Source organism: Gossypium hirsutum, chromosome D03, assembly GCF_007990345.1.
Source record: "Gossypium hirsutum isolate 1008001.06 chromosome D03, Gossypium_hirsutum_v2.1, whole genome shotgun sequence".
NCBI classification, from domain to species: domain Eukaryota; kingdom Viridiplantae; phylum Streptophyta; class Magnoliopsida; order Malvales; family Malvaceae; genus Gossypium; species Gossypium hirsutum.
Window position 1 is genome coordinate 13,050,571 of NC_053439.1, and position 72,089 is coordinate 13,122,659.

General features: G+C 31.7%; 4 protein-coding genes across 7 annotated transcripts; all 4 read left to right on the forward strand.

Annotated features, from left to right (window-relative positions):
• Positions 1-23,425: 23,425 nt before the first annotated feature.
• Positions 23,426-26,995, forward strand: LOC121215368 (cell division protein FtsZ homolog 2-1, chloroplastic). Of its 3 annotated transcripts, XM_041089786.1 has the most exons (6): positions 23,426-23,728; positions 24,057-24,065; positions 24,749-25,460; positions 26,197-26,297; positions 26,461-26,664; positions 26,786-26,995. In XM_041089786.1, the coding sequence occupies exons 3-6, from the start codon at positions 24,840-24,842 to the stop codon at positions 26,838-26,840; spliced, it is 981 nt and encodes a 326-aa protein (XP_040945720.1). In that variant the 5' UTR covers positions 23,426-23,728; positions 24,057-24,065; positions 24,749-24,839; the 3' UTR covers positions 26,841-26,995. The 3 variants fall into 3 exon arrangements, with proteins under 3 accessions (XP_040945720.1, XP_040945719.1, XP_040945718.1); XM_041089785.1 differs by lacking the exon at positions 24,057-24,065; XM_041089784.1 differs by lacking the exons at positions 23,426-23,728; positions 24,057-24,065 and adding an exon at positions 24,177-24,415.
• A 1,492-nt stretch (positions 26,996-28,487) lies between these two features.
• LOC107949551 (protein NRT1/ PTR FAMILY 1.2) lies at positions 28,488-33,868 on the forward strand. The gene is made up of 4 exons (XM_016884238.2): positions 28,488-28,729; positions 28,874-29,091; positions 31,960-32,510; positions 32,608-33,868. Exons 1-4 carry the CDS (start codon positions 28,642-28,644, stop codon positions 33,524-33,526), a joined length of 1,776 nt encoding a protein of 591 aa, XP_016739727.1. The 5' UTR covers positions 28,488-28,641; the 3' UTR covers positions 33,527-33,868.
• Positions 33,869-49,361: 15,493 nt separating this feature from the next.
• On the forward strand, positions 49,362-55,413 carry LOC107949552 (RNA polymerase I-specific transcription initiation factor RRN3). 2 transcript variants are annotated; one of them, XM_016884239.2, is made up of 16 exons: positions 49,362-49,492; positions 49,827-49,966; positions 50,051-50,134; positions 50,239-50,310; positions 50,399-50,470; positions 50,554-50,790; positions 51,134-51,244; positions 51,327-51,440; positions 51,599-51,715; positions 51,799-51,867; positions 52,042-52,148; positions 52,925-53,008; positions 53,136-53,223; positions 53,853-53,969; positions 54,205-54,389; positions 54,582-55,413. In XM_016884239.2, the coding sequence occupies exons 2-16, from the start codon at positions 49,856-49,858 to the stop codon at positions 54,901-54,903; spliced, it is 1,890 nt and encodes a 629-aa protein (XP_016739728.2). In that variant the 5' UTR covers positions 49,362-49,492; positions 49,827-49,855; the 3' UTR covers positions 54,904-55,413. The 2 variants fall into 2 exon arrangements, with proteins under 2 accessions (XP_016739728.2, XP_016739729.2); XM_016884240.2 differs by having other exon boundaries at positions 49,372-49,492; positions 49,832-49,966.
• Positions 55,414-71,229: 15,816 nt separating this feature from the next.
• LOC107949858 (secreted RxLR effector protein 161-like) lies at positions 71,230-71,604 on the forward strand. The gene is made up of 2 exons (XM_016884630.1): positions 71,230-71,403; positions 71,446-71,604. The coding sequence occupies exons 1-2, from the start codon at positions 71,230-71,232 to the stop codon at positions 71,602-71,604; spliced, it is 333 nt and encodes a 110-aa protein (XP_016740119.1).
• Positions 71,605-72,089: the final 485 nt, after the last annotated feature.

Here is a 72,089-nt window from a genome sequence, read left to right on the forward strand (position 1 = left end):
TTTATACAATTATTTTTAAAATATAGTTTATTACCTGAAGACATATATTCTATAGTACTTACTGGTTTAGAAGTACTATCTTTACTAATTTTTCTATCATCTAGTCTTTTGGAATTGATAGATCCCTTAAATCTAATAATTTCGACTGTATTTCAGTAGTAAACCTGTTTGGTTCAAAGAGTTCAATAATTTTGTTATTAATCTCTTTTATTTCTACCTCTGTCGTATTCGTATATTCATTAATAGAAGTCCAATTGATTGCTAGATCTTTTGCTAAATCATTTATTTCAGAATTTTTTGTCTGAACTCTAAGGCATAGACACTCTTCTATTAGAGGGTATGTAATGGAAATAAAGTAATTTGGTTTAACTTTAAATCCTATTACACCTGAGTGTAAATTAGATTGAATTCCTCCAATAAGTGCTTTTATTGGATTTTCAAATCTTTTATCTAAAAGAACCGCTATTATAGGAATATCATGTCCTCTCCTAAATAAGGCTCTAACAGTAATCATAATTATACCTAAGAGTATATATCTAACCTGAGGATATTTCTTTTTGATCCTCCTCATTTTATCTTTAGTAAATAGAGGAATTTCTGTTAATCCTCCACGAGTATCCTTAGTGACTGTGTTACCGCTAATTTTCTCTATATGTCTCTGAGTCCATATTTTGAACTTAGATATTTTATATATTTATTCTTTAGAAATATGGTTTTTATTAATTTTTTCTATTATTTCATCAGAAAAGTCTTTTTCTTCTCCAATTAAACTTCCTAGTTTAATATCCTGTTGTTCAGAATTAGGAATTTCTTCTAATTGATTATTAGAACTATTTCCTATATTAAACATGAATATATATTCATTAGTATCTGATTCTGATTCTGATATTAATTCATATAATATTTCATTAGGATTTGTTTCCTCTTTATAACATATTTCTAAATCTTGTTTTTCAAGACTTTTAATTATTTTCTTAGCATTTTTCCTTTGTTAGGACAAAATGTTGCTATGTGACCTTTTCAATCACATATAAAACATTTACAAATTTTTTTTTTAGGCTTAGAAGTTTTTCTTCTAACAAACTTATTATTATTACCAGAAAATTTTTTATTACCTGGTTTTCATTTAACTAATTTATATTTCTTATCTTTCTTTTTATGCCTATGATAAGTTTTAGGACGTATTTTTTTACATCCAAATTCCCATTCACTTTCTAATATTTTAGTACAATAATTAGTACTTAACTTATGCTTAACTTGTTTTGCAGCTTTAGTTTCTAAGCAATGTAAAGTTATTCTTTCCTTTGCAAAGTTTATTCTATTTCCTATGGAATCTATAACATCTGTAGATAAACCAGATGTTTTACTATGTTTATCTAAATAAGACACATATTTTTTTTATACATATCTCATCCCACGGCGGTGGTAACTTATGAAAATATTAGTTTTTCCAAAATTCTATATTTTCAGTATTTAATTTTTTATATTCATGAAGAAAGTTTCTAGAAAATTCTTCTAAATATCTAATATCACATAACTTTATTTTAGATAATATATAGTTAGATACACTAGATTGGTCTTTTTTATCAGTATAACCACAGAATTTTATTTTTAGAATAAAAGTTAACTGTTTTAAAAGATCTTTAGGAGTTCCTATTTGGTTTAGTAACTGCCCTTTTTTGTTCTTTTCCTTTCTTAGATTCTTCCCAACGTCTGAGAAATTGTAGAACACCTTCTTGAAATGTTCCAACAAAATAGTTTAAGAACTTTTCTTTTGACCATGTGTTGTTGTTTACAACTATAGTCATTGACTGTGCCCAATCATCTATGATTTTTTCATAGTCTGAAATAGAAATATTAGATAAATCTAAATATATTCCACCTTGAGCCACATTTCTTTTATTTAAATCATCTATTCTTTGTTGAATAGGTTGATTAGATGTTTCTCCTGGGTATTCAGGTTTTACATCATTAGCAGCTATATTTTCGGTTTTGTTACCAAAAATCCTAGTGTATTTTTAACTTTTTCAAAGTCTTTATTATAAGATCTCAGATAATCATCTATTTGGATATCCAAATCTACTTTCCTTTTTCCATAAGGATCTGTTGGTTCAGTATCCATAGGATATGGAATATCTATATTTTCATCTTCAGATGAAGTGTTTTCTTCATCAAAATTATGACTAGTGACTTTTATATCTTCATCCTGATATGTTGAAGTTTTTTCTTCATCAGATTGATAACTAGTAACTTTTATATCCTGATCTGTTGAAGTTTTTTCTTCATCAGATTTATAACTAGTAGCTTATAAATTTTCTGTATTTTTAGAATTATTAGAACCACTACTATTTGAAGTATCATAATTTAACATATAATGATAATTAAACAAAGCAAATAGATCTTTATGTTGTTCATAAAGTTCTTCTATTAACTTTAAATATTCTACTTTTTCTAATTTATCTGTAGTATTAATAATTTTTTCTTTCCAATGTTCTATAAGGTTTTTATAGGACTGGAAATCATATTTTTGTTGTTTTTCATTTTTTTTTCGTTTTTTATGATTTTTATATTTTTTAGACATATATGATGAAGTTGATTCCTCTGACGAGTCAACTTCTTCCTCAAATAACACTAATATATTATCATTACCATTACCATATTATAAAGGACCTAAATCTACATCCTGATTTATATTATTATTTATAACCTAATCTAATTTATTATTAATATTAGTTAATATTTCTTTAGACTCACTATTTAAATCTAAATTTTTAATTTCTCCTAAATTATTTACTTTCTCTTCTACTTTACTGACCTTATTATATAATTTACCAAAATAAAAATAAGTCATATCCACAAGACTATTAATACCCTTACTCAGAGATGAAATGTTGTTTTCATTTCTAGAGTTTATATGCGTAATATGATCACAAGTTTTATCTTTAAACTGACACTCGATTTGCTCCATAATATTTGTCTCTGGTACCTAAGACCGGCCTGTTATCTTAACGTCTTCACACAATGCCTAAACGTCCTCCCTGGACTCAACGGCAACAAGAAGACAGACTAACATATATAGGTTTTGAAACAAATAACTGTGAATCAAACAGAAATATAAATCAAAGATAAAAACTTACAATGAATATTACGATATTATTTCTCCAGAAAATCGTTACACAAGCACCTCTGGTACCAATCGGGGGGAAGGGTATTGTAGGGTCGAGTGTGATTTACAAGCGGAAGGATTTATAGACTCTTTAAAAGAAAAGGTTTTTACAGAAGAGAAAACTAAAAAGAAAAGAAAACTAAGTTATATACGATAAACTTAAGATGCCTATACAAATGAATTCTCCTCTCTATTTATAGAGGGACTTAAAAAATTCTATACAATTGTATTTTGAATCCCGAACAGTGATTCTGATAAGGATTCGACTTCGACTAAGCATTGATGATTAATTTACTTAATTATTTTCTAAGTTAAATCTATTGAGTTAATGAGAATATGCTAAAGGGGAGCTGAGGTTACTTGATGTTATAGCTTCCTACTTTTTGTATGTTTTGTTCAACAATTTGCTAAAAGAGAGATTGTTGAAAAATATGAAACTAGTAATTTGTTGTCAGAAAGAATGCACACTCCCTTGATCACTAAATTTTTATGGAGACAGTTTTCATGTTTAAGATGTTGACAACTTATTAAATGACTTATATGGGCTATGTTGATTATATGGACGATATCTAGCCCATCACTGAAGATCATATAATTGGGGAAATATATTTTGGAGATTGGATCAAATCGGATCACCCTTATCTAATCCCTTGAATCAAGGAAGTTGGATTGGATTGAATCACTGAAGATTTAGATGCAAAGAATCCTTATTTACCTTGTTTATTATTCTATTGTATTCAACTTATAATGTGGTTATTTTATAGCGATTGTGATAGATCTTCTTATGTAAGTCTCAATAAATTGTATATAATTAAGAGACTTGTATAGGTTTATAAATGGAGAATATTAAACACTTAATCTATTCTAAGTGAGGAACCTTATTGTCTAAGTTCATATTGATAGTAAAACCTTTGTGTTGTGGTTTTACTTATTGAATTTACAATGGGTGAATTTAGTGGTAAAAGTATCTAGTCTTCAAGGTACAAAGGTGAGAAAATTTGTCATGGGGTGTGTGATAGATTAATATCACTTGTTGTAAGTATTGAAGATAGTGAATATTTCTCATTGATCTAAGCTCCACAGACATAAGAAAACCGTACTGCATAAACAACTTCCTTGTGTACTACTTATTTATTGTTTGTCTTTTGGTACTTGAAGGAGTGCCACTATGTTAGGCACCACTTCGCCCGTGAAGTTTGGTTCTCAACAACGGTTTAATTATTTCAAAATATTTTTACAAGATTGAAAGATTCTTTTAATAAAGTATTGATTCTTTTAATAAAGTATTTTAGACCTTATATTTTTAAAGTTATATAAAGGTGTTTGGTTTGGGGAAAAAATGAGTAATTAAAGCTATCTTTTGAAAAAGAAGTTTCCCAACTATTAGGTAAAGAATATATTGAAAAGGAACGAAGTCTGCCTTTATATCCATTCCTAAAATGATTACCCCAGTTTGGTAGCAAATTTATTTATGTTTACTTCTATTTCAATAGTAGGTTTTTTTCTTTTTCTTTTAAAAGTTTTTATAGTATTTCTTATTATTAATTACCACATTATATTACATATCTAATGTGTGTGAAACAAAAAAAATTTAAGTAACTATATTTATAAAAATATTATTATTGAAAAGTGTAGTGGTAAAAGTTTTATATATAAATTTGTATCAATTTCGAGTTGAATCTTTATTTTTTATTATTTTATTTAAATATTTTATATAAAATATACAATATTATTATATTTATAAAAAATATTTTTAAATTTTTTAATTAAATTAATGCACAGTTAAATTATGATATTAACTCAATAAAAAATATTATAATAGTAAAGATAGATATAGATTAAAGAAAATCTATATTTTAAAATTATAGTAATTCTATATTTTAATATACTAAAAATATATAAATCCATTTATTCATTTCCATTTGTATATTGGTTTTGCAGACCACGTAACAGTGACTAATAACATTGATAAATATTTTTCTTCTCAAAAGAAAAGGATCTTACAAAGATAAGCCCTTCCTCCCAACATGCAAATTGAATCTCAATTCACTCTAATACAAAGAGTTGTCTTGAAACACATTCTTTATCTCAATTTTGTCAAATTCTGCGTATAATAATGGTGGTGGTGGTGATGATGATGATGATTCAGTTTTACAATGCAAAGAAAAATAACGTAGGAGAAACCCACTTGATTCGTGTGGGTAAAAAACATGTAGGTAAACAATTTAAAAAATGATATGATAAACATTGAAAGAAAGGAAGAGAGGGGGACACAAATGCAGCACGCAAGGTCTAAATAGCTATAGAGGTATGCTTGTCGTTATTGCACTGTCTTCTTCATACAATGAATGTAAATTCCTTGGCAAATAATTACGGGCCCTCATCCCTCCAAATTTATTCACTGTTTGTATTTTGAAACCTTCCTTTGGATTTATGAGCCTATGACTTTGGGGCTTGGCTTCTTCTTTAAAGGCAGGTTCTTCCGTACGATTCTTTCTAAGTCTATTAATATTAAGATAAACAATCAAACAATCATTATCATGTTTTTGTTTTGGTAATTTTAATGTAAGATTCTATTCTTAAAGTTACCGAAATTTAATATTTTGGTCCTTCTTCTCTTAAATTACTAATGAAAGATTGGCATGGTCTTTTTTTATTTGCAGATTCTATTCTTTTGGTCCCAATTCTAAAATAACAACAAATTTTAACTCTCAACTTTACACATTCTATCTATTAGTCTTCATTCTTAAACATTAAAACTTTAAAAATAAAAAATTATTTAAGAGTTTTTTTTATAAAAATATTTATAAATAAATGATTTTTTGTATTTTCTAACATGACATTTATTTATTAAAATAATATTATTATAAATAAAAGAAATTCAGGGTAGAAAACTATGAAGAAGACTTAAATAGATTCAACTTTTTCCTTTATTCAATATTTACGACCACCATATTCAAGCTGAGTAAAAAACTATAGCCTAAGGTTGAAAAAGGTGAGAATCAATGTCTCTAAATTGTTGCCCAGAATGAGTCTGTTTTGTTTAAGGTTGTGCTTAAGGGCAGACATAATTGGGGATACTTATGTGAGGGTAAGGTCTTTCGAAACCCAGTAGATGGAAGGCCATGCTTGTAACTCCACAACTGATTCTTAGTTTTACGGTACAATGACAAAGTATGTGGAGATTGAGGAGTTCGAAGTAAGAGTTATTGGTGCCGATGGTTGTGGGCAAAGCCAGTTTCCAGCGCTCTGCAAATTTGGCAAGGACTAAGGAGCAAGGTCAGACATATAATAAATAAATTACTATTTATAAAATAAAACTAAAAAAAGGAAAAGTTTGAATCTAGTTTAAGTCTTATTTGTGAGTTTTAAAAAATATTTTATTTATAAAATTATTATTTTAATAAATAAAATTCATGTTAGAAAAAGAAAAAACTGAGTATTCATTTATTTATAATTTTTATGTATTTTTTATAAAATCTTTTGTATTTTTGTCAAAAAAGGAACTATTAAATATTTTTTATTTTTTAAAAGTTTTTATTTTATTTTAATTTTTGAACTTTTTAGAATCAAAACTAAATTGATAGAATGTATAAAGTTGATGGTTAAATTTTTTGATTTTTTTAGAATTAGGACCAAATTGATAGAATTTGTAAATATTGGGGGATTGAATTTATTATTATGCCAGTAAAAAATGCCACGCGAATATTACGTTAGTGATTTAACGGATAAGTGACTAAAATATTAAATTTCAATAACATTAATGATTAAAATAGTAATTTACAAACCTAAATAACTAAAACATAAATATATTAATAATTGGGTAACTATTTATACAGTTTTGGACAAGTATTCAATCGAATTTAGTAACTTTTTGTATTAGTGGAGTTGATTTGTTGTTTACGGTAGGTGCACTCATATGATTATATATATATAAGTGAGATTTTGGGACTTTACTGAATTTTATCATATATGAATTTTTAATTTAAATCTTAAGATGTATGAGTTTTGTCTGATATTATAATTATTAATTACGATGGATTTTTTTTTTGAATGAACACAATGAATTCCATTTAACTGTGATAGTAAGATAAATTTGTATTTTTAATATATTTATTTTTGGCTAATTATCAGATAAAATGTTATTAAATTTGGATTTTTCTTATCAAGAATTAAGTTGGTGTGCTGAATTCAAACTCTTACAAAAATGTGCTGAATTAATTTGGAACAAAAAGTAAAGAGGACAGCTTGATTAAAAGATTGAAGGTACAAAGATGACTAGATAAAGATTGAAGGATTGAAGATTTTTTTTATTATTTAAAGTGGCTAGATAAAGATTGAAGGATTTTTTATATTGTTACAACTTTGTAATTAGTTTAAATTTAATCTCTAGTTTAAATTTTATTTTTAAATTTTGAATTATTTACAGATAATATTTAGAATTATTTAGTGATAATATTTAGTGATAATATTTAGGATTCTTTAGTGATAATATTTAGAAAAAATCTAGCTAAATTTTAGTACTAAAAGTGTGTATGAATACCTAGTGGCTACAGACAATTGAACACACACCTTTGCCTTTCGCATTCAGTAAAATTTCTTATTTTCTTTTCCCTTACTGCGTCATTTTTCTATATTGTTGTTTCGTTCCCCTTTTTTTTCCTTTAACTTTCAGCTTTTTGGTTTAATTACCATCCAAGGCATTTTCCCTTTCCATATTCCACAATTCCACAAAACCACTTTCAAAACATGATTCTTTCCATGATTAACTAAATCTTTTATAGCTTTAGCCCGGTTATCACTTCGACAAAGTAATTATTAGATATGAACCCAAACTAAATACTTTGCAATTCAGTATTTGCTATCTCTCTGGTATATGGGATAATACAAATTCGTCCCTCAAAGTTGATTCGATTTCAATTCAAAAAGAGCACGTTGGGTTGGAATTGTTTGGCGGAAGTTAAGTTGGCAGTGTTGTATTCAAAGTCCCATGAACAAATTGGCGTGTTCAATTGGAAAAAGCTAGTTGGATTCCGTCAAGGGAGATAGTGATCGGATTTAAACGACCCACGCGGTTGAGGCCGTTAATTCGAGTTGGGCATTTCAGATCGCAAGGCTATCGAAGTCTTAAATTACGTTACGTACCACGTGGTTGGAAATTCAACAAGGGTTGATTTGCAAGTGATACTAGGATCCGCTACAAGAGGAAGAGTTGGCGGTTTGAAGGATCCTTGATTGTTATAGCCAGTTTATTGCTCGGAAGGGAAAATCTATTTCAAGGATCGATTCAAGATTGGAGTACACCAAGGCTAACGCTAAGTTTAAAAAATATTTTATTTATCCATTTATTTTATTTTCTTAAATTTATTTTTACATTTTCAAAACTATTTTTATTTTATTTTATTTTATTTTTCATATTTCCTTATTTTATTATCTTAATAAATTTAAAACCCCCATTTTTATTTTCCAGCATTGCAACGCACTGGTCGCGGGCACGACTGTTGCCGCAACAACGATTCTGGTCATGAGAAAAGGTAAATTTAGACAACCAGTCCTCGTGGATTCGACCCTAGTACTCTATATTTCAATTTACTATTATTTTGTCGTAGGAATTTATATTTGGTGGTTTTGACGCCCATCAAATTTTAGCACCGTTGCCGGGGATTGGTGAAATTTTCTATTTTTTGTTTGTTTTCTTTATGACCAGGTCAGAATCGGGGACTCTAGCATTTGAACCAGAGATAGAAATGTTGGCTCGAACACTTCGAAGAGAAGCTATTTAGCGCAGTAAACAACCACAACCTGACTTTGAAGAGGGATCTTACACCGAAGATATTTACTCATCCAAAGATCCAGACGACATGACAAATCAAACTATACGCCAACTTGCAGCTACACCAATGAACATCAATCTCTATGTATAACTTATCCGACGGGTGAAACACCGTTTGAGTTAAGGTCGGGATTGATACATTTATTGCCTACTTTTTGTAGTTTAAAAAATGATAACCCTCATACTCATTTGAAAGAGTTTCACATGGTTTGTCTGAGCATGAAACCAGGAGTAACTGAGGATCAAATAAAACTACGAGTTTTTCCTTTTTCATTAGCCGACTCTGCTAGAGAATGGTTGTTTTATTTACCTCCGGGATCCGTTAACACTTGGACGGATATGTCTATATTATTTCTTGACAGGTTTTTCCCAACAACTTGAGCAGCCGAATTAAGGAGTATAGTCAGAATACAGCAAAAATGAGCAGAATCACTCTACGAATATTGGGAGCGATACAAGAAGTTGTACGCAAGTTACCCACAACATGGCCTGTTTGAACAGTCGCTCTTACAATATTTCTATGAAGGGTTACTCCCAATGGAAATGAGGATGATTGATACCGCTAGTGGAGGGGATCTTGTGAACATGACTCCCCAAAGAGCTAGGGAATTAATTTCGACTATAGCTGTAAATTCTCAACAGTATCGACCACCTATAGAACCTATGAGAAGGGTTCATAAGCTAAGTACTCATTCTATAGTAAATAAGATTAATGAACTTACTAATATGGTTAAAAATATGTTTGCAGGACAGACGAACTCAGCTTAGTTGTGCTGGATTTGTGCTAAGCCTGAATATTCAACCGACTTGTGCCCAATTTTAGTTGAAGACATAGCAGCACAAGTAGATGCCATTGGAAACTTCTCAGGGCCTCCTTAAAAGCGTTATGATCCATATTCAAACATGTACAATGTAGGGTGGAAGGATCACCCAAACTTGAGTTATGGATCGAATCCTCGATATAATCAACCATATCAACCAAGACCACCTCTGCCTCAATAGTATCAACCTCCAAAGTCATCTCTTGAAGCCATAATAGAGAGGTTGGTCATTAGTACCGAAAAGTTCCAACAAAAGTCTGCGGTGCACTTCCAAGAAATCAATCAACAAATAAGTAAGTTAGCACTTACGGTTAGTCGTTTGGAAAACCAAGGAAAATTGCCATCTCAAACCGAGCTGAACCCACATCAAAATGCAAGTGTTGTGACCGTAAAAGATGAAAAAGAGTCAGAACTAGTGCTTGGGTATCATGAAGGGGATAGATTAAAAACTGTACTTTCTCAAAGTTTAGACCTCAATACGATGAATATATTGAATGAGATAATGACATTCAGAGAACCAATTCAGGAAACCGTTGTTCTATTTGAGACTCATAAATTCCCTAGAAGCCAAGGTAAGTACTTTGAACTTTCTCCTTCTAAAACTAAACTATTATCTTTTATTTTGCATGCCCCAGAAATAGAGCTCAAGCCATTTTCGGAGCACTTGAAGTATGCCCATCTAGGTAATGGAAACACTTTACTAGTAATAGTTTCCAATAAACCTTTGGGATTGGAAGAGAATTTATTTCGAGTCTTGAGAGACTACAAAAGGGCTATCAGATAGACAAATGCTAACATAAAAGGATTCAGTCCCTCGACTTGTATGCATAGAATACCGATAGAAGAAAACACAAGCCCAAAGAGAGAAGCTCAAAGACGTCTTAATCCACCAATAATGGAGGTTGTCAAAAAGGAATTTCAAAAGCTACTGGATGCTAGGATGATCTATCCAATTTCCAACAGTAATTGGGTCAGCCCAATTCATGTGGTACCCAAGAAAACTGGTATGACTATAATAAAAAATGCAACAGGAGATTTAGTTCCCATTCGAGTCCAAAATGGGTGGAAAGTCTGCATAGATTACAGGAAGTTGAAGTCTTTAACTCGAAAAGACCACTTTCCACTTCCTTTTATTGATCAAATGTTAAAATGTTTATTGGGAAAAAATCACTACTATTGTCTTAATGGTTATTCAGTTTTTTTCTAAATTCCAATGGCATCGGAGGACCAAGAGAAAACAATGTTTACATGTCCCTTTGGCACGTCCGCCTACAGACGGATGCTGTTTGGACTTTGCAATGCGCCAGCCACATTTCAGAAGTGTATGGTAAGTATATTTTCTGACTATGTCAAGAAAAAAATTGAGGTATCTATGAACGAATTTACAGTTTATGGAAATTCTTTCAGTGAATGTCTGTCAAACCTCATTAAAATTTTAAACAGCCGCCTAGAATTTAATCTAATTATTAATTATGAAAAATGTCATTTTATGGTAGATAAGGGATTGGTTTTAGGGCATATTGTTTGCACTGAAGGGATCATGGTTGATAAGGCCAAAACTGAAGTTATTAACTCACTTCCATACCCCACAATCGTGAGGGAAATTTGTTCATTTCTTGGTCATGCAGGTTTTTACAGGCACTTTATTAGGGACTTTTCTAAGATTTCAGGACCGCTCTACAATCTCTTGCAAGAAGATAAAGAGTTCGAGTTTGATCAAGCGTGCAAAAACGTATTCGACACTCTCAAACAAAAGCTTGTTTTAGCTTCTATTGTACAGCCACTAAATTTGCAACTACCCTTTCAAGCTCATGTGCGATGTAAGCGACCGAAGTGTAGGAGTTTGGGCAAAGAATTGGGAAAGAACCTCACGTTATATCCTACGCCTATAAAACACTAAATGTTGCCCAGAGCAGTTACTCAACTATTGAAAAAGAATTATTAGCTATTGTTTTTGCTTTGGAAAAATTTAGATCGTATTTATTGGGCACTAAAGTTATTATTTTTTCTGACCATGCAGCGTTGAAATATTTGATTGGGAAAAAAGAGGCAAAGCCTAGGTTGATTCAAGGGATTCTTCTCTTACAAGAATTCAACATTGAGATCAATGACAAGAAAAGAAGTGAGAACCTAGTAGCTGATCATTTGAGTCAAATTACCTTTTCAAAAGATGACACATCTCTTAAAGATGACTTCCTAGATGAAAGTCTTCTGTTAGCTCAGACAGTTTACCCATGGTTTGCAAATATGGTAAATTACCTCATTACAGGTATTGTTTCTTCCAACTTGTCACGTTCTGAAAATGAAAAGCTTAAAAAAGACTCACGATGTTATATTTGGGACGATTCATACCTATGGAAACACTGCTCCGATCAAGTAATTCAACGATGTATCACAGAAACTGAGGTACAATCTATCCTTTCTTTTTGTCATTCTTATGCTTGTAGAGGGTATTTTGGTCCTAAACGCACCGCACATAAGGTATTTGAGTGTAGATTATTTTGGCCGCACATATATCGTTACGCTTATTTATTTTGCAAAACTTACGGAAATGTCAAAAAGTGAGGAATTTAAGCCAGAAAAATGAGATGCCCCTAACACCTATACATGTATGCGAAATTTTTTATGCGTGGGCATCGATTTCATGGGACCGTTTGTTTCATCATTTAATAATGTTTACATTATTCTCGTTGTAGATTACGTATCTAAATGGGTAGAAGCTAAAGCTACCGGACATGCCAATGCTAAAACTGTTGTGGATTTTTTAACGAACTTTATTTTTTCTAGGTTTAGCATACTAAGAGCATTAATCAGCAATCGAGGAACTCATTTCTGCAACAAGGTAATTGATACTCTACTAAAAAAGTATGGGGTGACACAACAAGTGGCCACGGCTTATCACCCACAAACAAACGGTCTAGTGGAAGTTTCGAATCGCGAAATAAAGTCGATTCTGGAAAAGACCGTGAAACCAAATAGGAAAGACTAGAGTTTACGTTTAAACTGTGCATTGTGGGCATACCGTATTGCTTACAATGGACCCATAAGAATGTCCCCTTACCGACTCATATTTGGTAAACTGTGTCTCCTTCTAGTAGAGTTAGAACATAAGGCATTTTGGGTAGTAAAAAGATGCAAGATGGAGTTGGACGTCATAGGTAATTATCGAAAATTAGATATTCAAGAACTTGAAGAGATCCGACGTGACATATATGAAAAAGCCCAAATTTATAAAGACAAAACCAAGGTGTTTCATGACCAAAGAATATCTCGTAAACAATTTTTAATTGGTCCAAAAGTGTTATTTTACAACCTAACACTGAGAAGTTTTGCAGGTAAGCTTTGAACCAAATGGCTTGGTCCTTTTGTTGTTACTAAACTATTTCCTCATGGTGCAGTCGAAATTAAAAACGAGGAGTCTGAGAAATATTTGAAAGTTAATGGACAAAGGTTAAAACCCTTTTACAAGAATTTTCAAGTACACGTGGTAGAGGAAATATTTTTCGATGAGCCGAATGATTAAATTTTTCAGGTCATCGAACTACTGCCATTAGACAAAAGCACTTTATAGGAGGCAACCCACATTTATTTTTATTTATTTAATTTAATTTTGAATTTTAGTTTAGTTTGAGAATTAAATAAACTATTATTTTAATCCATTTGATCGTGTTGTTTTCTAGGAGCAACCATCTTCAGCTATAGACAAACGACTTCATCGCATTGAAGCTTGTGTTGAAATAATGGAAGCCAACATCTCAAGCATCCTCACCATTCTACAAAGCGATCACTTCCATCGCCCTCCAGCCCATTAAATATAAACGGGGAGTACACTTTCTCCACTCATTTTATTCTTTTTACACATTGAAGGCAATGTGGGCTAAGTAGGGGGGATTTTGGATCATATCATACTTTCTTTTTGCATGTATTTTGCTAAGAATAATTTTTTAATTCGTTTCAAAAATAAACATTTAATTCTTATGTTTAGTTTACTTAAATAAGTGGGTAAATCATGAATAACTATTGTTTCCTTGATCAATGAATATTTTGTAGAATTGAAAATGTTATGCCTTAGTCGATATTTCATGAAAATTGTTGGTTTTGTTGAACTTGCCTAATGAAAGTACTCATTTAAATAAATAAATTTACTAATAGCTTGGTCAAGAGTGAAGATTTGGAAATGTGACCAAGTTGAGTAATTGAGATGAGGTGCTTGGGTTGTCATCTTGTTTAGCGTCAAAAGGTTTGGTGACGAGCCGAAGCTTGTAACACTCCACTAACCGAGCTGCCTTGAGAAAGGAGAAATAAATCAATTAGGCACATGTTAAATTGAGTAACCGGGATGAGGTGCTTAGGTTATCATCTCGTTTTGCGTCAAAATGTTTGATTATGTCTCAAATTCGTTAAAAATAAAAAATTAAATACAAAGAACATGTCGGGTTGAGTAACCAGGGTGAGGTACTTGGGTTGTCATCTCACTTCACGTCAAAAGACTTAACTACGTTTGAAAAAAATAAAATATAAATAAAATTATATATTGGGTATGATCGTTTTGCATGTTTGATAAAGCCTAAATTTAGTGAAATAGTTGAATTTGACATACCATTCGAGATTTTACAAAATGCTTATTGATTGAGGTTCGCAATTGTTTATTTTTTTATTCACCTAATTGGTTGCAGTATGCTTGACTAGGAAAGGGGTTTTTGATTTTGAAAAGGATTGACGAATTATTTTTAGTGGATATCATGCTTGAGGACAAGTATCGGCTAAGTAGGGGGAATTTGATAGCAAGATAAATTCGTATTTTTAATGTATTTATTTTTGGCTAATTATTGGATAAAATGCTATTAAATTTGAATTTTTCTTATCAGGAATGAAGTTGGTGTGTTGAATTCAAACTCTTACAAAAAGGGGCTAAATTGGAACAAAAAGCAAAGAAGAGGGCTTGATTGAAAGATTGAAGATACAAAGATGACTGGATAAAGATTGAAGGGTTGAAGATTTTTTTTATTTAAAGTGTCTAGATAAAGATTGAAGGATTTTTTTTATTGTTACAACTCTGTAATTAGTTTAAATTTAATCTCTAGTTTAAATTTTATTTTTAAATTTTGAAATATTTAGTGATAATATTTAGGATTATTTAGTGATAATATTTAAGAAATCTAGCTAAATTTTAGCACTAAAAGTGTATGTAAATATACCTAGTGGCTATAGCCAATTGAACACACACCTTTGCCTTTGGCATTCAATAAAATTTCTTATTTTTCTTCCCAACCTGCGTCAGTTTTTTATAATGTTGTTTCATTCCTTTTTTTTTTCCTTTAACTTTCATCTTTTTGATTACCTTCCAAGGCCCTTTCCCTTTCCATATTCCACAATTTTACAAAATTACTTTCAAAGCATGATTAACTAAACCCTTTTTAGCCTTAGCCCGATTATCACTTCAACAAAGTAACCATGACATATGAACCCACACTAAATACTTTGCAATTTGGTATTTGCTATCTCTCCGGTATATGGGATAGTACAAATTCGTCTCTCAAAACTGACTCGATTTCACTTCAAACAATGCACGTTGGGTTGGAACCATTTGGTGTACAGTTGGGAACTTGAATCGGCAGTGCTGTATTCAAAATCCCGCAAACAAATTGGTGTGTTCAATTGGAAAAAGCTAGTTGGATTCCATCAAGGGAGATAGTAATCGGATTTAAACGACCCACACGGTTGAGGTCGTTAATTCGAGTTGAGCTTTTCAAATCACAAGGTTGTGGAAGTATTAAATTACGGTACGTACCACGTGGTTGGAAATTCGACAAGGGTTGATTTACAGGTGATATCGGGATCGACTATGAGTGGAAGAGTTGGCGGTTTTAAGGATCCTCGATTGCTATAATCAGCTTATCACTTGGAAGGAAAAATCTGTTTCAAGGATCGATTCAAGATTGGAGTACACCGGGGCTAAGGCTAAGCTTAAAAAAATATTTTATGTTCTTAAATTTATTTTTGCATTTTCGAAACTGTTTTATTTTATTTTATTTTTCTTATTTTCTTATTTTATTATCTTAATCAAATTAAAACCCCCATTTTTATTTTCCAACATTGCAACGCACTAGTCATGGGCACGACTGTTATCACGACAACGATTCTGGTCACTAGAAAAGGCAAAATTAAACAACCAGTCCTTGTGAATTCGACCCTACTACTCTATATTTTAATTTACTGTTATTTTATCGTAGGAATTTATATTTGGTGGTTTTGACATCCATCAAACTGTGACAATATTAAAAGTTTTTAACACACATTTTTTATGCATAAAATCAATTCTATCCCACCTGAAGAAAAAAACTAAAAGAAAAAAAAATTAAAAACACAACTTTATATATCAACATTTATTACCCTAAAATTTAAAATACTATTTAATTTAATTCGTATTTTAATTTTATATTTTTTTTATAAAAAGAATTTGAGTTGATTATATTTAATAATAAATCAAATAATAAAAATTATTTTACCTTTGAATATAATAATAATAGTTTAAAAATAAAAAATTATTTTAATTTTAATTTTAATTTATAAAAATTAATAACTATAACATAATATTAAAAAATATAATTTAATATTTTATAAATAAGATTTTACATTATATTGGAATATACTTATAATTGTTTAATTATAAAAATTATATTTTACAATATATTGCGATTTCTATATTTGTTATTTAGTCTTTAATTATCTATAATCTATAATCTATATATATGCGCACAAGTTTGAAAAAAAATTGAATAGAAGAGTTTTTTTTCATGATATTACTAAATTTAAATATTAAAATATTTATAATTTATAAATTGTGATGATTGCACATTGTGATGATTTAATTTAAATAGAACTCTAAGCATAAAAGGAGAAAATCTATCAATCATTACATTTTCCTTCATGAAAAGACAAGTACTATCAAATAGTAAACAAGTCATTTATCACAAAGACAAACGACCCTTGGCCATGTTTTCCTTTTATCTATCATGTAATGTCGATGAAAGGATATCATTCATCCATTAGTTGGTTATGAATTCCACTATTTTTGATGCTACATACTACAGAAGTCATATACCTAACGCACTAGCTTCTGGTTCTTTATCTATTTGAACACAAGCTTTTACTTACATCAAAGTATACGAGTCACGCATACATAGTTCACTATCCACTCAGGACTAAAGTATGTGTAACACCTCTAACCCATCTTCATCACCGGATTAGGGTTACAGAGCATTACGATATAAATAAGAACATTTAACTTACAATAGAAACAATCATGCAATTTAATTAATAGCATTCAATAACACAATTAAATTATAGAAAAAAATACATTCATGGGCCTTAAATCGAGCTTACGGGGACTTAAAAATAGTTTGAAAACATTTAGAGGTCATTTTGAAACAAAATAGAAAATTTTGGAAAAACTTGAAAATAGGGGTCACACAGTTGTGTGGCCAGGTCGTGTGACATAGTCCAGACTGTGTGAGCATTCGAAGTGTGGACACATGGTCGTATCCCAAACCGTATGGGTATTCGAAATAGTGTCACACAATCGTGTTGTAAGACATGTGTCAAACCGTGTTACATACTGACTTGCAACACACGCCATGTCGCAGGTCGTGTCTTAGACCGTGTCGCATACTGATTTGAAACACACGACCATGTGGGGTGACCGTGTGTGGCACACAACCTTGTGATAGCCTGTGTCCCAAGCCGTGTGTTTTATAAGTTTTCCCTAAAATAAGCCAAATCAAGCACCAAAACTTGCACACCAAGACACATCATTTACATATACTTTCATATGTCCAAAACACCATCAAACACACTTCAAATCATACCAAATCAACCATCCTATCAACCTAACCAATATGTCATCAACAGGCACCACAATTCATATATCAAAATCAATCCAACCAACATCTCAAGTTCATTAATTAAGCACATATCAAACATACCAAAACCACTTCAAACATACATATCATTCAACCATGGTTTACCTATTATCACAAGACATGCATAAGTGTTCAACAACCTATCTATTTACACCATAATTTACAAACCATTAACTTTAAACATTAAGGCATACATAAGCTTGCCACCACTCAAACATACCAAATTGTCAAACTACAATCAAGCCCTATTACATGTCATTTATAACCTTAAACCAAAAGACCCAAAATCTACCAAAATAATTATTGGATAGTGTGATCATGCTCTGACATGATTCCAACCGATCGAGCTTTCCGATGATCTACAAGACAGAGAAAAATAACTACATAAACAACTAGTGCTTGTAAGCTCGTAAAAATAAAACTTAAACTTACCGAACATAAAATGATTAAACCATTCAACATTGCTTATTAGATCATATGGATATTGATATTTCCTATCCACAACACTTCACATAGTTAGTAGGTACATTTAAGAACATATCAACCAATGAAGCATGACACATATCATAAAAAGGGATTTCAATATGTAAATCATCAATCACATCATCCATTTGTTACCTTTTCCATCCAATTACACATATTATATTTTCCATTCCATATTCTCAATAACATAGCACAATTCATATACATACCTTTTCGATTTAAACTTTAATTGCCTGTTGAACCAAATAGAATAACACCGAATACTCGGGAAAATGCTCACACAAAGTGTGCCTTTACATGTAATTGTAACCGTTTCTATAATGCTCACACGAGCTGTAGGTCAGGATGTTAGCTACACAATGCTGCTCACACGAGCTGTGGAGAATCTGCAACAAATGCAAGACCTCAGCCATCGGTAGGACATCCAAGACCAACACCTGAAACCGTATAACCCCTAATGACATGTCATTTTTATCCTAAGTATTCACGAGGTTCAAACAAGACTTTTTTCTCATATCAATCATATTCACGAGGTTCAAACAAGACTTTTTTCTCATATCAATCATTTAACTTCATTTCATAATATCATTTCATATAAACACCACCATGAATCTCACATTTTTCACATATGTTCAAAAATTGAATAACCATTACAATTTAATCCGAATTACTAATTAACAATTTATATTCAATAAAGGTTATACAAGCATAACATTAATCAATCATTCATCCAAAATAGAAATTAACCAATTTACCAATATATGAACTTACCTTAACTAAAGCAGTTACTAAAACGGAATCAACAACTAATCCAAAACTTTAGCTTTTCCTCGATTTAAATCTGATTTGTAGCGTTTCTTGATCTAAATAATAATTACATTCAAATAATATCATTTCAGCATTTAAATAAACAAATTTATACAATTTAACCCTTTCATAATATTTTTTTACAAAATTATCCCTGATATTTTACCCTTTTACAATTTAGTCCTTAAACCCGATACTTAGAATTTAGCCACAAATAATAAAATTTCATGCTAGTCAATTTTCATAGGGTTTCTTAGCAGCCTATATTTATCAAAATTTCACATTAACACTAATGAATTTTACTCTTTTAACAAATTAATCCTTAAACATTGAAATTAACAAAAAAAATTACTTTGCAAAATAGTCCTATTTAACAATCAAGCTTAATCATTTATCATTAACTTCAAACAATTCTAATTCGTCCATGGCATAATTTTAAACATTTAATAATTTTACAAATTCACCCCCAAATTAACTAGATTAAGCTAAAACGATGTCAAAAATATAAATATCATTAAAAACTAACCTAAAAAATACAACCATGCACAAAGGAAAGCTTGACCCAACCTCCTAATCTCAAAAATGGTGATATTTGGCTAGAGAAGAACATAAAAGAGATTTTTTTTTCTTTTATTTAATTAAATTATAAAATATTAATTGATTAAAATGGGTCCAACCATGCATACTCTTTCCTGTTATGGTATTATTCCACATAAACCCCTATGACTCTCTTTACTTAATTATTTAACACCATCAAGTAATAATTTTTTGCATCTTTTATGATTTAGTTCTTTTTAATTAATTAATTATCTAAACGTTAAAATTTCTTAACCAAATTTTTTTATACACCTATATAATCATTCCATAATTATTTAATAAAATATTTATGGGCTCGGCTTATAGAAATAAGGTCCCAATACCTCATTTTCTAAAACCACTTAACTTTAGGAATATACCACTTGAATCTAATTATTTTTTCAATTAACAAAATTTATTAAACCAAAATTTCAATAATATTATACTTGACTCATAAATATTAATTAATAATACTTACGAACTCTCACGTCTGATTTGTGGTACCGAAACCACTATTTCCGACACCATTGAAAACATGTTGCTACAGTATGTCACACTATGAACATCACAAGTGAACAAATCTATAAATGGATCTAATCTATTCTATTTGGGTCATGTTTGATGTACTATCAGTCTAATCAATCACATCTATGTCTATCTTCTATGAGTCATTCGCTCTGATACTCAAGACAAAATATCTCCCCAATTGGATTTGATAGACAACATATTAGTCTTTTAATTGGTTTGCTCATTTTCAATTAGAATAAGGACAAGTTTAGGTTTATCTACTAATACAAGTTTATCTTTTTGTATTACAATCCAACCACCACGTAATACCACTTAGTATTAGTTAAACGTTAGATAACCGATGAGTCAATATTTGATTCAAATTTGTTTTGCGTGCAAAAACATTGAAGACAATATACAAACACTATTAATGTAATTAATGGATATTTTGTTAAACCAATTTGTTCAAAAAATACGAGTATACTTAGACGAAAATACTACATTAAGGGCATTAGGTCCCAACATTTACTCTATTAACTTCAGCAATTAGTGGATCTCAACTAATAAGCACTACTCTTCACATTTTGTCATATATAGACTTGATGAACACCCTTATATGTGCTTTCAAGTAGGCATAGTTAGAGCCATCGAGCATAGGTGATCTAAAGATAAAACTTTTTTTTCATGTCTTAAGATTCAATAAGAGAATCTTCACCTAATTTATCTAGTGTCTAGCTCTTATATCAATTGAAAATGTTGAGTTGCTAGTTCATTATTATTTCAGTTGCAACTAAGGAAACACCTGAAAATTAGAAATATAAAATAGGGAACATAACAAATTGGTTGTATAGTTTAAATCCAATCCTACATTTGTAAGGTTTTACTAATAGAGTAATCAAGTTGTAGTTTATTGATTGGATGTTCAATTTTCTCATAAATAACTTGAGTTCAAATCATCGTTGTACCAAAAAAATAAATGATTTAAGTTCAACTAACTCAACTTGCTACAACCTTACTCCTATACAATTATCTATTCACCTAAATTAAACTTCCTATTATGGTATGAGATAAAGTAGAAGTCTTCACCGATTGAAGTTCTTAATTGCACATCTCTTTAAACAAGGAAAATTAATCATATTAAATCACGTCGAAATTTTTTCTGCTTAACTGAATATCTTCGTTTTTTAATAACTATGAAATTTGTTGCACAAAGACACTTAAAAAGATGGACAAAAATTCTAAAAATCTTCAAATTAAAACATTTCAATAAGATACACAATCTACAAAATATGTTGCAAGTGGGAGAACTAACAAATATTATTTGTGGGTTCACTTTACCAACTTTTATTTGAAATAATTAATTTTAGTAATTCTATCCGTGCATTCAGTATTCTTACAAAGTATACAAATGAATGGAATACTATATGATCACTATTCGTAACTTCAAATAAATAAATAAATAACAACCCTGGGATTTATGGTTTTCTTTATTGAACACCATAGATATAGATAGGAAAAACTTCAATTTTCAAGAAAGATGAATGAAGTGTTGAATTTCTGTAGATCAGACGATCGACAGATAAAAAAAACAGAAGAAAGAGTGAATAAATACAGCCAAGCAGATCAGAATCAAATTTTAGGTTTTTTGCGATTTTTTTAAAAAAAACCCTCAAAAAATTAATTAATTATAGAAATAAATTATTTTTTTTACAATTGATGTTGGTATCGCCTGGTAGCATCACCTCATTTTTCACCTAATCATTACCCAATCAATAGTTTTAAAAAAAATTTTGGTGCCGCCAAATACGATGTAGTCTTTGAAATAGTTGTGAAAAATATGGTATTCACGTTAGTGTATTAAGCATCACACATAATATTTTAAAAAATTCGGTGTTAAGAAAAAAGCTTAGATAAAAAAAAATTTTTAATTTGTGTGTTAGGCGACACCAATACATTTTAAAAAAATCCATGTGCAAATGAACCTTAGCCACCCAAATGAAACGTTAAAAACCAAGCAAAACCCATTAAAAAATCTATTGCAATGCTAAAGAAGTGAATAGTAAAAGAAGGAAAAACCCACAAAAATAAATAGAGAAAACAAGGGAATAGTTCAAAAAAAAGCAAGCAAATCTTAAATATGGTGAAAGAGAAGAAAAAAGAAGGCATTAAGACAAAAATAAACATATAGAAAATCAATGTGACAACATGAGCAATAAAAACCAAAAAACAAGTGAAAAAAACTCAGGCTAAAAATAGGAAGGCCTGGAAAAGTTATTTGCAAGAGTAAAGCAATGAAGCGAAAACTTTGAAATCTTCACTTTTAAGAAAATATATTGAGAAAGAAAACTTAAGAAATTTTGAAAGATTATTTCATAAAGTTTTCGATGCCTAAAACTGAAAAACTTTTGAGTTTTTCAACACTAGTTAACAAACAGATAAAGTCAAGAAGAAAATAAAGGGACTAAATATATTTTATAGGAAAACTTTTAGTTCAACCCGGTTTTATTTTAAAAAAATTTATTAGAATTTTATTCAATGTTTAGTAAATTGAACCCATTTAAAATATCTTTTCAACTTTTAATCTATATTTTTGAGACAATATTTTAATTCTCAATAAAAGCAACTTAAAGTATATTAATAAAAGAAAAAGTTGTATTGAAAATACATAGAAAGAAATAGTAAAAGATTGTAAGAGTATTAAAAAAAAAGTTTTAAATGTATTGGTGTCATTTGGTACGCTGGCCACGTCCATTAATTTTTTTTCTACCATGAATACTCCTATTTTTTATGAATATTTCAAAAAAATATATAAATATTTTTTTTAAACCTAGTGATAGAGTAATGATGACGTACAAAATAAAGATAGTTGCTGGTGTGTCAACCAACCGACATATGCTATTTTTATAATTAATTAATTAATATTTTAGGTTATTTAAAAAAACACGTTTTTTTGCAAAACCCACGTGCGATGTGAATTGTCGTGAACCAAAATTCAACGCTGGGACTCGGTTTGCATTTGGGATTTGAGAATTTTTGTTGCCATTTACTCTTTTATCTCGTTATTTTTGGATGCTTTTCTTCTTCTTTATCCTTTTTTATCTGTGATTTCACCCTTCAAAGAAAAAGATAAAAGCATAATAATGGCGATTTCTCTGCAGTGATACTGACTTGTGATTGGGAGCAAGTAAGAGCAAAAGAAACTGGTGGACCATCCTATTACAGTGAATTATGCTGCATCATATCCCGAAAGGGCTTCATGATCATTGTACTTTATTTATAAGAAAAAGAAAGTAACACCATGTTTGGTTGGGTGTATTGGCTATGCCAATACACCCCTAATCGGTGGGTCCCACTTAATCCTCCCTTAATCTGTTGTTTGGTTGGTTGTATTCCCATTACGTCCCAAATCTGTTCCTTCCCTAATACACCCGTTCCCGTAATAGCTAATACCCCCTCCAGCACCGATTTGAGAATCCTTACCCATTTCTTATTTTCGTTTCTTTTTTTGCCCTCATAGATTTCTGCTTCTTCTTCCATCGGTATTGCTCTGTCCTCATTTCTTCTGCTTTCATAACAAATCCTCAACATTGTCTTCATCGGAGGCCGATTTCAGGTATGAATCTTTGCTTCAACATTGTCTTCGGCTTTCTCTGTTTTAATTTTTCTCTCCTTTAGATTTTTCAACATTGTCTTCAACATTGTCCCCTTATTTGTCTCTCCTTTAGATTTTTCTCTCTCTTTTTACTTAATTCAGATATTTAATTTTCTATATTATGATTCCATTGTTGACGTAGCTTTAATTTTAGTATTTCTTGTAGTTTTTCTCTCTTAGAAATTGAAACAGAGAGTTTAGGATTTTGAGAGGTTTGGATTCTGGTGGAAGAGTTTCTTATTTCTTGTTGTTTCTTCCTTTTCCTGGATCGTGCTTCTCGATCAACCAGAGGGAGAAGGTGAATTTTCAACCTAAATTATGTTTATTTCATTTTGCGTTGTTCTTCTCTCTTTTATTTTCTAATGCTCTTCAATCTCATAAATTCAGTTTTCTTGAGTTTCTTTTTTATTTTCCGAAATACAACTTTATTTATTTTTATTTTTTTACTTTATTTATTTTTATCAACTACAACCTGACAAAGGAATTTCACCGGAGCTAAAGCCAAAAAGAGCTTCAATTTAAGCCCTGAAATATAAAAATTACAAAATAAAATTATATAAATATAAAAGAAAAACCCCTTTCCCCTTTCTCCCATTTCCAGTGGTAACTTCGTTTTTTCTATTATCTTGGACTTTGCATCTCTTTCAGGTATTTTCCTTTTCTTTTCCTCTTTCTCTTTTAAGACCCAGATTCCATTTTTTTTTCTAATTTCTATTTGCATTTCATGTAATTTATACATTTTTTTTTAATTTTCTTGTTCTGGGTTTTAGCTGCAATTTTTTATAAGCTCTTTTTGCTCTTCAATTTAGAGAAGTATAGCCTTTTTAGAATTTATCTTTGGGTTTAAGGTTTATTTTTTTATTTTAAGTTTGTAGTTTTAAGCTGATACTGCTAAGTGAGTTACAATTTGCGCTAATGGGTCTTTTTTTATTATGAATCTTTTTGAATATAGTTGTTTCTTTTATTCTATGTTTTATGCAGGCACTGAAAAGAGGACTTGACTGTGAAAAATTGAACTTCAAGCTATTTAGGACTCTTTAAATTTTCTAGTTTGTGTCATAGTGCTGGGAAAATGGCGAATGCTATATCGATATCGCCATATTTTAGACCTTCAGATACGAGATCAATGGGGGTACTTAATGTTCTTGGTGGGAGAATATTAATGGAGAATCCTTTAGGGAAACTTAGATGCGGGTCTTCGAGTCCGAGCCAAAGGTCTAATATGCCTCATTTTAGATGTTCCAACAACTCCCATAGCGTTAGTCCATATCAAAATAAGGACCCTTTTCTGAATATGCACCCAGAAGTTTCGATGCTTAGAGGTGAAGGGAATCCTATAGTAACAAACCCAAGAAAGGATAGCTCTAGTCCCGAGAGCTTAGGGGGCATGACGGGTTCAAGTAATTATAATGAGGCTAAGATCAAAGTCATTGGTGTCGGAGGCGGTGGGTCAAATGCTGTTAACCGTATGATAGAGATTGCTTTGAAGGGTGTAGAGTTCTGGATTGTTAACACTGATATTCAAGCCATGAAATTGTCACCTGTCTTTCCTGAGCACCGTTTGCAAATTGGTCAGGAGCTAACTCGGGGTCTTGGTGCTGGTGGAAACCCAGAGATTGGTATGAATGCTGCCAAAGAAAGCAAGGAGTCAATAGAATCAGCTCTTTATGGTGCTGATATGGTTTTTGTTACTGTAAGTCTGCATCCTTATCATTTAGTTAGAATTTTAATTATTACTTGTACTGTTACAGTCTGATTTCATGAGTGGTTTCAATTTAAATTACCTCTTTTTTTAGGCTTTTAAAGAACTTACCATGAACTAGACCCCACTATGAAACTGGTCAAGAATATGTGTCAATGAAAATGTTTCAAGCTTCTTATTTATGGTGAATATTCATTGATCATATGGTAAATAAAACTAATCTTGCTACTTATATGCAATTTCTTGTTTCATGGAACTTATTCAATTGACTGAAATCTTAATGAAAGTCATGTCTTATCTCTGCAACTGCAAACTGTTATTACATGCTAAGCATCAGGTGTATGTTTATAGCCATATAAGTTAGCATTGTTTTGGATTTTAATTTTGATCTAAAGTCACTTGATTTTTGGATTTTAGTTTTGATCTGAAGTTACTTAAAAATTAGCATCTATAATCTTCAAGATGTTCGATTTTCAGTATTTCTGGGTCTTATTATGGCTTGTTTGTCGAGAAATTCTAATGTGTGGTTTTGGATATAGGTTTAGTTGAGGCAAAAGTACCATGTAACCTTTTAGTTGAATGTTTTACATGTGGAGTAGTGTATAATCTATCATATGTTTTACACACTGCTGGGAGGTACTTAGTTAAGCGTTTTAGAAAGGCTCAGTGCCCCATTGTTGAGAGGCTTACAAACTCATTGATCATGCATGGCCGAAACAATGGAAAGAAACTTATGGCAGTCAGGATTGTGAAGCATGCTATGGAAATTATTTATCTCCTGACTGATCAGAACCCAATTCAAGTCATTGTTGATGCCATTATCAACAGGTGGCCTATATGACCTTTAAGAATTTCCTTTTTCAAATGTATCACTAGCTGACTTTAATCTTTAAAGTAGCAGATGATGTTAATTAAAACATCTTCCAATTCTGGGTTATCTTTGTTGGATCAATCTTTGATAATCCTTGTTGATTTTTGATTGATATAACAGTGGACCTCGTGAAGATGCTACTCGTATTGGTTCTGCTGGTGTTGTGAGGCGTCAGGCTGTTGATATTTCTCCTCTTCGTCGAGTGAATCAAGCCATCTATCTCCTCACCACTGGTAATCGTGAGTCTGCATTCAGAAACATTAAAACTATCGCTGAATGTTTAGCTGATGAGCTTATTAACGCAGCAAAGGGATCATCTAACAGGTAAATAACAGCCTTTGAACTCCCGTGTTTGAACCTTATTTTGCTTTGAAACTAGGAACTGTCCTTGCAATCCCATTTATTTACCACAGCTTGCTTCATCATTCTCGTGTTGTTTGTGCAGCTATGCCATCAAGAAGAAGGACGAAATCGAGAGAGTTGCCAAGGCCAATCGTTGAGGAATTGGTAGGACTTTGCATAAACCATGGCAGTGGACACTTCTGTTTTTTATTCAGTACTTTATAAGTTACCTATTTTGTGTTCCGAACATAATATGAATGTTCCGTTATTTAAGTTGAGATGTTATTGAAGAAAGCATATCCTGTTTTGGTTATATATGTTGTACTTATTTTGCCATGGTTTGAAGCTGTTGAGTTCATCTTTGCTGCAAACAAAGAGATGAGAGTGCTTGATGTGGTTGTTTTGACCACATTAAATCGCCCTGCCTGTTGCTGATAATTAGTACTTAAAAAAGAGACAATTAAAGGAAGAAATCAAATTGAGTTTTTCCAATTATTGAGCAGATGAAATTATACAAGTCTTTTAAAAATATTGTTTTGAATTTCTAACCCAGCCAATAGAAGCAAAGAAAAAAATATTAATTGGAGCAATTGTACAAACTTCTATTTGAAGTTAAATACAAAGGCCGTAACACTACTGAACCTTTCAACCTGCATTAACAATGGAAGAGACTGCAGTTCATCAACGTCAAATTTTATATGTTTTATGAACATGATTCTCTCTATCTACAGATAAAGAAAATTTTTTTTGGAACTTTATACTACAAAAGTCGATTTAATAATCCCCGTTCTAATACTGCTTATGTTGTTTGGCTTGTTTCAGTTGGAAATATAATTTATTAGTTATAATTATTTTAAATTTTATTAAATCATATATTTTAATTAAAATATATTTAATATTAATTATTTCAAATTTTCTTTTATAGTATCATATATTATGATTTGAGTAAATTCATATAAGAATATTAATTATTAAGAATTTTATTAAATTATATATTTTAATTATAATATATTTAATAATAATTATGTTACTTTATATTTTACAGTATCATATATTATGATTTGAGTAAATTCATATAAGAATATTAATTATTAAGAATTTTATTAAATTATATATTTTAATTATAATATATTTAATAATAATTATGTTTAAATATGATTAAATTATTTATTATTGATATTAATAATCTTATTAAAATTTAAATAACAATAACAATAATAATTTACCAAAACAAATTTCTGCTAATTATAAGAATTTTATTAAATTATATATTATTAATTAAAATATATTTAATAATAATTATGTTTAAATATGATTAAAATATTTATTACTGATAATAATAATCTTATTAAAATTTAAATAACAATAACAATAATCATTTACCAAAACAATTTTATGCTAAGGGTATTCTAGTCATTTTAGTTTTTTCCATTATGCTATTACACTTCTATTCCATTCAGCCAAACACAAGATTACTATTACGCCTCTATTCCATTACATTCAACCAAACAGTTGATTTGCTATTACACCTCTAATCCAATACACCTCTAATCCAATACACTTCTAATCCAATACACCTCTAATCCAATACAGCGAACCAAACGCACCCTAAATTTCTTTTATTCAAGGAAAAAAAAGGTTAAAAGTTTGATGTAACCAGCAAGAGAAAGGTGTTAAGGTCATGGTATGTCTATTCCTCAATTATTTATAGATATTATTATATGAATTTATCATCATTATTTTGTTTTTATTTTTGGGGGAGTCTAAATGTTCTTTTATTTATTTATCAGATTTTACACGCAAACACTTGCTCTTTTAAACTATTTTGGTTTAAAAACCCACGACATAAAAACTTCTTGAAACTTGAAAGCTTCCAAGATAAAAATCTCTACTTCTCTCCTGCACCTTTGGGTTTCATTTAGTGTGTTTCTAAGAGGAAGGAAAAGCTAGATTTCAGGTATGGAAGATAAAATGGAGGAGTCCTCAGATCGAAGAGAAATGTGGAGATCAAAGAAGGGTGGCCTCATTACCATGCCATTCATAATAGGTAATTTGGTTCATTTCTTTTGCCTTGTGTCACTTAAGTGCAAGTTGTCCAAACCTCTGGTTGTGTTTGTTTAAGGTTTTGCTCTAGCTTTGGAATGCTTTCACTTTACATGGATTTGTGGTATCGGTAAATCTTGGAATGCAGGCAATGAATCATTAGAGAAGGTGGCAGGCTATGCAGTGGTTCCAAACATGATATTGTACTTGATTAAAGACTATCACATGAGTGTGGCTAAAGGAACCAATATTCTCTTCTACTGGCAAGCTGCCACCAATTTCACTCCCATCTTGGCTGCTTTCGTCGCTGATTCATATCTGGGCCGCTTCCTCATCATTGGCTTCGCCTCCATTTGCAGTCTCCTGGTAACATTATCTCTCTTATACCCATCTATTTTTCACTTGTATACAGTATAACCACTCCCGATTTGGAGTAGGTTGAAAAGTGCTAAAACATCTACTATTAACTAAGTAGGAGATAATGGGCAGCTTCAGCTTATGAATGTGTTTGGGGATCATGTTTGATTTTTTTATTCAAGTCCCAAAGTTGTTAGAGAGGGGTTGTCCGGTAGGCAGCCCCATGTGAAAATATAGGAAACGTCAGACTTCTTTTTTGGCTCTGAACCTAATACTATCACTTCATCATTATGGGGAAATAAGCCTGGTGCTAAAATATGAGTCAGGACCTGGACCATGGAGACTGCTGCCCTTTATACTTGATCAGCTTTTTCTTCTTGTTCATATAGAGTCTAATGTAGGCCACTCCAGTTAAAGCTTGGGGCTGGGTCGTTGAGGGAGAGTATTCTGCAAGAGATTTGAGTAGGAATGTCGGATAGTTATATAGAACTTTTTTAGATTTTTGTATAATCTTTGAACCGTACTATCTTCATACTATCATGATATTACATCAAACACATTTTCTTAATAATGATCCTTTCTTGTGACAACGGTTCTCCTTTTCTTTGTCAAACAAAATGTCAAGAAAGTATTATGCTTTGGGAGCGTGAAAAGTGGAAGGGATTTAAGAAAAATTTATGCAAATAGAATTATACGTGTATAAATGGATTATTAGAACCCTGGAAGTATTTTATGATCATCAGAATGTTAAAGGGTTTGGTTCTTCCTTATCTGTTCCAAAAATTCGAAGCTCCCATAATTAACTACAACTCGCTTTTACTTTTCAACCAAAAAGTTGAGCATGCTTTTACTTAATGTAAAATTGAAATTTTTAAAATTTCATGCTTATAGTCTAAATTTATAGATTTATTTTGATTAATTAATTAGAAAATAAGTTACCATTACCATGTATAATACTCCTCCTATTATCTAGATAATTCTTTATTTTTTGAAATTGTATTTATAAGTATTGCATATTTATATTTAAATAGAAAAAGTATTTAATAATAATTTTTATGTTAAATTATAAAGTGAAATAAATTTTAAAAAATTAATATAAAATATTTTTAATACTATAATTATATATGTATAATAAATATATAAAAAATAATAATTATTAAAATCTATAAAATTAAAATTTAATGATAATTTAAAAATATATTATATAATTATTTTTGAAACCAAAACCGATTATTTAACTTGACCATAAACTGATATACTAAATTTGTATATTACTAATACATAAAATCATGATATAATAAATAATTATTACTATAAAATTTAATACATATAGAGCTATTATTATAATATAAATTATAATAAAAGATATAGCATTACATGATATCATGATGTTTAATCATCGATGCATATATATAAACTATAAATCTATGATATGATATGATATGATATGATATAAAATTATATAATATAATATAGAAGGGCTAACTTTTAAATGTATGAAAAGTATAGAGATCTAAAGCTTATTTCAACCAGTATAATAATAAACAATAATAGTTAATAGTTAATATATAATATATAATGTACTACTATTATTATATATAACTATTATTATATATTATAATAAAAGATATAATATTACATGATATTATAATGTTTTAATCATTGATGCATCTATATAAGCTATTAATATATTATATACTATATGATATAGTGTTATATAATATAGTGGGAAGACTAACTTTCAAATGTAGGAAGTATAGGGGCTTAGAGCATATTTCAACCAGTATAATAATAAACAATAACACATGATAATAATTAATATATTATGTATTACTCTACTATTAATATAGAATATGATATATAGTGGTATATAATGAAATAATATATTTTATAAGTATTGATATATGTCACTATTATTATATTATAGATTATAATAAAATATATGACATCAAAAGTTATGTGTAATTTAATATATTAAGAAAAAAGATAAAAAAATTTATTCAATTATCAATATAATATAATAATGAACAATAAAAGATATTTCTGTCAATTCAAATAATATCATAGAATAATAAATTTTACATATAATAAACACTTTAATTATTTTAAATAAAATAAATTTATTAAATATATATAATTTATATTTTTATGAAGAAAATTTGAATTACGTTGTCACCGTATAAAAGTAAAATGAAATGTTACATTTGAAATTAAAATATTTATAATTTATAAAATTCAAAATTTCGAGCCTGAAAGATCCAAGTCCGAAAGGGCCCAAACCCGAGAAAATCTAATCCCATAACAGATTTGAGCCCAAGAAAACCTAAGCCCAAGTTAATCTTAGTTTGAAAAAAATCCGAGCTCAAAAAAATCTGAGTCCGAAGTAAACCCGATCCAAGTCCACCTAAACTTGCTCGTTTGTCAGCTCTAAATTAAATGATTATGTGCTAGATATGGCTTAACATTAAAATATCAAATAGTTTTAATGTTAATATTAATATTTTTTTATAATTAAATTTAAACAAAAACTTACTTATTTATTTATTTTATCTTGAGGTTATTTGAAATTTAGGCAAAGTTGACATTGATTTAAATGATCACATTATATGGCACCAAATCTTGACCTTTCTTTTGGAAAATTCCGTTCCAACTAAAGTCTAAAATAATTAATGTAGCTTTAGGTTATAAGTGTTCAACGTTTTTATTAAAAGAATCTTTTAAGGTTTCATGTTTCCAAATGCATGTCAAACATGTTTAAAAGAATAAAAGTGAAGTAACTACTTGTATAGTACATTAATCATGTCCTATATCAACTTTTCATTTAACTACTTTTAATCATGTCTTATATGAGCATAACCTCAATCTTGAATGCTACAGGGGATGATACTCTTATGGTTAACAGCTATGGTTCCAGAGTCAAAGCCTCCCACCTGTGATCTATTGACCCAGAGGTGCAGATCTCCAACAGCAGCTCAGATGAGTCTATTAATCTCCTCATTTGTTCTCATTTCCATTGGAGCTGGTGGTGTTAGACCATGTTCTTTGGCATTTGGAGCCGACCAATTGGACCAAAGAGATAACCCCAAAAACGACAGGGTCCTCGAGAGCTTCTTCGGCTGGTACTATGCTTCAGCAGCCATTTCGGTTCTAATTGCATTGACGGGTATTGTTTATATTCAAGATCATCTTGGATATAGAGTTGGCTTTGGTGTTTCAGCAATCTTAATGTTGCTTTCAGTGCTTGTGTTTTTCATTGCCTCTCCTCTCTATCTCAAGCTGAACCCTAGCAAGAGCTTGCTTACTGGATTTCTGCAAGTTATGGTTGTCGCTTATAAAAACCGAAATCTAACCTTTCCACTTCCAGACTCAACTGGAAGTTATCATCACAGAAGGGATTCAAACATTGCTGCACCAACTCACAAGTTAAGGTAACAAACCGCAATTATAGCAACATAGGCACTGTCCCTTACAATTTAGATATTGTGCTTGATTGTTTTGATAACTTCGTTGCTGTCGTGCTTTTAGATTCTTGAACAAAGCTTGCATCATCAAAAACCCTGGGCAAGACATTGCCTCGGATGGCTCAGCTTCGAATCCATGGAGTCTTTGTGCAGTAGAGCAAGTAGAAGAGCTGAAAGCACTTATCAAAGTCTTGCCATTGTGGTCTACTGGGATCATAATGTCAATAAATTTAAGCCAAAATTCATTCCCTGTGCTCCAAGCCAGCTCTATGGACAGGCACCTCACAACCAAGTTTCAGATTCCCGCAGGCTCTTATGGAATGTTCAACATCATATCCCTTGCACTATGGGTTATTCTTTATGATCGTGCAATTCTCCCCATGGCATCGAAACTCAAGGGTAAACCGGTACGGTTCAGTGTCAAACTAAGGATGGGAATTGGGCTGTTTCTTACCTGCTTGGCTATGGCAGTTTCGGCAATCGTTGAGAACGCCAGACGGAGAAAAGCGATCCGGGAAGGGTTCCTAAACAATCCTCATACAGTTTTAAACATGTCTGCACTATGGCTTGTGCCACAGTTTTGCTTGAATGGCTTAGCTGAGGCTTTCACTGCAATAGGCCAGACCGAGTTCTTTTACTCCGAGCTACCCAAGAGTATGTCGAGCATCGCTGCTGCACTGTTCAGATTCGGATTGGCCGTGGCGAACTTGTTAGCTAGTGTTGTAGTGAGCATCATTGATGACATTACATCAAGAGGTGGAAAAGAGGGCTGGGTTTCAAGTAATATAAACAAAGGTCGCATTGACAATTACTACTGGGTTCTAACCATATTGAGCGTCATCAATCTACTGTATTACTTTGTTTGTGCCTGGGCTTATGGACCATGTGGTGACCAACCAACCAAAGTTACCCGTGCTAGAAATGGTTTGAGAAAAGAAGAGTTGGCTAATCTAGGGACAAAAGGGATGAAGGGCAAGGCTTGAAAAGTAGAGAGTGAGCCAACTAAAGTTAATTAGAGACCAAAGTTAAGCCATGCTGGGTTCAAAGTGAGGCAATCCTAGATATTTGCTAGCTTGATGGGTGTTTTAAAGTCTTGAGATGACTGTTGTTGCTTTCTAAATATATGCCTGCATAATGTTGTAGTAAAGTAGGAAATATATATAATTCTTGAAACCATTACATGTATCTTTTCTGCATTATTTACTTGGTGTGAATTATTTTGAAATGCTGTCCCATATACGCAGTCTTTTACCCTCTTTTCACATTGTATATTATATTTGCAGTAAATAATTAATGGCTGGCCTGATGATTGAGTCTTGGATTTACACTCAATAGTGTTTGCAGCTGCTTGATAATTTTGTTTCGGTTTTTCCTCCAGGTATTTGTCTATGCTATTGTTGGAGAGAATTCAAGAAATGATGAAGGGAGGAGAAACTTAATATGGAATAAATATTTTATTCATATTACATTCTCTTTATCTCTTACTTTCTTACTTTCTTTTCAATGATTTCATCACTTACCACCTTTATATAGTTGTTGTACGTGACTATTAGTTTTAATACATGCATTAATTAATGTATATCTAGTACATGCATGCATCTTAGATAAATACAGTCATGCACATTAATCAAATGACTATTAGATTCTCTAGATTCATATATTCTAAACACATTGATTAATACACACATTCATGACATCACAATATGCAACATACTCCCGCTTAATATGATGTTCTTTGACTCCCAGTGCTTTTATGGGTTGTTGGAATCTCACTCTTGGAAATGCTTTGGTGAAAATGTCTACTAGCTGCTCTTGTGAAGGATAAAATTCTAGTTGGATCTCTCCTACTTTAATTACTTCTCGAATGAAATGATAGTTGATGTTGATGTGTCTAGTTCGGTTGTGATAAACTGAATTCTTTAACATAGCAATATTGATTCTGATGATAAGCTTAAAGTATTTACGGAAAACGAGAGATTATATGTTTGTGTATTCTATAAAAGATATTACTTCTATCGGATATACTGATTTTGACTTTCAAACGTGTCAGGATTCGAGGAAATCAACATCAGGTTGTGTTTTGTTCTAAACGGCGGGTCCATTGTGTGAAGAAGTGTAAAGTAGAGCCATACTGCTAGCTCCACTATGTGTTGGAAAATGTGCTCATATTGTAGTAAATATGTAACTATTTTCTATTTATTTGAACGATGAATAAATAAATAAAGTTAATTTCACATTTCACTATTATTTCTTTTGTATTTATCTCTTTTATATTTTGCACGCATAGCGAAATTGTGACAAGAAAATATTAACTCATTGATTGTCTAAAGTTCAAACTGAAGATAAGTGGCATTGTAAAGAACGATTACGTTGCGAGAAAGACAACTTACTTTAGTAGACAACCTAAATGAGTCTTGTCACACCCCAAAATTAGGCCTAGAAGTTTCAAGGGTATTTTAGGAATTTTAGCCTATATGTGCTCAGAATTTCGTAAGTTTGGTAACCGATAATGTTTTCGACAAAGACTATTAGGATATTAAACCAATTTCTGAAAATGAGTTTTAAATATATTTAATTTTGGAAATAGGACTGATTTGTAAAAGAGTCAAAATTGAGAATTTTTATGAAGCAATTTGACCAAACTTTAAATTTCAACCTAAAACCCATTTTTCTAATTTGCTTTCACATTAGTTTTTTTATTCTCCATACTTGTGTCGTCCCTTGCTTTCCTATTCTCTTCCAATTGATTTTTGCTTCCAATTCTTAATTCCTCTTGATTTCCAACATCTCTTGAACTATAAATCTCCATTGAAACCAAGAAAACACCCAAAACCTTTATTAATTTCATCATCTTCTTTAAGAGTAGATTTTTTGGAATTTCACCAAAGCTCGTTTTTCTTACATTCAAGGTAACCAATCATCTTCCTATTAGTTTTAAATGTTATCTAGACTTTCAAATAGAATTTCTAGCCCTTAAAACACATGTTTTAGATAAAAGCCAAAATTTTGGTCATTAATGATGGATTTCAGGTTTGTGGATTAAAAATTTGTTTTAAAGTGTTTTTCAACTTGTTTTAATCTAATTAGAAGGTTTCTAAAGTTACTTTGAAGTTTCGTTAAAGAATTCTCGAGTTTTAATGAATTTTCGTCATAATGGCCAAAACTTGTCAAAAAATGTCGATACCTTAAAATGTGTAGTTTTACGTAATTTAAAGGTTGTGAATTAGTCGTAAATGATTATGTAGATGAATGAAATTCGTTTTGTGTGAAAATATTTAGTGTAGGCTAAGATATTTGAATTTAAAGTTTTTCATATCGAAGGTTTCGGTTAAAAGTGAATGTAGCTTAGGCTATTGTTTTTTATTGTTTAAGGTGAGCCAATGACTGATTGTTGATTGTATGCTTGTGTGGTTTGTCTTGTTCAAGTGTCGGAGTCTATAGGACCTTCAATGAGTTGCGACAAAGGTAAAGAAAATCTTGTCTAAGCTTTCGGCTTTTCGGTGAAAGCATATTTCTGGTGAGTGTTTTAGGATCGCTACTCATAGATGATTCATTGTGTAATTGAGAATTTAGAGGTAGCCTAAACCCCTACTCTAAATTCCGAGTGTAAGTGTTCTTACACCTATAATTAAATGTGAAATATGTTTGCTTGTGAAATTGTGGAATTGTGAAATCATGAATATATATGAGATGCTATGATATATGCTATAAGCTTGTGATGACCATTGTGAAAGTGAATATGAGGGTATGCTATTCATGCCATGTGATAGTAAATAAGTGGATATGTTATCATGCCATATGATAGAGATTGTATTGTGCTACTAGTATGAATATGCAATGAATATGTGCGGAAAATTGATAAGTAAATATGTGATAATAATGTGGATATTTTGGCCTTGTGACCTTATGAGACCGTTGGATATAGTTGCCATGCCATAGGATTGTGAGTACTCACCTTTATGTTGTGATATACGTGGGGTGTTGAGGCCTAGAGATAGTTTCGAAGAGATAAGGGAATGTGAGCTAAGCTCCATTCATTGGGATATGTACATATGGTGTGTTGGAGAGTGTTAGCTATATGTTTCACTTTTGGGACATGTTCGACTCTTTGAGTCATTATGGTGTTATAGAGATCCGTGTATCCGATGTGTGGTGGTAGAGTCTACTTTATGTTTCATAATCTCAAAAGTCAAATTATCATAAAAAGTGACTAAATGTGATTAAATGTTATTGATATATGCTGAAATATATGCTTAAGTATTCATGTGATTAATATGTAAATATTCATGAAAGATGATTAAATGCGTAAAATATGACGTAAGAGCAGAAGTTATTACGATTATGTTGCATGTCTACCTTGTTGATGCATAATGACTTGTTTACGTAGTGGTTATTCTGAGCATTCACTAAGCTTGTTAAGCTCACCCACTCATTTTTAACTATTGCAGATAATTAAGGCCTGTGTCAGCGGTGTGGTCTTCAAAGAAGTGATCCAAGCCAATTATTTAGCTTCTATTAGTAAGTGTTCTATACTTATTTATGTTTGGGGAATAAAGGCCCTGTAGTAGGCCAATGTGGTAGATTTTATATAGGTTATGCTAAGTCAATTTTTGGGTTGGTTGCATGCTACTTATGTTTGGAAGTTTGTGCAGTTGAACATGATATTGGGACAACTATTTCAGATATTTTGATATTTCTTTAACTAGGTGAGTGAAGCATGTTGTTTAGGATTAAGTTTGAATGGTTTTAATGTTGATGTATGTTGAGGTTTTATAGTCTGGAGCAGAGGTATCGATATTTGGTTTTAAGAAAAAAGATATCTTTGTAACTTCAAAAGTGTAGGGAGTCAGAATATAGAATTGGTATCAATACCTTATCCCGAGTATCAATACTCAAGGTAAATTTATCGAAACCTTGCGAAAGGTACCGATAGTTTTTTACGTTTGGGAATTTTGGTGAGAAATAGAATGAAAGTTTGGTATCAATTTTTCATATGGTATTGATACAACTAAAAGAAAAAAGATATCTTTGTAACTTCAAAATTGTAGGGAGTCAGAATATAGAATTGGTATCAATACATTATCCCGAGTATCAATACTCAAGGTAAATTTATCGAAACCTTGCGAAAGGTACCGATAGTTTTTTACGTTTGGGAATTTTGGTGAGAAATAGAATGAAAGTTTGGTATCAATTTTTCATGTGGTATTGATACAACTAAAAGAAAATATCGATACCACTCCTTTAGTATCGATACCTATGTATCAGTTTTAGAAAATTTTGTTAAATGGACCTTATACATGTTTAATTATTATAAGACTATTTGATGTATGGTTAGCATGTAACATTGATAAATAACAAGTATAATTGACTTAAAACCTATACAAAAACTAAAATGGAAGACGCTTCATTTAAAATGAACTTTTACTTGTTGTATATGACATGAGACAGTGGTATGGCATCCCATATTCGGGCTTGGTGACTAGGCCAGGTATAAAGTGTTACAAGTCCGTAATTTCGTAATCCCGTAAAAGAATCAAAGTGATCATTTGATTCAAATACTGAGAAGGATTATTATGTCGCCTACAATTCCAATTGGGGAGATGGCTAGTCTTGGCTATCGGAGCAGATGACTCCACAAGTAGAGACATAGATGTATTCATTGGTAGAATGATACATTAGACTGGACCTAAGATGAATTAATTCTGAATCCATTTGTGAATTAATTCACTTGTGACGTTCATGGTGTGATTTACTTAAATCCTAAGTTAGTCACTGACCATGCGTATGCAACTCATGTGATTTTATATAAGTAGAGGCTTATGCTCTAAAGATGATCGAACCCATAGCCGATATGTTGGGTACATGACTTGTGTATGGCATGGGTTTACTAGCAATAGTGGAATTCATAACTCAATTAAAGAGTTAATGATATCCTCTCATTGACATTGTGTGGATTGATAAATATGAAACGTGGCCACGGGTTGCTTATTCTCGAACGAGCAATTTATCACAGTCATTTGTTAATAGTGATCATATTAATCATTAAGAAGACACAATGGTGACAATGAGATAAAATAGGATTGTATTGAGTGAACGGATTTAACTCAAAGTAATCAAGGATATCATATGAGAGTAACACACACATGACGAGGTCATTGGACAAAGTAGTTGGATGAATTACTTTCGTAAAGAGTATATGATAAGGACTTTTCAGTCATGGTACTTCTTGCGGACTGACTCTATGATTAAATAATTGCGAATTATCGGAACGATGCTTCTGAACATAATTGCAATCACTAAAGCCTAATTGTATATGTCTGATTAGTCTCTTCGCTAGCTCAACAAAAGCTTGATTGGACTGCATTTAAATTAGAAGAAATTTCTATGACTTTGGGAATAATTTAATTGAGTCGATTTATTCGATATGGAATTAAATTAGGTGGTTGAGAGAATTGTTCAACTAGAGAATTTGATTAAATAATTTTCTTGAAAAATTAATTTAGAAAATCTAAGTGATTTTTGGAAAAAAATAATTTTGATCAAGTAAAATAAAATTAATCAAATCAACTAAAATTAATATGATATTTTTGAAAGTTAATTTTCAAGTTAGACAATTGGCCCAATGGATAATTAAACTTGAAAATTGGACCTAAGATCATAAATTGGGCCCGGGAGTCCAAAGTCAAGACCAAGACCCAAAAATTGGTCGAAACAGGCCCGGTATGTGAAACTGGGTTGACGGTCCAATCGGTGGCTAGACCGGACCGGTCAAGTCATCATTGACCTGGATCGAACCGGCTCAGGGTGCCGTAAGGGTGTCGTACCTGCACCACTAGACACGGCGGTGCTGATGGCTGTGACGGTGGTGTCCTGATGGCCAACTGTAGTTGGTCATCGATGGTTGAACAGTGGAAGAGTTACACTCCGATTAATTATTCCAAAATTAATATTATTTTAATAGTTTAATATTAAATTTAATTTAATACTTATCTTAATAATATCTTATTAATTTAAAACTCTGGTTTTTCCCTAAATTTATTTTCCGCTTCGTTTTCTAAACCCGTTTTTCCAACACTATGGAGGTCGAATATGTGGCTGCTTTTAAGGCTACCAAATAAGTAATATGGCTTTGAAAGTTTCTTACGGATCTTGAAGTCATTCATGATATGATAAAAGCTATTACATTGTATTGCTACAATGGTGTGACAACAACTAATACCAAGGAGACAAGAAACCTTAAGAGGACAAAACATATTAATTGGAAGGATCATGTCATAAGGAAGGCAGTTGCAGACAAAATCGTAGATATGGTCAAAGTCGTATCCAATGACAACCTTGTAGACCCATTTACCAAGACTTTACTAGCTAGGAATTTTGAGAAACACATGGAGAGCATGGGAATGCGTAACATGACTCTTCTACTTTACAAAGATAAGTGGGAGACTGTTAGATCTGGTGCCCTGAGTGTAGTATATTCATTTGTAAATTTGTAATTTTTTTCAAATAGATTGGTTAATAAAATAAATTCATTGATTACATTAATATACTTTACAAGATTATCCTCATATGATTTTTGCACACAAATAAAAATGGAAGCAAATGTTGCTCATTAGTTGTCTAATGTTTCAACTAATACTAAGCGGTATTACGTGGTTGGATCATAATATGAAAAAACAACTTATATTAGTAGACAAATCTAAACATGTCCTTACTTTAATTGAAAATAAGAAAATCGATTGAAAGACTAATATGACGTCTTTCAAGTCCAATTGGAAAGATTCTTTATCTTGAGCATTAGAGCGGATGACTCCCAAAAGATAAAGATATAGATGTGACTGACTGAACTGATAGTACATCGGATTGGACCCAAGAAGAATAGACATTGAATTTGTTTATGGATTTATTCACTTATGGCGCTCATATTGTGGAATACCTAAATCCTGAGTGGATGACAAACTATGTACGTGTGACTTGTACACTTTAATGTAAGTAAAAAAATATGAGTTTGAATAGTAAGAAACCGAAAACTGGTGCGTTGAGTGTACGACTTCTGCAATATGTAGCGTCATTCACAATAGTAGAATTCAGAGCTCGAGACATAGGTAAATGATATCCTCTCATTGGCATTACATGGTTGATGAAAAGTAAATGTGGCTACGGATCGTTTGTCTTTGTGATAGATGACTTGATTACTATTTGATAGTAATTGACTTTTCAAGAAGTAAGATATAATGGTTACCATGAGATAAAATAGGGTCATATTGGGATAATGAATATTATCCCAAAGAGATTAAGGATATCCTATAAGGGTAACATACTTATGACAAGGTCATTGGACGAGCACTGATCGATTTGCTTTCGTAATGGTATGCCGTTGGGGAGAGCTCAATCACGATACCATAGTGAAATGACTTTATGATTAAATGAGTTTATAATTAATAGTCGAAAAGTTGGAACTTAATTACAAATCATTTGAGCCTCAATTGCATATGTCCAATTGGTCCCTCCGCTAGCTCGTTGGAACCATAAATGAATTGCATGTTGAATTAAATAAACATAAATGAATAGAAATGGTGAAATGGAGAAATAGGAAACATTTTGAAATAATCATGGTTTTCTCCAAAATGTTTTCTCCAAAATGAAAACGAAAAAGAAAAATGAAAATGACTTGAAAATTGAATTTATGGTTTTTGAATTAAATGAAGCTCAAAAATAGAAATAAATCATTTGGTCATAATGAACTGTTGAATGTGGAAATATTAAATATATTTTCTCATATATTCTTTTACAGTAAAGTCATCATGATTTTAACTGAATTAGAATTGGGTTGAGAAAATTATTTAATTGGAAATATATTGAAGTTTATTTGGAAAATAGAAAAATAAATATTGGGTTGGATTAAATTATAAAATATTAGGTTAAAAGCCCGAATATATGTAATAATAAAAATTTGGAAAAACTTTTGAACAGATGATAATGCCATTTATTATTAATTATATTATTAAATTGACATTAAAAATAATTTATTAATATTACTATGTGATAATAATAAAATAATATTAATTAATATAATAGTATATTGATATGAGATTAATTGAATTGTGTTATAAAATAATTAAATAAAAGAACACTAAATAGAGAATTTTCTCGTCTTCTCTTTTCATTTATAAAAGAGCTATATATAAGTCATTGACATTCACTGCAACATAAATGAATGAAGCTTATTTAGTTGTTTCATTAACAAGTACATTAAGCATATTTAATAATGAATGAGGGGTTTAACTCATTACTTTCATAAATGTTTAAAGGTTATAGACATCCATTTAATGTATTTACAAAACTCCCCATTGGATGTCTTTTAAATAAAAATGTGCCTCATTAAAACCTTTATTAGTAAAAACCCTGTGGGATAAAAACCTAATAAAGGAAAAAGGGTACACAATTTCCTATTACAAGTTGCCTCATTAAAAACCTTTACCAGAAAAACCCAATGCGACAAAACATTGGTTAAAGAAAAATAGTACAATGTGTTTTAGACTCCCCTTAATGGCAACATCACATTATGTCTTTGAGTTGACGCATTCCAATCTTGTTTTGTAGTCTTTCAAATGTTGAAGTTGGCAATGCCTTGGTAAAAAGATATGTTAAATTATCACTAGAACGAATGTGTTGAACTTCTATATCACCTTTCTTCTCAAGATCATGAGTAAAGAATAATTTTGGTGAAATATGTTTCTTCCTGTTACCTTTGATATAACCACCCTTTAATTGAGCTATACATGCTGCATTATCTTCATATAAGATAGTTGGCATATTTTCCTGTAAAGGCAAATTACATATCTTCTGGATGTGTTGGGTTAATAACCTTAGCCAAACACACTCTAGGCTTGCCTCATGCATTGCAATTATTTTAGCATGATTTGAAGAGGCAGCAGCTAATGTTTGCTTTGTCGAACGCCATGATATTGCAGTACCTCCACATGTAAATAAATATCCCATTTGAGATCGACCTTTATGTGGACCCGATAAATATCCAGCATTAGCATAACCAACTAATAGGGATTTTGAATCATTTGAATAAAATAACCCCATATCAATGGTCCCTCTAAGATATCTAAATACATGTTTAATTCCATTCGAATGTCTATGTGTTGGAGAAGAACTAAATCTTGCTAACAAGTTTACAGCAAAAGCTATATCAAGTATTGTGTTGTTTGCAAGATACATCAATGCTCCTATGACACTTAGATATAGTACTTCAGGACCAAGAGACTCTTCACCATTCTCACAAGGACGAAATTGATCTTTATTCACATCTAACGATTTTACAACCATCGGGGTACTCAATGGATGTGCTTTATCCATATAAAATTTCTTTAAGATCTTTTTCGTATAAGTTGACTGATGGACATGAATTCCATATTTTAAATGCTCGAGCTGCAAGCCAAGACAAAACTTTGTTTTTCCAATATCTTTCATCTCAAATTCTTTCTTTAAATACTTTACTGCATTTTGAAGCTCTTCAGGAGTTCCAATATTATTTAGATCATCAACATAAATAGCAATTATTACAAAGTTTGATCCATACCTTTTTAATCCTCATCAGTTATGTTTTCTCCACATAATTTTAGTTGAGAACTAATTTTTAAAAGTTCTGAATTATATTCACTTACATTCTTAAAATCTTGCAACCGTAAGTGCATCTAATCATAACTAGCTTTAGGAGTATCACCGTTTTCTGATGGTCAAATCATTCTTTCAAATTTTTCCACAACTCAAGAGGGCCTTTCACAGTGAGATGTTCCACTTTTAATCATTTATGTAGATGATGATGGACGAAAATCATTGCTTTTGTCTTGTCTTGATTAGATGCTTCTTTAGATGTTAATATAATATTTCCTAGACCTTAGCATCTAGGTGAATTTCAACATCTAACACCCATGACAAATAATTCTTGCCCGAGATGTCTAAGGCCGCAAATTCAAGTTTGGCAATATTTGACATTATAATCACTTGAATCAAAATAAAAATTATTAGTAAAATAATAAGCATTCTCAATCGTAAAATAATTCAATTATATATACCAAATTTGCTAAATAATAATATGTATGTCAAATATTGGCATGGAGAGGAATAGTCATAATAATAACTTAACACAAATTACATTAACTGAAATTTCTTTTAATAAAAAAAATGTATATATAACTATCATTATTAGATTTTAGTTGTAAAAATAAATGTGCAAATGTTACCCAAAGCAAATATTTCATCTAGAAAATAAAATAAAATAATTATAAAAATACGTATACCGTATATAGTTTAACGGGAGCTCTACGAGCAAATTATATAAAGTGAAATGACGTAAACTTCACTATGAACTCGTAGAAACTCGTGCTGATAACGTGTTATAAAATAATTAAATAGAAGAACACTTAAAGTAAATAGAGAATTTTCTCGTCTCCTCTTTTCATTTATAAAAGAGCTATGTATAAGCCATTGACATTCAATGCAACATAAATGAATGAAGTTTATTTAACTGCTTCATTAACACGTACATTAAACATCTTTAATAATGAATGAGGGGTTTAACTCATTACTTCATAAATGTTTAAAGATTATAGACATCCATTTAATGTATTTACAACAAATTGGAATATATTTTTCAAAAATTCTACTAAAAAAATAACATAATATTTTTTAATTAATAAAATTATAAATCTATAAAATTATTGAATATAATTAGATAAATTAAAAATTATAAAAATCCAAGTTTTTTTAATTAAATAAATATGATTTATATATAAATATGATTTTATTTTAAATATGATAATAATTAATAATGGTAAAATTGATTTTTTATAATTAATAAAAATTAATTGTGTGAGATTAACATTATATACATGAAGATAATATCAATATATAAATTTATTTATTCTTAATTTATATGTCAAATCTCAAAAAAATTAAATGTATTTTATAATTAAATTAAATGTTATTGTTTATAAATATTAATTGCATATAACGAGATCTGTTCGATTCAAAACAATTGACAAATCGTATGACTCGTATTTATTCAAGAAATTAAGATAACAAAATTGATTAATTAAAAATTAATATTTTATATGATCTATTTTTCTCATTTTTAAATAAGTAAAATAAATAATATAATATAAAAATAATTATAATTATAATTATTTTATTAATAATCTTTCAATTAAATCTTGAAAACAAAATGACATTCATAATAATTTTTAATATAAAATAATTTTGATTATAATCTTGATTTTAGTGTTACAATTGTTTACCAATTAAAATCAATATTTAGCACTATAAATATATGCATTAGCAAGACATTTTCATTCAAAATAACATCTAAAAAACTTAATGAAAGAAAATCATATTTTAGCATTATTTAATAATAAATTTTGTTTCCATTACAAAAAAAATGTATGATTTTCATTATTATTTAAGATGTTTAGTTATTATTATTTGATATTCGATAATTATACTATCATTTGATTTTAATAATATTTATATAATTGTGAATGTTGTTTATCATTATGTTAGAAAATATTATATCAAAGGTAATGAAATATTAAAGTAATGGTTATTTATAGGTGAAATTTAAACTTATATTCGAATGACTAGTTATTTTATCTAATTACTTAATATTTTACTATCAAGTTGTTTGTTACTTTTTAATTTTTATTACTTTTAAAATATTTTTTTATTTGCTAAATTATTTTTCAAAATTAATATTTTTATTAAAAATTATACCAATTCTCATTTAATTAGAATATATATTTTAAAATTATAAAAAATATATTATTTAATAAATTAATTAATAAATAAAATCATGTGCAATGTACGTGACATGAGGACTAGTGTCACGGGGCTAGATCTTTCATCTCACGATCCGTGCGGCCTTAGGCTATCCATTCGTTCAAACTCACCTAAGTCAGCCTTTACTCAAGTTAGGATTCCTTTAGAACTCCTCCAAGGCACCAATTTATATAACGAAAGCAAACAATGCCAAAACAAGCCACAATTAACAACAGAAAGCCACAGAAAAAAACGCACACAAGGTGTTTGAGTAAATGCTCTCAATATTCTCTTATTCACAAAGAATAATGAAATAATGAATGGAGTGAGTACAAATGAAGGGGAGACTCTCTATTTATAATTGATCTCTCCTAAAATCGACGGTCAAGATCACATTACATCGACGGACGAGATTAACCTATCCCTTGATTTTAGGGATTTACAAGATTACATCAAATCATTTCAAATCTAATCGTTACAAGATATGATTCCCTATCAATCTTTAAAGATTAGTTCTCATACTTATCAAGATTGCCTAAGTTGCCATATATTTATTATCGGGCCAACCAGGCTTCATAGGCTTTTCCAATAGTTTACCGAATCGGGCCAATTCTTGCGGGCCAAATGATCCCCCATCTAAACAATAGATCTCCATTGGATGCATTTAGTGCGATGGTCACGGGCTTTAAACTTTGACCCATGACATTCTCTCCCACCCATTCTTGCAACGCCCTCGTTGTGACTTCGGAATGGCACTGACTTGATTCACCTCAGTCTCGTCTCGACGCTATAGCTTTTCCCTTCCTTCGAGACTTATGCCTCGACTTTCGTTGCTTCTCAACTCGAACCGTCCCACTTGTTTGTACATCTCGATGGCAAGAAGTCACGTCTCTCTCTTGCCCACATTCCAACTTGTCTCGAACAAAATCCTTTTAATTCACAATACATGGCTTCGCTTTGCCCAGAGTCTCTCGGCCTCCTTGGTCAAGAACTTCAAAAAGGCCCCTACGTTCTTGCCAAGTCAACAAGTTAGAATGCAAGACACTATCAGATTGTTGAGAATGTGCCTTCCTAGCTACATTTACTCTGGTCAACTGTCCAACTTGCATCACCACTTTCTCGAAGTTTGATGCACACCCTACCTCTCTCATGGGTGGTAGTCCCTCCAATGTGTCAATAGAAATGAGCCTCATTGATCCTAGCTTCACGATTTGCATCGTGACTTCTTCCTTTGAATTCGATGCCAAATTCACCTCTTTCATGGGTGAAAAGTCTTGCTAACGACTCGACCAACTCCGTCGCTTTACTCGAATTGAGCTTCATTGGTCCCAACTTCAGTGTTTTCATCTCAACTTTTTCCCCTAAGTTCGATGAAAACCCCATATCTTCCTCATCTGGAAGCCCCTCCGATGACTCAACAAGCTCCGATGTTGCCTTTTCTTTGACCACAATTGACTTGGATTGCTTTGGACAGTTCCGCAACTCATGCAGACCATGGCAAAAGAAGCACTTTACTCGTTTCTTCTTGCTCCTCTTTGCCCTCTTGGCATTGACTTTTCCTTTGCTCGAACCAAGCTTCTTAGGCTCATTGTCTGCTCCATCATCCCCTTCAATGACAGACTTCTTTAGACACTTCCGTAACCTATGCAGACCATGACACAAGAAGCACTCCACTGGTTTCTTCTTGTTTTTGGCCTCATTGGCTTCGATACCCTTTGCACTTGAACCAAGTCCCAAGGCCTTACCTATCGACCTCTCTTCCTTAGAAATCTCAAATTTCTTCAGACATTTCTTCAACATGTATGAACCGTTGCAAAGAAAGCATTTCAACTTGTCCCTTTTCTTGTTGGGTTTCTTCTTCCCAACTCGTGGTTTCCCATTACCACTATTGTCGCCAATGCCATTGCCATCAATATCTTCCTTGTAATCCTTTTCACATACGCCTCTTTCCTTAGACTTGGAAAATCTATGCTTGTCTTTCCCTAGACCAAGCTTGACTATGGATTTCACTATCGTTATGGCTTCCGACAGCTTTTGGACACCTATTTGTTCCACCTCCTATCTAACCCTCGTCTTTAATCCATTCTGAAAAGTAAGCAATGCTTCTTTCTCGGCCACATCTGAAACTTGGAGCATAAGTTCCTTGAACTCTCGAACATACTCTCCCACTGTGCCTCGTTGCGTTAGCCATCGCAACTTTGCCCGAGCTTTTTCCTCAACAAATTTTGGGTAAAATTGTCCCTTCAACTCACACTAGAACTCTTGTTATGTCCCAATCTCACTTTTACTTTTATCTATAGACCTGCCTCGCCACCATAAAAGTGCAATACCAGTAAGAAACATTAAAGCACTGTTTACCTTAACTGCATCATCCACGATGCCTTTGGCACGGAAGTAGTTTTCCATCCTCCACAAAAATTGTCCACATCGTATGTAGACCTTGTCCCCACAAACTCTTTCGGCTTTGGGACATCCTCATAACTAAGGGCTACACTTGACACTTCTTCCCCCATGGCTGCTCGACACAAGGCCAGCTCTCCCTCGAGCTCCTCTATTCTTGTGTTCAAAGCCTTCACCGTGGCCATTGTTTACCCCTTCAAAGCCATTACCATGGCCTCGAGAGCATTGTTCCTCTCATTCAGCTTCTTCCTTTAAGAATCTAGCAATGCTTGCACATTATCCTTATTGGAAGTGAGACACATGGTCACAAAGTCCCTGGATTGCTCCCACAAGTCATCTATGCGTTCACCAAGCGCATTGTGTGACTCATTCACATCTTCCATGAACTCCTCAAGTTTATCCACGTGTTCCTCAACAGTCGACAACATCTCCCTCAAAGGGACTGATCTTTTGGCTCACCTTTGTTCGAACTCTTCTTTCGACATCCCAATGGTGCCTTCACAACTAATAGCTCGAATACCACTTGTCACAGGGCTAGATCTTTTGTCTTGCGATCCGGTGCGGACGCACACAAGGTGTTTGAGTAAATACTCTCAATATTCTTTTATTCACAAAGAATAATGAAACAATGAATGGAGTGAGTACAAATGAGGGGGAGGCTCTCTATTTATAGTTGAGCTCCCCCAAAAACCGATAGTCAAGATTACATTACATCGAAGGACGAGATTAACCTATCCATTGATTTTAAGGATTTACAAGATTACATCAAATCATATCAAATCTAATCTTTAAAAGATATGATTCCCTATCAATCTTTAAAGATTAGTTCTCATACTTATCAAGATTGCCTAAGTTGTCATATCTTTATTATCGAGCCAACCAGGCTTCAATTTGATAGGCTTTTCCAATAGTTTACCGAATCGGGCCAATTCTTGCGGGCCAAATGATCCCCCATCTAAACAATAGACCTCCATTGGATGCATTTGGTGCGATGGTCACGGGTTTTAAACTTTGACTTGTGACACTAGTGAATATAAAACCACAAGTTTGAAGAAACTTATAAACGGATGAGAAAACCTTTTATTTTCCATCGTATTACTAAATTTACATTTAAAAAATAAAAAATTTGAAGTAAAATCGAAGTCGTGACATTAAAAATAATTATAATTTAATAAAAATTGTGATAATTATGCATTTAAAAATAATTATTTTTTAATTTACAAATATTAATTAAAAAAGTTGATATAAACAATTTGTGCTAATTGTATTTAAAAAAAGTTGTGCTAATTTTATTGGTGTAAAATGGATGTATTAGTTAAAAGAATTTTAAACATCTTAATTATCATTTAATTAATATTAGAGTTAATTATATTAATTAGTTATTTTTTCAATAATGTTACTTTACATTAATTACATAAAAGTAAAATTATATTATTGGTTGATTATGTTAAAAAATGTTTTAAATATTTTAGATGGAATCAAACTTCAGTACCAAAATTAGACATTTTCAAAGAAAACGTACCAAAATAAAATATTTGATAAATTAAGGGGCCAAAGATGGCATTATCCCTAAAAGTATTTATTTTCTATTAATTAATTAAAAAATTAAAAACCCTTAACTATCTCTCTTTGAACACCCGCCGCCAACAAGCTTCTCCTCTTCCTGCAGTCTCCGACCCAAGCCCTCTCCTGCCTTCAAGTTCCCACGGAGAAGGAAACTGAATAAGGTAAGTTTTGAAACCCTAAGAAGATTTCTTTCTTTTCTCTCTGCCTCTGCATCACTCTGCTTTATTTCATTTTCTGTTTTCAATCCTACTGCTATCTCTGCTTTCTTTGTTGAGAAGGACAATTCTTTTAAAAGCTATGGGTTGAGCGATAATAGCGGACCTTCTATTTGTGTCCGTGATCCGCTGCTATTGATGTGAAATTTGTTCGCATCCCTACTGAGGTCTTTATCGGTGGTGGATGGCGCCGGTACCGCCTAATAGCAGCCGCGCCACTGCTACGCCGCCTCCTTATGTTTAGAAGTTTGAAAAAGCTAACTTTTTTTTTTTTTTGCAGTGCAGCTTAATTTGAACCTAAAACAGAGCATGGGATTGGAATTGCCGAAATACCCGGAGATGGAGGAAGATCAAGTTTTCAATTTCACTGATTCAGAAATAGTTTCTCATGTCAAGCAAGCTCTCGCCTCCGTCCTATCCGTAAGCGCTCAAAGACACACGCACACACTCTCTCTATTGTGCTTTCTAATGCAACTGCTCTTATATGTTGTATTATTTTTTCAGGGTGATAACAACAGCTATAATCAGCTTGTTGGGGTCATGCACCATTCCAAACATCTTGCCCCTGATGAGGTCGCCTTACTCGAGGTGTCTTTCTGTTCATTTTCTTTTATTACTCCAATGCATACCATCCTTTCTTATGTATCTAAACTTAACTTCGTCTTCTTTTTTATGAATTACATGAATCATAGACTACTTTGAAGGCACTAGCTGGGGCAGTATCTTCTATAGATATTACTCATCATGACTCCCTCCTTTCTGCTGTAAGTTTCTCTCTTTCATTTTCTTTTTCACCTTACCTATTTTCAGTGTGTTCCCCTTATTTACTTGTTCCCTCGGCAATTCTTCCAGATTTTTTGTATGAGCATGTGGAACTACGGGCCTCATGTGGCAGATGCATTAGCTGAACTTATTGTGTCCCTTGTATGTGCTGCTTACTTCCCAGCTCGTTTTCATAGTTTCCTACTTCCACCTTTTCTTTAAAATTATTTTCCATCGTATTGCAGGCTATTTCAAATGGAAAATATCTTGATTTGTGTCTGGGTATGCTTGTGAGCAATTTCACTCCACCACCTTATTTCTTGGATAAACTAAAAATGCCACATGGTCTTGAGAGGAAGGGACAAGTTCTTTCTCGGGTGCATGCAGCTTTCAAAAAGATAGCTGATTATGTCCCTCTTGCCCCCTTGAGATTATTGACCATAGTTCTCCAAGGAATGCCAACAATTTATCATAAGGACCGAGTAAGTTGAATTTTTTCAGTAGGGAATTTAGATTTTTTTTTCCTTCTAAATTTTCCTTTTATTATCATATTTAGATATCTTTAGATATTCTGATTGTAGCATGTTGCTTAAAAACTCAATGCTGTTTTGCTTATGCAATCAATTTTAGTCCCTAGATGGATGAGAATGTAAGATACCATTGTTCCACTATTGGATATCTGTTCAGTTTGGTGGAGTTCTTAAATGCAATTTACTGATCAATTATGTCATACGTTCTGTTGCTTTGGTGCCTGTAGCTGCCATATTTTATTATTGAAATTTGTTAAGACAATTGAATCTGAAGCCTATCCCCTTGTCCTTGTAGGCAATAGTAATTTATGTGGAGAACATGTTAAAATTAGAGAGTGGTGAAATTGGAGAACTTGTTGGAAGCACAATACTTATGGCTGTGGTGGACCGGCTGATAGAACTAGATGTAAGTAATTTGAATTTTCCTTAGAATGAGAAAATTGTTTGGCTTTTGTATGTCATAATGAATGTATTGGAGTTCTGTTTAGGTGGAGATTGGATGGGATGCCATTTTACAAGATGACTTTAGTAAAGGCATATTTGAGATGGAGCTAGAAGATGTGGATGACATTGAGGAAAGTGCTGAGCCAGATGTTGGAGAGGTACAGTTAACATGTTTTTGGTTCTTAGTTTGCTTGTGTTGTCCCAAGGTTGTTGTTGATGAATTAATGGCCATCCTTTGCACTTCAATATTTTTCTAAAACTCTAGTAACCAGTTTATGATAATCATGATGTAAAAATGATGGAGCTCATTTTGCAGTTCCGATTAAGCCGTAAGAGTCTAGCTGGAAACAGCATCGCTGAACTGCTAGATAACCTACTGGTTTTAACCTTTGAACATCTTGAATCTTGTGAAAGGGAGGGCCGCTTAGCTAAGGTATTTTCTGAAGTTAATCTTTCCATCTCCCACTGCATCCTTTTACCTGGTTCGGTCTTAAGTTTGTTTAATTGCTGTGGTAGGTATTTGAAACACTTCTCCAGTCATTTCGGGTAACAGTTCTAAGTGCCTACAAGTCAAAATTTGCTCAGGTAATACTCATATTGTCATCACATATGTTGTTTAGTTTGTTGAAATTTCCGTTTCTAATTCTTGATGAACATCATGGTACTATTTTTTTTTGGTTAAATTTTCTTAATACAAGCAATAAGACCTGCATGACTTGTATGGTAATTCATCTGATTTTTTTTACCTAATGTCTGCAGTTTGTTATGTTCTATGCTTGTGCATTAGATCCTGAAAACTGTGGTATGAGATTTGCCACAATGCTGGCAGATCTATTTGTTCAAGACTCACAGCCCCAACCAACCAGGTCAGTTTTTTATTATTTGAAAGGTTTAATGAATATTGTCTCCGTGTTTTTGGGGCATATATTTCTTGCCTTTTAAGTTTTAAATATACATAGAATTTCAATCATGTATTTACTACAATACTTTTTTCTACTTCCCTTTTCCCTCTCTTTGTGTGTATCCATGCCTCTTGCCTGATCTGTCTGGGTTGAGCAATTGGGACCTCGATCTGGTGCACTTTAACACGTGAAGTATTGACATTGAGATGCACGTTATGTGCATGATTTTGTAGTCCTTTCTAACTTGGTTTGACACGTTGCCACTTGCCATGTCTAACAACGTAAAAGGGTACATTTTATTATTCTGCCTATGGCAGCTTCTAAGTTAATCAGTTTTCTATTGTTTGTGCACTTCCAGCCAGGGACCTCATGGGTCCATAGAGCCAGGAATCTTGATGTTCTTTTTTTTTTTGGGGGGGGGGGTGCGTGTGTGCTTAGAAAGCCTATACATGTTACTGAGAAAGGTAGGCCTATTTTACATGTCTCGGTCAACTGGAAGTCAATGAGACTTTGTTATCTTGTTGCTTTATACTACTGAGGAAACAAAGCCTATTTTACATGTCTCTCAATCAGCTAGAAGTTGATGAGGCATTGTCATCTTTTTGCCTCACATTTAGAAGCCTATTTCCATATACTTTCTCTTATCCTTGATTAGCAGTCTACTGTTTGATTTGAAGCTTAAGAAAATAAATTCCCTCATTAGATTATCTCTTATGCTAATTAGTTTCTGTTTTATGCAGGATGAGTGCTGTATCTTATCTTGCTAGCTACTTATCTCGAGCGAAGTTTCTGGCTGCCTCTTCTATTTCTAGCATGTTAAAAAGGTTCATCATAAAATTTTCAGATCCATCTTTCTTTAACTGACTTCAACCATTGTTCTGACTATTTGGTGTGAATGAAAATGTAATTGTTCAATGCTAATGTTGTATGTTTTACACTTTTGAAATTTAGGTTGGTGGATTGGTGCCTGGAATACTGCGAAGCCCATGATGGTGATATAAATCCAAATGCACATCGAGTTTTCTATTCTGGATGCCAGGTTGATGTTGCAACTCTTAAGGCTTATACTTAATTGGAAACAAAGATGCTAAAAAAATTTCTGTTACAAAAAAAAAGGGAAAAAAGTGGTTGTTAAGATATTGTTTACACTTGGATTGCATTACGTCATTGTTAGGAAACTGAATGTTACATTCATGGGTCATGGATTGTGTCACCAGGCTATTCTTGGGAAACCTGTTTCAATAGATAAAGCTTTAGCCTTGTTTCGATTTGTACTTCCTGAAGAACCTATGATTAATAGTATAATAGTAGAACTCGTCAAAGGCAATTACTAGATCTTAGACTGGTTAGAGAGAGTCGTAAACCTCAATAAATTGGAATAATTTCTGTTCTATTTTATTACTAAGAATTGTCCCCTTAAATAGAGGTTACATAAGGTTCTATTTTTATAGACTAAGAAACTAAAATTAATTTATAGAATAAGAAACTATAATTAAGGCAATTAAAAATTACTTTTAATTGCAATAAAATACTTCCTAAATGAATTATTTTAATTAGGAATATTACTAAAATGAAGTTGTTGATCTTCTTTCCATCTTTGGCACTTTTGACTTCTTGCCTGGCCCACAAAAGCATCCATAATACTGAAGTTATTACTATCTGTTGCAGGCTATTATGTATGTCCTCTGCTTTCGAATGAAAGTTTTCGTGGATGTTCCACGCTTGAAGTCAGAACTTCTCATACCATTGGAACAAGTCCTAAAGCACAAATTGAATCCTTTGAAGGTAAGGAATAGTTTTGTTGCACTGTTGCTTGACCTTAAATTCATGAAGATTACAACCTGCGGCTAAGCTGTAACATGGATTCTAGTCATCCCTAAATTTTTATCGATTCTAAAACGGCGCTTCCAGACTACATTCGGACCATCCTATTTTATTTCTATAGCATATGAGCAGGCCTAAATTTATCGCAATTATTGATTGAATTTTCGGTCTAATCCCAATAATCTATCATGATTAGGTATGCCTTCCATCTGTTGTGGAAGAGTTTCTCCGACAGGCAAAAGCAGCTTCTCTATTCACTGTGTGTAAAACGTTCATTTTTGATGGGCTGCTAGAGTCAGAACTTTCAAGGGCATTTGGTGGCCTGGAAAGGCTCGACACATTCTTTCCTTTCGACCCTTGTTTGCTGAAAAAATGTGACAGGTTTGCATTCCTTTATTTGTGAATGGTTTAGTCTCAACTCTCTTGAGTAAATAATGGTTTAGTATGTATCTACTAAAATCACTGCCTTATTTGAAATGAAGGTGAATCTTGCTTTTATTTCTGCTTTGTTGACAGTGCTATTTTTTTTTTGTTTTTCCTGCTTTCCTCGTAATTCCCCCCCAAAAATGACAGTTTTATCCGTCCGATGTTTGTCTTCTGGTCAATGGTAAAACCAACATACGATGATGCTTTTGATGATGATGATGATGATGATGGCAGCAGTGATGATGATTTGGTTCAGGATTTTGTAAATGAAAATGAGGATATTATGAATGATGAGTTCGGAAAGAGCTTTGATGAGCAAGGTGTTGATATGGATGAATTTGATTATGCATTGAAGAAAATGTCGATAACACCCAAGGCTACTTCTAATTACAAGTTTGGTGGTCGATTTCAAGAACCGGCAAGAATGCCTTCTAGAATTAGGCCCTCTACAAGCCCAGAGTCCTTATGATTCAAGGGGAATGGGATGGATAAATGTTTGTATCTACTAATGTATCACGTAAAATTACTGCAGAAGAAACAAGTGCAAAATTGATCCAAGGGAGATTGCTATTTATGGTCCGGAAAAGGGAATGTTTAAGATTAGCTAGCTGATGTCTCATCCAAAACCTGGAGCGGAGTGCAGAGCAAAGAATGTTGGATATATGAAGTTTTTGAAGGTATTGTCAGCTTCTTGTTTATTCAGAGTATTACTATGATTGTAAAAATTCAATCAACAGATAGCTTAGATTTCTTTCTTTTGCCGCTTTGAAATTGTTCTCTCTAATATTTCTTATACCAGCTCCTTACTACCCGATGAAAATGTCTTTTTTGCGGCCCACTATTGGGTGTGAGAATCTGCTAAATGTATTGCTTATCTGTTAGGCTTGGCCCAAATTAAAATGATGTTTACAATGTAAAAGAGGGAATGATGTATGCTGATCTACTGCTACCCACTGGTTTAATAACAGTCATTTCATCAGATATTGATCCCTAAAGATTTAATTTTTATATTTTAATTTGATACTTTTTTAATGTTGAAGTTTTATCTTAATCCAGAAAATATTAGTTAAAAGTTAAATTTGTTTAGTTAAATTTAATTATTAATTTTGTACAAAGTGTATAGTTGTAGAGTTGGCCCAAATATTTCAATTGGATTATTTCTAGTTTTTATACTTCTTGAAATTTGAAATTTTATTTGGTTTTATACTTTTTGAACTTTGAAATTTTAATTTTGACATAAATGGTAGTTGTTAATTTATTAAGTGAATAATAAATTGATATGACATTATACATATTATAATGTGTTTGGTATATCAAATTTTGGAAGTAGCAGAACTTAATGAATTTATTTGATGAATAAATTAAATTATATGATTGAACTCATAATTTTCGCAGAATACAGAGACTAGATTTAAGCAAAGTTTCCAAGTAAACAAATACTTTTAAATACCTCTCTGGCTCTTGCAAAATGTCAAACCAACAGCCGACGGTGTGCTTCAAAGTGTAGTTTTAAATGTTAGCACATATTTTTTAATATTCTGATAGCAATTCGTATATTGTTATAAAAACTTGATAATTTGATGTGATTTATTTCGATTTATTTAAGTAGCAAAATCATGATAATTTATTTGTTGTTTATAAGATGACTAGCCTTGTTCTAGGTAGTATATAGGAAGAAATCTTCTATTTGTATAAGACACCATCATAAAGACCTCTTTGATTAATAATGCAATAGCTATTTGGGCTAAGTATTGTCTAAAGATAATCAGATTCAATAGTGCCTATTTAGATAAAGCATTTTTGGGTGGTTATTATTTGAAGATTATTTGGTGATTAATCAGTTCTTAGTTATTGTTTTTTTTTTATTAAGCAATGATATAAGTCATATTCTTTGCAGTTGTCGCTTCAGTGTGTAACACTCTATACCTGACCTGCTCGTCAGGTTCGAGCTATAAAGTGCCACATTCGTTACTCAAGCAACTACGATTCGTTACTCATGCAACTACGATTAAAATATACTCGATTAACACTATTTAACTTGGAAATGCAAATAATTTAAGCATATGATACGATATATAATTATTTTTGGGTCCTATCGAGCTTACGAAAGCTCCAATGCTAACCCTAGATCAAGATAGGACCAAATTGTAAAGAATTTAAAATACCGAGTTAGTGTTGCGACTTTGGGGGCTCCTCGTTGTGACGACAGGGTTCCTAGTCGCTCCATAGCTTGGAGTCTTGATCTCATTGTGACGACACTCGCACGTCATCGTGACGTTACATACTGTTTCTGTAAATTCTAAATGAACCTCAACTTGCAAATTTCAATCAACCAAAGCATATACCAACACTCAATTTTTTAGCTAAACATACATTCTCAAAAAGTTCAATATTAAACTATAATACCTTCATATATATATAAAGATTCCCTTCCTTCCATCATTTTCTTCTAATCACCTAAGTAACTTTATTAACTAATATAAGCCAAATGACATAAGAATACATGCATATATTCATACATCACCATTCACTCAAGTTGCCATTACATATTTTATACATTAGCCAAAATTTGTAACAATCTAAGTTGCATGAATCAAACATATATTACCTTCATAATACCACATCCAACATCTGAAAATTCATAAATATCATACTATACCAAAATGACTCAACCTAAGTACATACCAAACTTAGAACAAAATAAAATTTGCATGAACTTTGCTGAGTCAGGGATTGATTGTTGGATGTTGGATCAATTGCTCGAACTATCGAAATCTAATTTACTTATGCACGGAGAAAAACAAACCATACGCTGAGCAAATACGCTCAATGGTAAATTTATAATTCAAGACAATATAACAAGCTTATGCAAAATGAACATAATCAATTCCTAATCTAATCTCATACCATTTTATGTCAAACACTTTCAATTTCATACAGTCATGCTTATACCAATCTTACATGCCAATTCATTTACATATTCAAGTCAATATTATCATTTCTAGTTAACTTGTACATATTCATTTTTTTTGCAACTTAATTCATCACTTGAGTATCTAAACATACCATTCATTTCACAAGTATAAATTCATCATTTTGAACTCATTTATATATATATATACTCAATCCCATGTTACAATTTTGAATCGTTTTTGAGTCCACAAGCTTATTCGTACTCAATCGACCCCTAAGGCTCGTTTTCAATTCGTTTCGCATATTACAATTCAATTTCATATATCACTTCACATATCATTTAAGCAATTCATTCTTTTGTAACCCTATTAACCAACACAAACTCAGAACGAATACATGGATCCATAACCTCAGGTTACCTAGCAACAATGATGCAATACATGTACATACTACCACCCCAGATTGCTCGACAACAATGATTTTTTCAATTGAATAATCTATCACCCCGGGTTGCATGAAAACAATGGCTCTATAAGAGCAATCTACCACCCCGGGTTTCTCGACAACGATGTATTCAATCAATAATCTGACCTTATGGCATGCTAATAGGGCAACCAAATTTCTGATTCTTTATAAACAATTCGAATCATGCTTTATCATTTCTAACTAATCATCAATTCATCATATATTACAACATGTTATAAATCAATGTCATGCCAATCATCAATATCAATTGAATTAAGAAATTTCTATTTTATTCAATTTAGTCTTTGTCTTGATAAACAATCTTAAATATATCAATTCAGCTCAAATAACCATTAATGACTTACCTTGACTCCATATAATTCAAAATGACATGAACATATAGAAAAATAAATGGTTCCTGAATACTAGAAATACAAACCGAAACTTCGAGCTACTCATCGTCGACTTTCGATTTTCCTTTCCCTCTCAATGGTTCTGTGTCAATGTTAGCTAAATAAAATCATAAAACATTTAATATTATCAGTTTCCATTCAAATTAGAACCAATCACAATATCAATCATATTTTACAATATATTCAATTTAGTCCCTAAATACGGGACAAACATAACTTTCAATTTAAAGCTTCGGATTGAAATTCTATTTCACAATTACTCATTAGGGACCTTCTATTTCTTATTCCTACTAAAATTTCATGTTAATTTTTCATTTTATTCAATTTTGTCCCTAATGTACAAAACTAATAATTAAGCTTTACAATTTAGTCCTTTTCTTAAACTAAGCTTAATTTCTATCAATTTAACACCAAATTATTCATTTCTCAATAATGGAAACTTTCAAAAACTTTAAAAATTTTACAAATTGGTGCATGAGCTAGCTAAATCAAGCTCCCATGACCTCAAATCTACAAAAAAAGAAAAAGAAAAAAAAGAAAAGGGCTTAAATTGCTTACCAATTTGAGGAACTAATGTTTAAAGATCTCAAAGGTTTTTCTTTTATTTTTCAATTTTTGGTCAGTATATATACGTATATTATACATTAATTACTTAAGATTAATTAACTTAATTAAAGTTTGCTATATTAATATTACTTTAATCAAACTTAGTGGATTATTCATCATTATCCACTAACCATTATATATTATTGGTTTATTTACCATTTTAGTCATTTGGATAATTAATGCCTAGGTCCCTAAGCCTTTTCCTAATTAAAAATCTATAGCGAATAAAATTTTACGATTTAGTCCCTGAACCATAATTAATCAATAATTTGGCTAAATTAACTATCCAAATTTCAATTTATCTATATAATAATTTCTTAAATGTCTTTATATGATGTTTATGGACTCGGTTTACAAAAATGGGATCCCAAAATTGTAATTTTTGATACCACTAGAAACCAGATCGTTACATCTCATGGAATTAGGTTAAAGACCATGAATCCAACTACTACAACATAGCATTGTACCAAGGTAATCTGTAGCTTGTTACTGTAATGAATTTGATCTTGGTTACTTCGTGGTGTCATTACGATGCTGTATCATAAAAGTTGGGCCCTAATTAGACCTAGTCGTCGGGAGAGTGTGACACCTCTAATTCGTCTCGGTCGTCAGTTTAAGGTTATGGAGCATTACTGTACAATACAGAACCTTAACATTGAAATGGAGATTAACATGCAATTCACATATCAACATTTGTTATCACAATTTAATTATGGCAAAAATACTTTTACGGGCTTTAAATTAGGCTTAAATGGCCCTAAAAACAGTTTGGGAACAATCAGGACTTATTCGAATCAAAACAGAAACTTCAAGGTAGAATTGAAAATTTGCAAAATAGGGGTCATACAACCGTGTGGCATAACACAGGCCGTGGACATTCGAACTAAGGGACATACAGTCGTGTCCTAGCTCGTGCCTTAAACCATGTAACTCATTGACTTGTATCACACGGTCGTGTCGTAAAACGTGTGTTAGACCGTGTGTGTATTCGAAATATGGTCACACAGTCATGTTGTGGGCCGTGTGCTAGGCCATGTGAAACCTGCACCTAAAATTTAAAAGACACATAACCGTGTGAGGTGGTCGTGTGTGGCACACGATTGTGTGACATCCCGTGTCCCAGGCCGTGTTCAGCATCTGTTGCCCCTAAAGCAAGCCATTTCAAACACAAACCTTGCACGCTAAGATACACTAATTTAACCATCTTTCATATGTTTAAAACATACATCAAGCATTCAAAAACATACCAATTTCATGCTTATCTTATATCTAACCAATGTGTCATTCTTATGACACCTCAATCACAACCTATCCAATTCATTCAAACATACATTATAACCTAAACAAATATATCTATATTCTCACACATAGTTGAAGCATTTCCACCACATATGAACATGTCTCAAGCCACATATTTACAAAGTACTTAAAGTGACCAAAAGACACAAACATACCAAAACATTACGCAAACAAACACATATACACAAAAGGGCATAATCATACCAAGTTGACTAAGTAATACAATAAAGAACTCCCTTTATAAACAAGCCCTATACATGCCATCTATAACCTTGAACTTATATACCAAATATTTACCAAAACAAGATTTGAATAGTCTGATCATGCTCCGATGAGATTCCAACCGATTAAGCTTTTCAATGATCTATAGAAACAAAGAAAATCAACTACGTAATCAACTAATATTTAGTAAGCTCGTGTAATAGAACTTAAACTTACCATATACATTAAATAAAACAAGTAAAGATAGATTCATTTCATTGTGAGACAAATGCCTTTCCTATACACAACAACTCATAGAGTTTGTTGGTGAAACATAGCACTAAAAAACTTCACTAAAACATGGCATAAAACATATCAAAGTTTCAACTTCCTCAACCATATTCATAATATACTATGCACCTGCATTTACATTACATTACATTTCACACTTCATCTTCATATATTTCATTTCTGTAATAGCATAGCTAATAATATATATTTCCGTTTCAACCTTATAATAACTAGGAAACATATTTATATACATATGATACATATAATCACATTAAGGTATTAACGTTCATTATCAAACCATACTAATCAAAATGTTCGTCTTATATTCAAACTTATAATAAATTTCACACCGAAACATGTTACTTGAATAACGGTTAGTTGAAGAATGAAATACCGATCTTTTCATTACTAATCTTTTTGACCTTTTCATTTGACATCCTTTTCGGATATCGTCCTTTTCAACCTTTTCATTTATTAAGAAATATCGAATGTAATTCCATGGTATCTTTCAACCATGGTCTTTTTCCTCTTCGAGTATGATACCATGATGTATTTTAATCATCGTCATTTCCTTTTCTCAATCGACACTATTCCAACCATCAATTCATTAATACAGATGTAAAAATATCAATTAACACTATAAATTTAAATTTAATACTTTAAAATGATATATGAACTTACCTATACCAAAATGATGCCCTAACATGATTTAACGACTAATCTGCTACTTTGATTCCCCCCCGTAATTTGTGTCTGTTCGAGTCGTTTCTTGATCTATATAATTATTTTTATTCAATTAATCCCATTCCATCATTTAAAATAATTAATTTAGCTTATAACCCTTAATAATAAAAATTTACAAATTTACCCTTAAAGTTTACCCTTTTTGCAATTTAGTCCTTAAACCCGGAACTTGTAATTAACCATTTTTAATCATCAACCAAGCCAGCCAAATTTCTATTATTCACATAACTTCCCATAACCATCAAAATTTTACATTAAATCCCATTAATTTTACTTGTTTAACAAGTTAATCCTTTAACATTAAAATCACTAAAAATCACTTAACAAAATACTTTTATTTAACAACCAAGCTTAATAATCTATCAAATAAATCCATAAACACACTTAAAAAATTCATGGAAAGTCCTTGTAATTTTAACAATTTTACAGATTGACCCTCGAGCTAGCTAGATTAAGCTAAAACAAGCTAAAAAACATAAAAATCATTAAAAGCGGAATAAAAAATTGCTTACATGCATAAAGCCTAGCTTGGCAAACCTTGCTCTTCAAAAATGATGTTTTCTTTCTTCTAAAATCAGTGGTAGCTTGTAGATGACGATAATTTTGTCTTGATTTTTAGTTTATGTTTTACTTAATTTTCATTTTACTATTTTACCCCTATTTTATTTGCTTATAAAATGATAAAACCATGCCCATAATTTTCCACTATCAATATACATGGTATAATTACTCACTAAGTCCTTTAATTTAAGATTTCATAGCCATTTGACCCCTTTTACATATAGAATTCAACTTTTACATATTTTACAGTTTAGTCCTTTTCACTTAATTAACTGTTTAAACGCTAAAATTTATTAACCAAATTTTAATATAACCCTAATAACACTCCATAAATAATAAAATATTTACGGGCTCGGTTTATAGAAACGAGGTCCTGAAACCTCATTTTTCAAAACCATTTGACTTTAATGATTTACCACTTGAACCTAATTATTCGTTTAAATAACATAAATTATCAAATAAAAATTTATTATAATAATATATTTTAATTATTCTATTTACGAATTCACTCGTTGAATTTGTGGCCCCGAAACTACTATTTCCGACACCACTAAAAAACGGGCTGTTACAGAGAGGGCTAGAGGGTCAGAGTCGTGTTATGTATATCAATAAACTTAACTGAAATATACTTGTGCTTTGTATGAGGCAGAGTAAAGTTGGTTCCAGCTTTCTTCCAGATGACCTTCTACGCTATTCCCGAACCACGAACTACTTTGAGTGTGGGCTCAAAGTTTATCGCATTAGTCACATAGAATGAAAAACTTTATTAAATTTTAATAGGAAAGTTAATTTCTTTATAATCGGAAACTATGCATTTTTCAATAAAATTTATTCTGTAAAATAAATTACCACTATTTTTTGATAGAATAATAACATATGAGAGGTGTTGTAAATTGCTGAAGACATAGTTCCTATTTATAGAGAAACAATAATTGAGTTCCATTCGTATAAGGCTTGATTAGATAATAATTTTTAATAGAAAATACAACTTTTACTCCAATTAGGAGTATAGGGGCGGTGATGGCATGCCCTAGTAAATACTAGTGTTTGCCTCCTCTTGTACTAACTGGGCCTATTTTGTGCCTCTCATATATTGAGTCAATTATATGGACTTCCTAGATTTTTATCCAACACTTATAATTTATCCAACCCAGTATTTATTTTCTATTTTTCAAAATATTATTTATTTAATCAATTAATTTAATTAAATAAATTAATTTATCAATTAAATAATTTTCTTAACCCAATTCTAATTCCGTTAAAGTCATAACAATTTTATTGTAATAGAATTTATAAGGAAAAAATATATAATTTTCTTATTCAATAAATCCATGATGACTAATTAATTTAATTCCAACTTCAAAATTCAAATATTTAATTATAATTAATTAAATATTAATTTGAAGAACTTAAATTAATTACTAAGTCATCTTTTGTACTCAACGAGAAAACGCATTCACTGCGGATAGAGATACATGCGATCTATTTTCTCTTTCTTTATTGTTTTTATTCATTTTGTATTTATTGATTCTACATGCAATTCATTTTTATTGTCTCGAGTTAACGGAGGAACCGATTAGACATATATAATTAAAACTCACATAATTTGTAATTAAGTTTCAACTTCACGCTTATTATTAATTACACTATTATTTAGTCACAAAGCCATTCCTCTAAAGTATCGTGATTGAGCTCTCCCTTATTATATACCATTACGAAAGCTAGTTATTAACTATTTGTTCAATGACTTTGTCATAATTGTGTTACTCTCATAAGGTATCCTTAATCGCTTTGGGATAAATCTGTTCTCTCAATATGATTCTATTTTATCTCATGGTAACCATTACATCTTCCTTCATGAAAAGTTAATTAATATCAAATAGTTATTAAATCATTTATCACAAAGACAAATGACCCATGGTCATGTTTACTTTTCATTTATCATGTAATGCCGATGAGAGGATATCATTTATCTTTTATTGGGCTATGAATTCCATTGTTGTGGAACAATTCTCCATGCTGCAAAAGTCGTATACCCAATGTACCGGCTTTCAATTTCTTATCTATTTTCTTTTACATCAAAGTATACGAGTCACACATACTTAGTCTATCATCTACTTAGACTAAGATATGCCACACTATGAATGTCACAAGTGAATAAATCCATAATGAATTTAGTATCTATTCTACTTAGGTCCTGTGCGATGTACTATCAATCCAATCAATCACATTTGTCACTATCTTCTAGGAGTTATCCGCTCCAATACCTAAGACAAGGTATCTTTCCAGTTGGACTATTGGAAAAATCAGTTTAAAAAATAATTATTTTAGGTACAATGGAAGTTTGAAAATTTTCTTTAAAACCTAGCCGTTGTGTTATTTATAGCAATAAACTTACCCGAAATATACCTGTGCTTTGTACAAGGCAGACTAAAGTCAGTCCCAACTTTCTACCGAACCACTTTTTACATTATTCTCGAACCACGAACTACTTTGAGTGTGGGCTCAAAGTTTATTAAACCAATCGCATAGAACGAAAAGCTTTATTAACTTTTAGTAGGAATGTTAATTCTCTCTATAATGGAAACTACGTGATTTTCTTGAAAAATAGAATTATTCTTTAAAATAAATTGACACTATTTTTTTGACAAAATAGCGTCATATGAGAAGTGTTGTAAATTGCTCAACACATAGTTCCTATTTATAGAGAAACAATAATTGAGTTCTATTCGAATAAGGCTTGATTAAATAATATTTAATAGAAAATACAATACTCTAGAACAGGTGCGAAGGTAAAATTTTTTTTAGGGGGGCCGAAATTAAATTTTAATTTTTACAATAGTAAAAATACAATTTTACCATTTAAATAGCCTATATCTTTATAATTTTTAAAGGATTAAATCAAATTTTTATAATTTTTAGGGGGACAAAGTGTAATTTTACCTTTACTAATTTAAAATTTAAAAAAAAATTAAAGGACCTAAATAAAAAAATTTCCATTTTAAGGGGTCGGCCACTACCAACCCTTAGCTATGCCCTGATTATAGCTATACGTATGCGAGATAGACATCCCGTAACCCATTTTAATGAGAAGCTAAATGGATCAACTTTCAATTGCTCCATCTACGATAAAGAGTTGTATGCCTTGATTTGAGCATTAGAGAGCTGGCAGCACTATTTGGTACCTCATGAGCTGGAAGTATTTAAGAGGACAGAGCAAGCTAAACATTTACATGTCAAATGGGTGGAGTTGCTATAAACTTTTCCCTATAACTTCAAGTATAAAAGGGGAAATGTTAACGTTATAGCTGATACGTTTTCTTGAAGGTACGCTCTCAGTTGTTTGTTGAATACCAAGTTGAGATGATTAAAACTCAATCGTGTAGATGAAGTTTTATCCAACTCAAATGTGGAAGGAGTGTAGAATTGATGTATACCTATTCTGTTTGTGTATAATTTTCTAGGAAAAATCAAAATCAGATGCACCCCTGTTTGTAATCACATGGAAATCCATCTTCATTAGTATCATACATCAATCCATCAAAAAACCTTTAATGGAAATAAGCAAGCATATCCGGTTGAAACTCTTCTAAGAATTTAGACTCCAACAAAGAAACCTCATAGCTATCTTTCTTGATAGTGAAGGATCTAGTGGTTAAATTTTGGGGCATCTAGTAAAATTTCTAAAACTTTTAAGAGTTTAATAAGAATTTTTTGTGAGATTAATGAGAATTGGCAAAAAATTGAGGGGGCCTAGGTCTCCATAACGATCCGCTTATGGTCTCTAAAGTTCAGTCTCGTGTTTTTTCTTCGAAAATATAATATGCCTTACCACTTCACTTAATATTTACTGATGGTGTTACTTTTAAATTTGGTGCAAAAAAATTACATGAAAATATAAATATATTCAATATTGTCCTTAATCAACTAGATTTAGTTAATTCTTCTTAATATAATTAATTCAAAAGTAAAATATTAATTTATAAATTTATTGTGTATCATATATAATTTTTTGTTTAGCATATATTATTCAAACAATAATCATACAAAAAATTATGGAATTAGTGTGATTGAATCTTTTCATATAATGCCTTTTTTTTTTGCAATATACTAAAACTCGGGTTGACCGGACAATAAATAAATTAGTATGAAATATTGCAAACAGAAAATAATTTTTTTAATAAATAAAATAAAATATTAATTTCAAAAATCATAATTGTTGGATATTTAAAATTTTAGTACAAATTAAGGTTGTGTTTGTTTGGTTAACAATAACTTTTCAAAAATAATTTCTGTAAAATTAATTAATTGATTTTCTAGAAAAATTGATATTTTTTAGTGTTTAGATGATTATGCATAAAAATGCAACTTTGTTCTTTGATTTGAATTTTTTTTTCAAGTTGTTTTAATTGAAACAAACATATCATAAATAATTTTTGTTACAAAATATTATAGAAGCATTTCCGTTTGACAATTAGAATTTATTTTATAATAGGATAATATTTTATAATTACTTATATCTTATATAAACTTAATAATAATGAACGACTAATTAATACTTAATTTGAAATTACATACATTATATATATATATATATATATATATATGACTGGATAGGGGTACATTGGAGCTTGAAGGGATAAATGAAGTTATACTTAATTTACACAAGTTATTAAAATATTCATATCTTATACTATAAAACATTCAATACTAAATATTTATAAATTAATTTTAATAAAGTATTAAAAATATCATCTAAAATTTAAAATTATTAATAATGTTAGATTGATTTGCAGAGTGCAAATCCAACCATACACCAAAACATTTGGTGTAATTAGGGATTATGTATTACGTCAGAAAACAAATTTTACCTGTTTTCATGCCAAACGTGGTCTTCTGTTAGTACACCTAATTCTATTAACATATCAATTGTATCTTAACTCTTTCATTAAATTTCAATGACTTGCTCAACATCTCATTCAAAAAATAGAATTTCATGCACATACCATCTCTCATTATTCATTTACAGTTTTGATGGAACAATAACATCATTCATGAATAACAAGGCATAAACCCACATCACTTTATTTTGAGAGTTATGGGAATCCATAATAAAATATTATTTATAACAGTTTTAGTTAAAATATTATTTTAAGATAAAGAGAATTCCATATCTTGCTTCCTGATTGGCAGAATATGCTAAATCAGTCAAAACTAATTATGCTACCAAGTTAAATAAAAAAAAAAATAGTTAAGTGACAAGTTGGGCTATCAAAATTACATTTATCCCTTATATTTTCATGTGTGCATTTACAAGCTAATACGCACCTTAGCGCCATTAAAAATCATAAACAATCGTCTAGATTTGGAAATAAGACAGTTATTCTGTGATTCAGCATCAACCTAAGCAATTCATTAACAACAAGGTTTAAGAATTAAATTAGTAGAGTTAACCAGTTTTGGATGAAAAGAAAATGTGTTGAAAGTTGGCAACAATACAACAGCAAGCAAATGTCCAATATGTATTTTGGTTGTTAAAACCTTTTGTAACATGTGACTTATATTTGGTTTGATTGTAATTTTTGTTTTGCTAAGGATTAGTCATGTACTTAGCTGATTTAGTAGCCTCTTAAGTTATCATTAAGCTGATTTTACAGCTTAGATACTAGCACAAACAATGTTTTGTTTTCTTCCAATGTAAAGAAGCTACTTATGTACATTGTAACATTGCTTATTGAAGTAATGAGAGTTGTTAATTTTCTCTCAACCAACGTCCGTTTTGCTTCTGTTTTTCATCTTTCAAACACAAATTTTATTGTTTTTGATCTTTGGATGCTAATATAACTCAACAAATGGTATCAATAGCTTGTCATCTTTGAGAGCCTTTTGCTATGTGTTGTTCATTTGAGTGTTCTGTGCTTGAAAGAAAAGAAACATAAGCTGTTTTTGTTGGTTTTCTTTAGTTGCTGCAAAATGAATAAGTTTCTCACGACCACCACCACCTGTTTTTGTTGGTGAAAACTACAACAATTGAGCTGTGAAAATGAAAACATACCTACAGGCTCATGATCTGTGGAGTGTTGTTCAAGCTGACACAGAGCCACCACCCTTTGAGAGCTAATCCTACTATAGCTCAAATTAAGCAGCATAATGAAGATTATGCCAAAAAGTATAAGGCTATGTCATGTCTTCAAAATGGAGTTTCAGATGTAATCTTCACAAGGATAATGGCTTGTGACACTCCAAAGCAGGTCTGGGACAGACTCAAGGAAGAGTTTCAAGGGACAGACTCAAGGAAGAGTTTCAAGGGTCAGATAAAACCAAACAACATCAGTTGATCAACCTAAGGAGGGACTTCGAGAATTTGAAGACGAAGGAGTCTGAATCCATCAAGCAGTATTCTGACAGGATTATGGCTACAGTTAGCAACATTAGGCTTCTTGGGGATGATTTTAGTGACAAAAGAATAGTTGAAAAGGTCATTACAACCTTTCTATAGAAGTATGAGTCAAAAATTTCTTCTTTGGAAGACTCTAGGGACCTATCAACTATATCCTTGACAGAGCTGATCAATGCTCTTTATACACAAGAGTAGAGAAGGGAAAACAGGATGGAGGAGCATTCTGAAGGAGCCTTTCAGGCTAAAAGTAAAGAAAGCTCAAGCTCGACCTTAAGCTACAAGGGTAAGAAACCTTGGTCTGAAAAGAAAGAAAAGGAAAAGAAGGATGTTGCTAAAAAGAAGTTTCCACCATGCACTCACTGCAAGAAATCCACTCATTTAGAAAAGTACTACTGGTTTAGGCCTGACATTCAGTGTAGAAGTTGCAAGCAACTTGGTCACATGGAAAAAGTCTGTAAAAACAAGGCAAAAACACAACCACAGCAGTAGAATCAAGCTCAAGCTGCTGAGGATGTTCAAGCTTAGGAGGAGCATGTTTTTATTGCTTCCTGTTTTGCAAGTTCGAGTAAGGTCAGAAAGAATTAGTTGATTGACAATGGCTATACTCATCACATGGCATTTGATGAAGGCATGTTTAGGGAACTAGATACCAGCTTTGTGTCCAAGGTCAGAATTGGGAATGGGAAAAGCTATGATCTGCACTCAATCAATTAACAAAACAATTTCAGAAGTTCTTTTTTTACCTGATATTGACCAGAATTTACTTAGTGTTGGTTAGTTGTTAGAGAAGGATTACTCCCTTATCTTTGAAAGAAAAACTTGTGTGATTAAGGATCTTTTTGGTCAAGAGCTTGTGATAGTAGCTATGCATGAAAAATCCTTCATTTTATATGTAAATCAGTTAAAAGTAAAGGCTTACACTACTCTGACTGATGAATCATGTTTATGACACAAAAGGTTGGGGCATGTCAACTACAAGTCACTTGGTTTGCTGCATAAGATGAGTCTAGTTGAAGACATGTCCAGAATTGAGCCTAAAATGAAGTTTATGAGGTCTGTCAGCTTGGCAAGCAAATCAGACTGCCTTTTCTAGTTAATAAAGCTTGGAGAGCTCAAGAGAGGCTCCAACTAGTCCATACTGATATTTGTGGACCTATAAAGACCTCCTCTTTAAATGGCAGTAGGTATTTTGTGTTGCTCATTGATGATTGCACCAGATTCTATTGGGTGAATTTTTTGAAACAGAAGTCAAAAGTGGCTGATTTCTTTTGCAAGTTTAAGGCCTTAGCTGAGAATCAAGCAGGTTGTAAGCTGAAGGTATTAAGGTCAGACAATGAGACTGAATATGTGTCTCAAAAGTTTCAGAAGATTTGTGATGAAGTTGGAATTTAGCATCAGTTAACCACCATCTACACACCACAGCAGAGTGATGTTTGTGAGAGAAAGAACAGAACTATTCTTGATATGGCCAGGTATTTGTTGTTTAAAGGGAAAATGCCTAACATTTTTTGGGCTGAGGTAGTAAATACCTCAGTGTATTTACTCAATAGACTGCCAACAAATACAGTCAAAAGCCAAACACCATTTAAAGCTTGGTTTGGACCCAAGCATACTGTCTCACACTTGAAAGTGGTTGGCTATTTATGTTACACACTCGTACCAGCTGAAAAGAGAACCAAGTTGGAAAAAAGGTCCATTCCTGGAGTTTTCGTTGGCTACAGCAACATAAAGAAAAGGGTATAGGGTCTTTGATCCATCCACTAAAAGGATTGTTGTGAGTAGAGGTGTGAAGTTCAATGAAGGCAGTTGTTGGAAATGGAATGGAAGAAATGAAAGTTTATTTAAGCAAGACCAGCAGGATTTTGATTTGTAGCATGTTGAGAATAAAACTGAAATTGAGGAAGGATATGATGATGTACCTGTCAAAGGTACAAGGACTAGCAAGGACAACTATGAAAGATGTGATATGACCATTGTTGAGCCTTCCAACTTTGATGAGGCTGCAAAGGAGGGCTGCTGTAAAGAAGCAATGGAAGCAGAAATGGAAATGATTCACAAGAATGATACATTGGAGCTGGTTGACAGGCCAGCACACAGAAAAATTATTAGTGTGAAATGGGTGTTCAGGACCAAGCATAATATAGATGGGTCACTGAACAAACACAAAGCGAGGCTAGTTGTGAAGGGATATAGTCAATAGTATAGCATTGATTTTTCTGAAACCTTTGCACCAATTGCAAAGTTGGACACCATAAGGCTGTTGTTTGCCTTAGCTGCTCAAAAGCTGTGGAAAGTGCACCAGCTGGATGTCAAATCCACTTTCTTGAATGGATTTCTCAAAGAAGAGATCTTTGTTGAGCAGCCAAAAGGATTTAAGGTTCTTGGTGAAGATTACAAAGTTTACAAGCTCAAGAAGGCTTTGTATGGTCTAAAACAGGCTCCAAGGGCCTGGTATGACAAATTTGATGCTTACTTGTCAAAGCTGGGGTTTGAAAAGAGCATTAGTGAGCCTACATTCTCTGTGAAGAAATTTGAGAAAGAAACCTTCCTGATTGTGTCATTGTATGTGGATGATTTACTAGTTACTGGTTAAAGGAATGAATTGATTGAAGAATTCAAGAAACATATGCAAGATATTTTTGAGATGACTGATCTAGGTTTAATGACCTACTTTCTTGACATGAAAGTAAATCAGAATGAGCATGGCATCTTCATAAGCCAACGAGCTTTTGCTCTAAATATTTTAAGCAAGTTTTGCATGAAAAACAACAAACCTGCTAGTACTCATGTGGCACAAGGAGAAAAACTCTCCAGCAATAGTGACCATGAATGAGTGGATGAGAAGGGCTACAAAAGCTTTGTAGGTTGCCTGCTTTATTTGATAGCAACAAGGCCAGACATCATGTATGCAGTCAGCCTTCTATCAAGGTTCATGCATTGCTGCAATGTGGCTCATTTCAAGGCTGCTAAAAGAGTGTTAAGATATGTTAAAGGGACCTTAAACTATGGGGTGAACTTTGTGAAGGCTGAGGAGCTGAAACTAGTTGGCTATTCAAATAGTGACTGGGCAGGCTCAGTTGATGGCATGAAGAGCACATGGGCTATTTTTTCACTTTAGGTTCATGGGTGTTTTGTTGGAGTTCTGAAAAAACAACAAACAGTAGCTCAATCCACTACAGAGGCAGAGTATATTGCAGCTGCTACTGTTGTTAAACAACCCATTTGGCTTAGAAAACTTTTGAGTGACTTGAATGCTGATCAAGAGGAAGCAACATAGATCAAAGTGGACAACCAGTCAGCTATTGCTATTGCCAAAAATCCTGTGTTTGATGGCAAGTATCACTTTGTAAGGGAGGTAGAACTATCAAAAGAAATAAATTTGAGTCATTGCAGTTCGGAGGTTCAGCTTGCAGACATTCTAACCAAGCCTCTAGCTAATGCAATGTTTGAGTACTTGAGGAAAAGAATTGGAGTCTACTGCTTTGCAGTCAAGGAGGAGTGTTGAAAGTTGGCAACAATACAGCAACAAGCAAATGTCTAAGGTGTATTTTGGTTGTTAAAACTTTTTGTAACATGTGACTTATATTTGGTTTGATTGTAATTCTTGTTTTGCTAAGGATTAGTCATGTACTTGGCTGATTTAGTAGCCTCTTAGGTTATCATTAAGTTGATTTTACAGCTTGGATACTAGCACAAGCAATGTTTTGTTTTCTTCCAATGTAAAGAAGCTACTTATGTACATTGTAATATTGCTTATTGAAG

Excerpts from the sequence above, each read along its gene's own strand:
- LOC121215368 (XM_041089786.1), top strand. The coding sequence starts at position 24,840 with ATGGCGAATGCTATATCGATATCGCCATATTTTAGACCTTCAGATACG. Across the intron at positions 25,461-26,196 it reads CTGATATGGTTTTTGTTACT|AAACTTATGGCAGTCAGGAT; the intron begins GTAAGTCTGCAT and ends AACAATGGAAAG. Across the intron at positions 26,298-26,460 it reads GTTGATGCCATTATCAACAG|TGGACCTCGTGAAGATGCTA; the intron begins GTGGCCTATATG and ends TTGATATAACAG.
- LOC107949551 (XM_016884238.2), top strand. The coding sequence starts at position 28,642 with ATGGAAGATAAAATGGAGGAGTCCTCAGATCGAAGAGAAATGTGGAGA. Across the intron at positions 29,092-31,959 it reads CCTCCATTTGCAGTCTCCTG|GGGATGATACTCTTATGGTT; the intron begins GTAACATTATCT and ends TGAATGCTACAG. Across the intron at positions 32,511-32,607 it reads GCACCAACTCACAAGTTAAG|ATTCTTGAACAAAGCTTGCA; the intron begins GTAACAAACCGC and ends TCGTGCTTTTAG.
- LOC107949552 (XM_016884239.2), top strand. The coding sequence starts at position 49,856 with ATGGGATTGGAATTGCCGAAATACCCGGAGATGGAGGAAGATCAAGTT. Across the intron at positions 51,441-51,598 it reads CTGAGCCAGATGTTGGAGAG|TTCCGATTAAGCCGTAAGAG; the intron begins GTACAGTTAACA and ends CTCATTTTGCAG. Across the intron at positions 53,224-53,852 it reads TTTTCTATTCTGGATGCCAG|GCTATTATGTATGTCCTCTG; the intron begins GTTGATGTTGCA and ends TATCTGTTGCAG.
- LOC107949858 (XM_016884630.1), top strand. The coding sequence starts at position 71,230 with ATGTATGCAGTCAGCCTTCTATCAAGGTTCATGCATTGCTGCAATGTG. Across the intron at positions 71,404-71,445 it reads ATAGTGACTGGGCAGGCTCA|GTTCATGGGTGTTTTGTTGG; the intron begins GTTGATGGCATG and ends TTTTCACTTTAG.